The sequence below is a fragment of the Lagenorhynchus albirostris genome, chromosome 21 (assembly GCF_949774975.1).
Source record: "Lagenorhynchus albirostris chromosome 21, mLagAlb1.1, whole genome shotgun sequence".
NCBI classification, from domain to species: Eukaryota; Metazoa; Chordata; class Mammalia; order Artiodactyla; family Delphinidae; genus Lagenorhynchus; species Lagenorhynchus albirostris.
The window spans coordinates 4,226,820-4,298,908 of record NC_083115.1 but is presented as its reverse complement, the minus strand read 5'-3'; the positions used below and the strand labels follow the sequence as shown (position 1 = coordinate 4,298,908).

The window sequence follows — 72,089 nt, the reverse complement described above, 5'->3', positions numbered from 1 at the left end:
TAGTTAAGTTCATTTCTATGTATTTTATTCTCTTTGCTGTATTAAAAATGAAACTATTTTCTTAATTTCCTTTTTAGATTGTTCTCTATGAATATATAGAAGTTCAGCTGATTTTTTGTATATTGATTTCATATTGTGAAACTTTGGTCAATTCATTTATTATTTCTGACAGATTTGTGTGTGTGTGTTTGTGTGTGTGTAATCTGTAGGGTTTTCTATGTATAAGATCATGTCATCTGTGAGCAAAAATAATTTTGCTTCCTTATATCTTATTTGGATGCCTTTTATCTTTTTCTTAACTAGTTGCTCTGGCTTAGACTTCTGGTACTATGCTGAATAGCAGGGGCAAGTGTGGGCAACTTTGCCTTGCTCTTGATCTTAGAGGAAGTACTTTCAGTTTTATACCATTGACTATAATGTCATCAGTGAGCTTTTCACCAATGCCTTTATTTTGTTGAGATAATTTCCTGAAATTCCTAATTTGCTGTGTCTTTTTATAATGAAATACGTGTTGAAGTTTGTCAGATTATTTTTCTGCATCAGTTCAGTTGATCATTCGATTTTTGTTCTTCATTCTCTTAATGTGGTGTATCATGTTAGCTTATTTCATATATTAAACCATCCTTGCATCCCTGGGATAAATCCCACTTGGTCATGGTTTATAATATTTTTAATGTGCTGTTGAATTTGATTTGCTTGTATTTTGTTGAGGATTTCTGCACCTATATTCAATCAAGAATATTGTCCTGTAGTTTTCTTTTCCTGTAAACAACACAGGTTTGAACTGCACAGGTCCACTTATACACAGATTTTTTTTCAGTAAATACATACAATACTAAACTATGTTGGTTGGTTGGTTGGTTGTATCTGCAGATGTAGAACCACAGAGGTGGAAGGCTGACTATGGGACCTGAGCACATTTGTGCTTTGTTCCTATTCTCTTTCCCTGTTTTGTTCTTATTGCATTTTGCTTTTCACCTTTCCTTTTACTATGTAATATGCTGAGATTTCTAAGTACAGTTATGTTGGGTTCTTTGACTAAAAATCTATTTGCTGAATTTGAAAGTGCTCTGTAGAGTGTGGACTATCTGAACTATAAACAAATAAAGATATACTAGCATAAAATTCACAGAATTGTCACAATGTGTAACTAGTTTGTAGAAATCCTCTTCTGGAAACTCATGTTCCTTGTTAAACCCAAGAGTAAAAGAAAAAAAAAAAAGCAGTACTTTTTTAATCTCTTCTCTTAAGAAAGGCTGCCCATCATAATGATCTTAAGATCATGATTCTTGAACCAGACTGCTTAGGCTGAAATCCTGTCTTTCCACTTACTAACTGTGAGACTGGACCATTACTTAAATTCTACGTGTCTTACATTTATCATAAGGAAAATAAGGATAACATATATACCTTCTAGGATGTGTGCAAGAATGGAATGGGTTAACATTTGTAAATTGTTTAGTAAAATGCTATTGAAATATTTGAGAATTAAAATGTTGATAATTATTTGGTGTGTGTGGCATTCTTTAAAAGACAAATTAGGGAAATGTAGTTATTAAGGAAAACATATTTACCCTAAATGCCTTGCACTTCTTTTTGGTTAAAGCTTGCAACAACAAAAAAGTGGCTCAGACTCTCACTGGAATATTAATATATTTGTAATTACTGTAGCATTGCAGCGATGTGCCCTTTTTCATTCTTGACATTAGGTATTTGTTCCTTTATTTTTTCTTTATTAGTCTTATTAGGGGCTTAGAATTTTTGTTTTCAAATATAGGTATATACTTTTCTATTCCACTAATGTCTTCACTTATTTACTTCCTCTTACATTATTTTCTTCCTTTTACATTCTTTGAGCTTAATGTGGCGTTTATTTTTCCAAAATCATGAGGTGGAAGCATAGCCTTTCTTTTAAATGATCTATGCCTTGTAGACTATATAGTTTCCTCTAAGTATGCCATTAGCTGTGTCCCAGACATTTTATGTCATTTTAAACCATTATTCAAGTCAAAAATAGTTTCTAGTCTCCATTTTGTTAGGGTTTTTTTGACCTGTGAGTTATGTAAAAATATGTTTCTTCATTTTCAAACGTATGGGGATTTTTCAGTTAATTTTTGTTATTTATCTTAATTTGTCTTGGTTAAAAAATATTTTCTTGGTTAAAAAATATTTTCTGTATGATTTAATCTTATGAAATTTTTGAGACTTGTTTATGAACCTGCACATATATGGTCAATTTTTTTAAATGCTCCAGTGTACTTGAATATAATATGTATCTTGAAATTGTCGAGTTTGATATCCTCTGTTTCTTAAATAGATCAAGTTCATTCTGTTTTTTTAATTGCACATATATTCAGTGATTTTTGGCTAGCTTGTTTTATCTCCATCAATTTTGCTTTACACATTTTGAGGTTATGTTTTTGAATGTATAGAAATTTAAAATCGGCATATCTTCCTGGTAACTTGAATGCTTTATGTTATAAAGTATTCCCCTTTTATCACTGTGATGATTAGTTTTATGTCAACTTGCATAGGCTATAGTACCCACTTCTTCAATTAAACACTAATCTAGGTTGCAGTGAAGGTATTTTGTAGGTATGGCTAACATCTATAGTTAGCTTTGAGTAAAGGAGATTAAGCCTAATAACTTGAGTGGGCCTTATCCAATCAGTTGAAAGGTCTTAAGAGCAAAAACATAGGAGAAATTCTGCCTGTGAACTGCAACATGAGATTCTGTCAGAGACTTTCCAGTTTTCTGCCTCTCCCTCTGGATTTCAGACTTCCTAGTGCCCACAATCATATCAAATAAACCCATACCCTGATATGTGTCTATCTATCTATAATCTAGTCATATCTATCTGAAATATCTCCTACTTACTGGTTCTGTTTCTCTGGAGAATCCTGAGTGATACAGTATCTAATGATACTTTTTGCCTTAAAGTCTACACTAAATATTTACACAGCTATGCTACTTATTTTTATTTGTTTTCTGTGACGTATATTTTTATCATTTTACTTTTCAACCTTTCTGCATCCTTATATTTTGGATTTTTATATTTTAAATAACATATAAAAATGATGTTTTTAAAAGCCCAGTCTGACAATCTTTGTAGTTTTAAATTGGAATGCTTAGTCAAGTTACATATGATGTATTTATTGATATACATGATTTTAAATCTACCATTGAACTATTTTCTTTGTGATAGCTCTGTTTAGCATCCATTTTTCTCTTTTTATGTCTTCTCTTGTATTGATTAAGATTTACTTCTTAATCAGTTTTTCCATCTATTGGCTTATTGCTTATAATTGTAACAGCATTTACCTACTGATTACCGTAAAGATTAGAACAAACATCTGTAACTTTTCAAAACCCTTATAAATTAGTTCTCATTTATCATTCTAGAAAATGCAAGAATTTTAATAACATTTATATCTATTCTCATATTCATGCTACTGTGATATATTTAATTCTATCTATCATGTATCTATCCAAATAAATAAATAAAATTTTGCTGGTATTTTTGGCTTCCATATGGATAGGCCAACATCATATTTTTTGTTTTCTCCCTTGGGCCTGATTTCAGCAGTTTTAGCCTCATGAGCCATTGATTTTTAAAAATATTTTTATCTTTTATTGAATTATAGTCGGTTTACAATGTTGTACTAATTTCTTCTGTACAGCAAAGTGATTCAGTTTTATATATATATATATATATATATATATATATATATATATATATATATATACACACACCCATTTTTTATATTCTTTTCCATTACGGTTTATCATAGGATATTGAATATAGTTCTCTGTGCTACACAGTAGAACCTTGTTGTTTATCCATTCTACATATAATAGCTTACATCTGCTAATCCCAACCTCCCACTCCATCCCTCCCCCAATCCACTCTCCCTTGGCAACCACAAGTCTGTTCTCTATGTCCGTGAGTCTGTTTCTGTTTTGTAGATAGGTTCATTTGTGTCATATTTTAGATTCCACATGTAAGTGATATCATATAGTATTTTTCTTTTTCTTTCTGACTTCACTTAGTATGATAATCTCTAGTTGCATCCATGTTGCTGCAAGTGGCATTATTTTGTTCTTTTTTATTGACGAGTAGTATTCCATTATATATGTACCATATCTTCTTTATCCATTCCTCTGTCAATGGACATTTAGGTTGTTTCCATGTCTTGGCTATTGTGAATAGTGCTTCTATGAACATAGGGGTGCATGTATCTTTTTGAATTAGAGTTTTGGTCTGGATATATGCCCTGAAGTGGGATTACTGAATCATATGGTAATTCTATGTTTAGTCTTCTGAGGAACCTGCATACTGGTTTCCACAGTAGCTGTACCAACTTACATTCCCACCAACAGTGTAGGAGGATGAGTAATTCATTTTAAAGAAGAGTCACCATTGTGTTCTCTTGGCTGTGTAATTTTAGTTTCAGTTTTCTCTATCTTTACTGTAAAGAGGACCTATTCTTGGAAAACTACATCTTAAAAAAAAAAAAAGCCATAATGTAATAAGGAAGAATACTGTGAAAAACATTCTATAATGTAGTCATTCCAATGTAATGTACTATTGAAATGTATTTTAAGTACTGACAAGCTGGATGACAGCACTGCATTGTCTTTTAATATACTGAACACTAACTCCTTTTTTTCCTTTTGACCGTCATAAGGAACAACATGGCTTCTTCTCTTGCTTCAGCTTCTTGTATGAGATTATAAGATCACATGATGCCTGTAAGTGACCACAGACCTGCAGTAACCCTGAAAATCTTTACCAAATGCAATCTTTTTTTTTTTTTTTTTCCTGCTGTTCGCGGGCCTCTCACCGCTGCGGCCCCTCCCGGTGCGGAGCACAGGCTCCGGACGCGCAGGCTCAGTGGCCATGGCTCACGGGCCCAGCCGCTCCGCGGTATGTGGGATCTTCCCGGACCGGGGCACGAACCCGTGTCCCCTGCATCGGCAGGCAGACTCTCAACCACTGCGCCACCAGGGAAGCCCCCAAATGCAATCTTAATTGCATTTTGAAAGAACCATTTTCAAGGTGTTTTATCCTTTCTTTCAACTATGAACATATTCCAGAGTCTCCAAATGTGGACTGTTTCTTTATCAGTCCCTTAGAGATCAGATGAAGTAGAGATGCAGGAAAATCTTCCTTAAAAATGACTCATTAGGAATATGAAGAAGAAAGAACAGTATCATTGTGAATGCACAGAAAAGACTGGGTAAGAAAAATGGAGTTAGGGGGTGAAGAGATGCTATGTTTCTAAATTCTTCATGTGCTTGCTTTTTTCTTTCTTTTTTTTTTTTTTTTTCTATTTCAGAGGCACTGACTCTGGCTACCAGAGATTTTCTTTCATGGCTACTGAAACAAGACACTAATATGTTCCAAGAACCCTGGGGGTTTAAAGAAGGCCAGTAACTAATAACTAAATGATGGTTTAGGACGTTAGCCATGATTAAATTCATTATTTTAATTCAAAGATTCAAATGTTCCCATAAAATAAAAATGTTCTTTCTGGTCACCTATTTTTATGGTTTTTGTTGTTTCAGGCCCTTTCTGATTTCCTTAAGGCAGTAGATGTTCCTAGTAATAAATGTTTGCCAGAATATAAACTTTCAGTTTCTTCGTATGATGAATAGTGAGACTTTTTTAGTTTTATTTTTCATCAGATTACACGTAAAGAAAGTAGAAAATGAAACTATTCTAAAAGTGGAAGTAATTTCTTGCTGCCTGTGAGGTGAGTTGTGGTCATTGGCTATGACAGCCTCTCTAATAAACAGATGATCTGAAACTACTCAAGAGACTGAGAAGTACCAGAGGAGCAGGCTGTAAGAATGGCACCTGGCAAGTCATCTCCTGTGGAAACTTCTTGGAAGATCTTTGAAGAATACCACATAGATGAAGATGTGGGCTTTGCTCTGCCCAATCCATTGGTAAGAAAGGGCACTGAAATCTGGGCAAGAATATTTTCTTATCATGATTTACCTGGACAAGTTAACTTCTATAGAACAAATCTGGTTCAGTAATTTCTATTGAACAAGTGGATAAAGCATTACCAAAATTGGAGGCAGAGTTTGAAAAAAGGGGTCTCAACTTTCTTAAAATTTTCTACCTAGAAACTTAGCCTTAGAAGCACTTCTTACTTATCTTACACAGGCACAGAGCGTGATGAGTTAAGGAGACTACAGAAGTATGTTGGTTTAAGGCAATTGCATTTCAGAGGGTATTTTGAAAAAAAAAAAAAAAGTAATAAATGACCCATGAGTCAAAGAACCCCCTTTCTCAGCTGATATACCTTAGATTGTATAAAGTATGTGTTCCTGCTTTGATAATGTTTTTGAGGTGGGCCACCAAGCAACTTTGTGTTGTATTAATATTGCTCGGTGTTTACTGAGCCTAAGATTCAGAAGGCTTAGAGAGAATTAGAGCTATCTTTTTATTTCCACAAGTTTTGCCTACAAAGGGCAAGGCATTAGAGTGAATGTGTGCCTTAAAACTACATTTTCCTAAGTTATCTTCCCAAGAGTGTCATGAAAAGCATCTTATCATTAATATTGTAATCATCAAACACTTAACATCGCATTTTTTTAGGAAATTTACAAATGTTAACTTACTCCATCTTTACAATCATCCTGAAAGGTATGTATGTTATTAATCTTGTTTTCCTGATGAGAAATGTAGAATGCAGAATTTAAGTAATTATCCAAACTCACACAGCTAGTGATAGCAGAGATAGGATGTGAGCCTAATCAGTCTGGTTCCAGAGTCTGTGATCTTTTTTTTTCTTTTTTTAACATCTTTATTGGAGTATAATTGCTTTACAATGGTGTGTTAGTTGCTGCTGTATAACAAAGTGAATCAGCTATACATATACATATATCCCCATATCTCCTCCCTCTTGCGTCTCCCTCCCATCGTCCCTATCCCACCCCTCCAGGTGGTCACAGGTGATCTCCCTGTGCTATGCAGCTGCTTCCCACTAGCTATCTAGTTTACATTTGGTAGTGTATATATATCCATGCCACTCTCTCACTTCGTCCCAGCTTACCCTTCCCCGTGTTCTCAAGCCCAACCTCTATGTCTGCGTCTTTATTCCTGTCCTGCCCCTATGTTCTTCAGAACCTTTTTTTTTTTTTTTAGATTCCATATATATGTGTTAGCATACGGTATTTGTTTTTCTCTTTCTGACTTACTTCTCTCTTTACAGCAGAGTCTGTGATCTTAAAACTGTTATCAATTATGCTACACAGCCTCACTCAAGAGAAGGAGAGATCACAAGGCATTTTTTGTTGGGTTTTTTCCCTACTCTTGGGTTTAACAAGGTACATGAGACTCCAGGAGAGGATTTCTAGGGACCGGTTACATGTTGTGACAATGCTGTATACCAGGATGTCTCTATTGGTTTGTGGCTCAAATGGATGAGTGCACACTCTAAAGGGAACCTTTAAAGGCAGCGTATATATAATTTACTCAGAGATTCCAATCTAACTGTACTTAGAAATCACATCCTGTAACTACCTTGGGTAATTCAGGCAAATCTCAAACAATTTTTTTTCCCCAGTCTAATCTTCCTCTTCGCATAATTAAGTTAATTGAAGAAAATGAAGTATGTTTTAATTTTTTTACTAAAAGCACTGGTTTACTTTATATTTGCAAATCCATAATATTCAGACTTACTTCCCCTTCATACAAGCACACAAGTGCCATAGTGCCAGGATTGGATGTTTCAAGGATGTATTTATCAATGGTACCAAAAAAAAACTTTTTCAGAAACTGCAAAGCCTCATATCAAATTTATTCTTTTTTTTTCCTAAAAAGTTGGTTCTTTTGGAAAATAAAAAAATCACAGTAATTATGTAGACCTCTAAAACAGATTCCAAGGGTTAAAGCAAAACCTGAAAACTAAAGCAAAACAAAACTCTTCCTGAGCTACTTAAAAAATAATGTTGCTACTTGAGATGCTTAGGAAGTTAGATTCAATATCCTAAAACAGGATAAAAAAAAAAAAAAGAGGTTACTTTTATTTCCTCACTGAAGATCTTTCCTGGAAATTATGTGTTCAAAAATGTCTATTTCATCTCTTATAATCTATCAGCTTCCTATTCTAAAGGAAAATAATATGTCTTCTGATTCCGTGTAGATGCAAAATACATTCTCTAATCTAGCAGGAGTTGAATGGCCCTCTGTGTCACTCTTTATTAATTTATATTCTATCATTTAGGCATCCTCTGAACCAGAAGGATATTACTGATTGAATTTTACATGTGTTGAAAGTTCTGTCCAATAAGACACTAATCTTGACACATAATAAAGTATCTCTGTTATTTTGGGGAAATAGCAATAATCAAAAAGTCGGGCATGCTACACAGTGAAATACACAACAAAGAAAATGTATCTGTATTACTAAAAACACCAGAGCACAGTATTTGTGTGGTTAGGGAGAAAAACTCAGAGCAAACAAGAAAGGTGACTATCTAGTGAATATACTGCCTGGATCTTTCATTCCTAAAAATCTGCCCTGACAGATTAAGTCTGGCCAATTATCTGCAGCCCCTGAACATGTTTGAAGTTTATGTTTCATTTGTTTTTGTGTTTTATAGCTTCTTTATAATATTAACTTGGTTTTGAAGCTTAAAGCCTCACTCACCTTGGTTTCACCTTGATGTGTCCTCCATCCCCATAGTATTGGTGCTGCTAAGAGCATGTCTGGAAGCAGCTTAATGAAGAAGGCCTAGGGGAGTTGTTCAGGGATGTGAATCTCATTCCAGGGTGTGGCCTAGGGCTTTGGTTTTTATGTTTTCCCTTGAGATGTGATTATAAATATAAGATCCAGGGAGACACGTGTTAAAAAACAAAACCCAACTGAGTAAATTTTAAAGATGTCATTGGCCTCCTTCAGGGAATCATGAATCAGGCAGCATCCCAACTAGCAGAAAGAAAGGAGGTCTCAGGAGCTGCACAAAAATGAAAGACTTCTCTAGGCAGAAGAGAGCAGGAACACGGAAGTTACACCAGCAAAAAGTGGATTGGGGTGTCAAGGTCATGTTCCTTTAGGGAATGGCAGCAGTCTGTGAGCAGATGACCGCACTACTTGTTGGCCAGGTAATCCTGAATTGACTGGTTTAAGATTCCATTTTGGGAGAGGCAGAAACTGTCATAAGTATTATCTTGATTTGGTGACATGGGACTTAAGTTACTCCATTTGGGGCCTGTTGTCTTGTTTTTAACACTCTTTTATTTGGATTTCACTTTTACTTGCTGGGCAAAAAATTAGCCTGTAGTACCAAAGGAAGCAATCAACATGTATATATACAGCACCTCGTACATGTCCAGTACTGTGCTAAGAAAAACAGGATAAAAAGCATGATAAAATCCTTGCCATTAGGTAGTGAGATGTAAAAAGGGCAAGATTTTTTAAAAGCTGGAAACCCTCATGTTTGAATCACCATAAACTGTATGTACAAAACAAGTTACAAAAACTGCCCAACACTTGCTTTTCTTATTTATGACATGGAGATAACAATCAACTTTTGGGGCCATTATTATAACTAAATGAGAAATTACTGAGTAAAACTGCCTAGTCTCCTACTGACATTTAATAAATCTCATTTCTCTTCCATTAAAAAACCTTATAATCTAGCTGAGAAGAGAAAAAATAATAGCAGATAGCAATAAATTACTTAATGTGAAAAGGTATAATCCACAGGATTCCTCACTGGAGGTATAAGAATAGAATGGAACAGTCAGGAAGATTGCAGTGAAACTTTTGAAGTGACCTCTGAAAAAGAAGTAGATGAGAGGAAGAAGAAGGGCACAGAGAAGGTCCTGAGCCCTGAGTGTGCAGATGACAATGCATGGGCTGGTGTCACTCGACAGGTAAGAGAGTGTCAGCATTGCACAGCACTGCGAAAGAGGCAAGACGGACCATCCGCGGAGGCAAAACTATTTTATGATACCTTCCACGAGTAACTCAAAGTCCTATTTCTTCTTTTCAAGGAGGAGCTACCTCACCCTTGTGATGCCTGGATTTCCATTGCTAAAAATCTGCCTGAACTGATTAAGAATGGCCAACTACGTGCAGAAGTTGAGAAGGTTTGAAAAAATATGACGTTTTCTGTTTTAGCGTCTTCAAAGTGTTAACTTGGTTTTGCAGCTATCACAGCATGCATTTGGAGTTGCGTCAACCTCTCTGTTTATTCTCAGTTAACAACCTTCAGCATTGACGGCCTCCAAGGACACAAGTTGCAGCGCCTTGCACATCTGGTTCTGGGGTATATCACCATGGCGTATGTGTGGGGTGAAGGTGATGGAGACGTCCGGAAGGTTTGGAGATTTTCTCATATTTCTTATGCTAACATGACAGATTTATATCCAGTTTACAGTTAATGTAAAACATTCTAAAAGTATTGTAACTGCATTTTGTGAAGCTTGGGAAACCGAATGAGTACCTTGCACAGAGGAGTTGCCTAACGAATATTTGTGAGATGGATGGATGCATGAGCGAATGGCTGCAAATGGTTCACTGGCCATTAGAAAATCAAGATACATCCTTTGTTTCCTTTCGCCCTCTACTGTTTTGTTCTCTCCATGCCCAGATTATGTCTGCATCATCACAAATCTAAAACGTAAGGGTTTAACAAGCACTGGGATTAAGTTACGAAATGAGGAAGAGAAAATGACCTTTGTTTGGTTCCACAGTGCCCTTAGGTATAACAGTTAATGGTTTGACACCCAGAAAGCAGAAGAAAGGGTGAGACATTTCAAATGTGAACGCTAACTATCGTGTTTTCATTAGGTCTTGCCGAGCAATATTGCTGTTCCTTACTGCAAGGTATCTGAGAAGCTAGGACTGCCCCCTATTCTGGTTTATGCAGATTGTGTCTTGGCAAACTGGAAGAAAAAGGATCCCAGTGGGTACGTAAACAGCGATTATAACAGGAATGAAAGGAGTGCACACCATTTGAATCAAGGGGAGCTAGTCATTCGTTTAATCTTTGGCAGCAGGGCTTTCTTTTCTGCTGTGGGGGTGTAAAATGCATATGCATGGAAAAGAGAGGTGTCTAATTAGCATACAGTGAAGTGCACACATCTCAAGTGTTCAGTTTGATTAATTTGACTGGCTGGATAGATGGCAATGTCTGGGCTTTCAAAGCAGCCTGCTTGAAACTAGGCACTTCCTAAGCACTGAGTGATGGAACCTGCTGCAGTGAAGGGTCAGAGGCTCTCAGTGTGTATCTACAGAGGAGTATTCTAGATGTGGGAATACCACAAAATGAAATTATTTGATCTAGAAAGCTTTCTTATGAGTAACAACTAGTTGTGACTCTCCACGTGTGCTCCTTGCGTATTTAATTTTTTATTTCACTTATAAAAGTCCTAAGTTAGGCGTTTGTGATGCCTACTTGATAAATATCAGAAAACATATTTTTCTAGTTTTTATCTATTGTTTTTACCTTTGCTAGATCAGTAGTATTAAATGGAATAACAATAACTCAAAAGCATTTAATGTTTACACTGGTTTCCTTTCTCTCTTCCAATTGATCCGCTGCTTCATGGCTGTTTTCCTAAGGCCCATGACTTATGAGTGAGTATTCGATCTTTTTTAGTCTAAGAATTATTTGTTATTCAAAGTAAACATAGGTGTATCAATACCCTCCAAATGTGTTCTTTTGAAACACCAATTGATTTTAGGCAAAAAGTAATTCAAATGATTGTTGAAAGAGCCAGTAGTTCTGGTCCTTAATAATATCTATGACTGTGATGAGACTGTATCTGTTTGATATTATAGCTATTAATATATATACTTGCATATGCAGATGATACCCCACTTAAGGATGGTTTGACTTAAGATTGTTTTGACTTTAATATGGTGCAAAAGCAGTACACATTCACTAGAAACCGTACTTTTTTGATCTTTTCCTGAGGTAGATACGCAATACATAGTCTCTTGTGATGCTGGGCAATGCTCACGGCTCCCCAGCAGCCCCGCAATCACAGGATAAGCAACTGATACAGTTACAACCATTCTGCACCCAGACAACCATTCTGTTTTTCGCTTTCATTATTCAGTAAATTAAGTGAGATATTCCACACTTTATTATAAAATAGGCTTTGTGTTAGATGACTTTGCCCAACTGTAGGCTAATGTAAGTGTGCTGAGCACGTTTAAGGTGGGCTAGGCTAAGCTATGATGTTTGGTAGGTTAGGTGTACTAAATGAATTTTCAACTGAAAAGATTTTCACCTTAAGATGGGTTTATTGAGATGTAACACCATCATAAGTTGAGGAAGATCTGTCAATAAATTTAATTAATATGCATATATACAAAATGCACATACACCTACGCATCTATGACTCAATGACTTCAGAGGCCAGAAATATAAATCTATTCTTTTTGACCCAATTCTTACTATTTTTGGCCTGTGTACTAAATAGAGGCTAAGAGCTAAGGAAACAAAAGTCATTATCATTGGAATAAGCCTGCCCTGATGAACCTGGGCTAATGTGGAGGAAAGAAGATATATGAAAATTATGTAAATTACTATATGATTAAGAGAAGGATTAAGAAAGTAAAGTGCTAAGAGTTCTAACCAAACAAAAGGCATGAGGGAAGAATCCTTACAACAAGTTATTGAAGCTGAGTCCTGAAGAGTGACTAGGCATCAGTTAGAAGAAGGAAAGCCTGAGCATGTTCACAGTGGAGAAAACAGCAAGAGTGAGGGCTTTGAAGTAACAAAAATCTTGGTGCATTTCAGAACCGAAGGAAGGCTAGTGTCGCTGATAAATAATGAATGACGAAAGTAACAGTACAGGAAACGGATGAAAAAATAAACTTAAAAATATTATGTAGGACTTTTGGCTCTGATATGGGGTTTAAACAGTATCTTAAATGGGAAGTTACGGAAGGTTTTCAAATGGGAGAATGATATCACCAGTCCCATTTGACAGATGAGAACGCTGAGGCTGAAACTGATGAAATAATCTTATTCAAGGTCACACAGCAAGTGGTCTGGGTTGAGACCATAAATTTAACTGCCATGAAACTCAGATATATACAGATACTGAGACCACGTTTGCATCAATGCAAAACTTCAGTGAAAAGAAAATAGGGGGTAATCAGTTATTTGAATTTCCCAGTCAATTCCTTTGTTAGGCAGATAAATCACTGGGAAATTGAATCAGGCTCACAGATAAAAATATGGATATGAATACACTTATTTAAGCCAAAATTCTACTTTTAAAAACCATACCTCACAGATATCTCTATAAACATTGAGCTTATATATATATATATATATATATATATATGTATGTGTGTATATATATATACAGTAATACATGTGTATGTGAAAAATTGATGGGATAATAGAGAAAGAACTAGTCTTAAAGTTTTTAGTTTCAAGTTCTAGAAAGGAATTTCAAGTCTCAGCTTAATCTACTGTTAATTATATGACCTTAGACAATAGACCTAACACTACTACTCCTAACTACATAATGGATATAGTAAAACCTGCCATACTTATCTCACAAGATTATTTTGAAAATGTAGGATAAATAAAAAGACTTGAAAACTAATAAATATTCAACAAATATATCAATATTTTTGTTAAATTCTTTTGTTTTTAGTTTTTTTTTTTTTTTATATTTTTCTAAATTCTTGACTTCCTGGATTACTTTTCTTAGGAACATGGACATCCTATTCTCGTTTCCTGGTGGGGACTGTGGTAAAGGGTTCTTCCTGGTCTCTCTGGTGGTGGAAACAGCAGCTGCTTCTGCAATCAAAGTATGTCCATCTATCCTGGAAAATGTGTATCTTGATTCACATAAGCATAGCAATCACTTAGTAGCTGAACTATATTGTGCATGAAATAACTTTATCCTGACTGAATAGAGCATTTGATGACTGAATTGGAGACAAGGGATCATCCGGAAGAAATAAATATTTTATTTGGTTTTGTGTATTACCTAAAAGATACAATGTAGGAGTCATATATTTAGAATAAAATTTGAAACCCCAGTAAGAGAGAAGTATTCTCAATGAAACTTGGCATTGGAACTCTATCACACAGTGACATAAATCTAATGGTTTCGTCCCTCAGAAATAGAAATATATAGAATTATATAAACTTATCTCTAAGTGATAAGTGAATAAGGACAAATCCAAGCTTAATTAAATATATGGAAATTAGTCAAACAATCAGATGGTACTCAGCCCAAGAAAGAAATGGAAATATGAAATTTAATTGGGGGATTAAGATTTAGGAGAATTCTATTCTATGCCAATATTCAGTGTTAGGAAATCTTAAGTGTTTGTTTTCTTTTTTTTTTTTTTAAAGGTGATCCCCATTATATTTAATGCAGTACAACGTGAGGACCCAGACACTTTGCGAAAGGCATTGCTTGATATAGCTTCTTGTCTGCACAAAGCCCTTGACATGTTTCACCAAATTCATGGCAAGTATTGTATGCCTTACAACATGCCAGGCCACAGTCAAATGTTTCTAGTTATCTAAGATGTAGAGAAAACAGAAGCAAAACCAACTCTCACATAGTGGGTGTGTTTGCGCTTTATTTTATCTCATTAAATCATTATACTTTCCATATGGTAGGTTTTATTATGTCCATTTTACATATAAGGGAATCTAAATTTGGAGGGATAAGATAAATGACTCAAGATTACATAAGTAGTAAATAGTGAAGCCAGAATTCCAAGCTAGGGCTATTTACCTCTGAGGAACATCCTTGTCTCTCACTAAAAACTGTGGAGAAACTTACCAAAAGTACAGGATGTTTTAAGTTCCGAAAAACTTAGCTTTTGCTTGATAGGAACCATCTGCGAATTCTGCTTTTTCACAAGCTAACTAAAAAAGGAAAAAAAAAAGAAAAATAGAAAAGCCATTGAGCTCAAAAGTTATTGCAAATTAACAGCTAAAACCCAGCAATAAACAAAAGAGTATAGAAACAAGGATTTACGAAAGGAAATGTGTCCTACTGGGATGCTCCTAACAAACAGGTGACTGTGTATCACTGGGCTTTGGCAAGAAGATAGACCTTCAAACTAAAGACATTAGCAACCTTTGGGGAGGGACACCCGTTGTCCACAGGGCTCCTGGAGGTTTTGTTTTCAGTTTTCTTTTTGTTTAGGCTTGTTGCTTTCTTTATGTAAATAATTTATCTGTTGTATCAGGTAAATTTATCTGTTGTATTTTATCTGTTGTATCAGTAAACACATGAAGTAGCCTTAAGTAAATATTGACAGCTTAATAGGTCTCCTGAGGATGAGTGGTGGCGGGCCCAGGCTCTTTGTTACAAGCTGTGTGTTAGCCCCAAGGTAGACCCCGTTCAGTGGACACAGGTGATGAGAACGGGCAAGTGAGGGAGAGCTTGTCCTCAGGGAATGTCTCTGCACAGGCCGACCTAACGCCTTTCTCATATCCTATGCTGAAATCCATGATCACTTGTTTATAACACCTTGATTTTTCCCAATCTATCTGATGCTACTTAATTAAACATATCTCATCTTTTTTTCAGAATATGTGGACCCAAATCTATTTTTCAATGTTCTTCGCATATACTTGTCTGGGTACGTAGCCTTATGCTTGAATCTGTTTTCTCTTAGACAATGAACGTAAAGAAGACGACGTTTCCACTGATGGTCCCTACTATCAATCCAGTTTAAGAATCCATTTATATCCTAAAATACACATTGTAAGAAACAACAGACTGTTCTCTGGGTTATTACTTGGCCAGGCATACGCTGGAGTATGGACAGGAAAGCTAGTCATTTTAAAGAGAGTGGAATAATCTTTGGTAGTGCAAACGTAAGGTTTCATGCATAGAATACTTATGTCAGATTTGCTCAGAACCGTATTATTTATTATTCTCATGCATGAACACGAGTAGAAGGGAGAATGTGGAAGAAGTATAATGAAATCTATCTCATTTCACCTTCCATTCATCCTCTATTGCAAGATTTGACATATGAAAATTTGGCAATTCATAAAATAACAATTATTCTTTCCTTCCTGGTTTAGGTGGAAAGGCAACCCTTTGCTGTCAGAGGGTCTGCTGTATGAAGGTGTCTGGGACACCCCAAAGAAGTTTGCCGGAGGCAGTGCAGCCCAAAGCAGCATCTTCCAGTGCTTCGATATTCTGCTGGGCATTCAGCATACTGTTGATGGAGGTGAGTGGCAAATGACAAATAATCATCATCTCTTATGCTAATAGAATAGTATCTAAAAAGTACTTTCCCATCAGCACCTTATCTGAGCTTATCTGATGCTTTTAGGAGAATAGTAGGGACTTTATTGCAATCATCCCATTTCACAGATGAAGAAGCAGAAACTTAAAGAGGATAATAGCCAGGCTCCCTGTTAACGAGCTAGAAAGCGGTGAAGCCGGAACTTAGACCAAGTTCAACACTGTCTTGATCTTGACCTTTGAACATGTCTATGAGGTCTGATTGACTGTGGTGAAACCAATATCACATGTTCTGAAAATGTAAGACCAGATTCAGAAAAAGAAAGTCTCCTGCAGATGAGATAAGACCATGAGTTGAAACTGGGGAGTGGAGGGGCTTGGCACTGTCTAGTTCCACCGTCCTACTGCCTTGGGGGTCCCGGGGCAATGCCTGCACCAAAGTTTAAAGATGAGCCACACTCATTATATTCCTTCTAGAGGATTAAGGGGGCAGAGGAAGAAGCTCCAGGAAGAACTTCTTTCTACTTTTCTTTGTCTTCCTAAACTTCTATTGAATAGTCAAAGGGGAAAGCTTTGGGCTGCACGATAATACGCTTTTTCCTGAGCTCATTCACTTATTTAAAAATGATCCCTTGGGCTTCCCTGGTGGCTCAGTGGTTAAGAGTCCGCCTGCCGATGCAGGGGACACGGGTTCGTGCCCCGGTCCGGGAAGATCCCACATGCCGCGGAGCGGCTGGGTCCGTGAGCCATGGCCGCTGAGCCTGTGCGTCCGGAGCCTGTGCTCCGCAACGGGAGAGGCCACAACAGTGAGAGGCCCGCGTACTGAAAAAAAAAAAAAAAGATCCCTTATATTCTCTTGGATTCAGCAACATGATCTGTCAGGTATAGTACATATACTCTGTCCTTCTTAGAAGGATCAAATCCAGTAGGAAGGTGAGAAAGGAAGCAAAACAAAAATATTAAGAGTTTAGTTCATGTGGTTTTCAGAATTAAGTATATTTTACAATAATTACCTTTACTAGTAGCGAGACTAGTAGGATGCTAACAAGATGGTTGTAAATTCATGGCCGCCCGCTCCGACCTCACTCTGCCCTTCTTCCCTGGATCGGAGAATGCTTTGGCCTCCTTACTAATCCATTTTTGTCTTTAGTTCCTTCAGACTCTGCTGCTAAATTCCTCCAGGAAATGAGAACATATATGCCATCAGCTCACCAGAACTTTCTTCGCTCGTTAGAGTCAGGCCCCTCGGTCCGTAAGTTTGTCCTTTCAAAAGGTGATGCTACCCTGCAGGAAATTTATAATGAATGTGTGCAAGCCATGGTCTCTCTGAGAAACTACCACTTGCAAGTAGTAGCTAAGTACATTGTGATTCCTGCAAGCCAGCCATCCAAGAGAAAACCAACCTCGGAAGAGCCTTCAGAACCAAAAAATAAAGGAACTGGAGGCACCGATTTCATGGGGTTTCTAAAGACTGTAAGAGATACAACTGTGAATTCCCTGTTGAAGGAAGATTAATCCAAGAAAGTGCTTATATTGCTACCACACGTGGTAATGTCACTTCCCATTATATCAGAAATAGCATTAACATTCATAACTTGAGGAGAGGAAAATAAAACTAATGTCCATAAAAAAAAAAACCCTCCACGTGGGTGTTTATAGCAGCTTGATTCATAATTGCCAAAACTTGGAAGCATGAAATAATCCAAGGTACCCATCCTTCCAGTAGAATATTATTCAGGGCTAAAAAGAAATGAGTGATCAAGCCAGGAAAAGACCTGCAGAAACATGACATGCATGTTATTAAGTGAAAGGTGTCACTCTGAAAAGGCTACAGACTGTGTGATTCCAACTATGTGACATTCTGGAAAAAGATAAAACCATGGAAGCAGTAAAAGGATCAGTGATTGCCAGGGGTTAGGGCAGAGGGAGTGATGAACAGGAGAAGCACAGAGCATGTTTAGGGCAGTGAAACTATTCTGTATGATAGTATAATGGTGGACACATGCCATACATTTCCCAAAACCCACAGAATGTACACCACCAGCAGTGAACCTTAATGTAAATTGTGAACTTTGGATTCTCATAATGTGTCAATGTAGGTTTATCAGTTGTAACAAGGGTACCATTCTGGTGTGCAGAGCTGTGCGTGTGTTGGGTAGAAGATACATGGGGACTCTGTATTTTCTGTTCAATTTTGCTGTGGGCTAAAACTGATCTAAAAAAATAAAGTCTGTTAAAAAGAAAACTGCTCTGTGGCCTTCAATAATTCACTTACCTCTCTCGTCTGTTTTCACACATCTAAAAATAATCAGAGATAAATAGATTAAGATGCTTTCCAGCTATGATTCAATCCTGTATGTGACCTGCAAATTCATCCACCAAAAAAATCAATTGATAGGCTACGTTAATCTATGGAAATTTTAAACAACACGCATTCAAAAGTAGAATAGCTCTTCTATTTCTTCCAGATCATAAAGACAATGATTTTCATGTAACAATTATTTTATATATCTATAATTTTTAAAAGTTTACACGCATTTTCCCTCAATGGCATTTTTTTCCCTGTCTATAACACTGTCGGTAAGTCAGAACAGGAATTATGTTTCTTATTTTTTGCTGGTGGTTTTCTAACGTGGTGGAGGCGTGGTGAATGAGTAAAGGGCAACACCAGGAAAACTTGTCCTTTGAAGAGAGTGTCGTTTGAAGAGTACACACAACAGGCTGCCTAATTCTCCAAGGATAGTCAAAGCCTCATGGACCCTGGGAAGATCTCCAATGATCATGCCAAAACAACCACTACCCACCCATATCTATTAGAGACACACTAATTTAGGCCATTACCCAAACCATCTGAACGTAGGGAATTCTCTCTCAACTCTGTCTCTGTTCCCACAGATTTTTTATTCTCTTTTAGTACATGTCGCTTTTCTCTTATGTAGTGATCATGGCTGTGTGTGTGTGTCTTATTTCACCTGCTAATTTGTCAGTTCCCTGTAGAAAAGATCCATGGCTTTCTCATTTTTACATTACAGCACTTAGCAGTGTACTTAAAATATCATCCGTTAAGAGAAGAAATACATTTGACCCTTGAACAACTTGGGGGTTAGAGACACCAACCTTCCCCACAGTGAAAAATCCGCATATAACTTTTGTTCAGGCCTCTGTACATGTAGTTCCTCAGTATCTGAAATTCGCATCCTGGGATTCAACCCTGACCCTAACCCTAATCCTGACCCTAACTGCGGAACACTGTAGCACTGCAGTATTCAATATGGAAAAGAATCCACGTGTAAGTGGACCCATGCAGTCCAAACCCATGTTGTTCAAGGATCATTTGTAGATGAATACTGCATTGACTCAAGTATTGTTTCATTAACCGGGTTAGACCTAACCCTGTAAGCACCAGAATCTCTGCTCTAATGACTCATTTGTTCAATAACCATTTAATAAGCAAACCTAGGATGCTACCTCCTGAGCTAGATAGTAGAAAAGATTAAGGGCACCAACCCTACCTTCAAGGAGCCCACTAGTGGAGAAATGGACAAATGGATTGTTTCAGCACAATGAAATAAGGGCTATATAAACATAAGCAGACAGTTTAGCAGTATAGAGTCCCCAACCCAGACTAGAGGGCAGCAGAGGGGGTGGGGCTTTCCATGGACAAAGCAGGGAAGGGGAGGGTACTGAAAAAAATACGTGGTAAGAATAGATTTTCCTAGTTGAGGCAATACATGAGATGAGTTTTAAAGGGTGATTACTGTACAATATGCAAACCAAAGGCTAGAAAATTCCAGGAAGAGGAAGAAGGGTGTTCAAAGGCTAGCAGCTCAACAAGGTCTATTGAGGAAGACACAGAGCTCAATACGGCTGAAGCATTAAAGAATAAAAAGGGCCATGCGATAAAGGAGTTTCAATTTATCCTGAAAACAGAGGGAATGTTTTTAAGCAGAGAAATGACTTTATTATATTCGTCTATTTGAATCATATTTAAATGAAGCATTGCCCATTGTAAAGAAATATGCATTTAAATGACTGGTAGTATTGGGGGAAAAATAGTAGGGGTGGGATAAAATGGGGAGTGATAATGAAGGCAGGGGGATGAGTTTGGAGGTTGTAAAAGGAATCCAAGCCTGCAACGATGGGAAAGTATCATGGGCTTAGATTTGAGGCAAAGAGATCAGTTAAGGATTGGAATATATACTCTTCCAACAGTAAATGGTGAGGAATTGAAAACAATGGCAGTGGCATTGGAGATCATGGAAACATAAGAACTACCATGGCAGTAGGAGTGGCAGGACTGGTGTTCTGTTGGATGTGATAAGGGATGACTTTTAGGTCTCTAACGATCAGCTACGTCAACAGAGTTACTAGGACCAGCCCATGCTGTCAGGTAGGGTCTTGCATGCAGGAGGGCCCACACTTGGCTTCATACTCTACTGTCACTGTCTTGAAATTCTGAATAAGTTTGAACAAGGGTCCTTACATTTTTATTCTTCTCTGCGCCCCACAAATTATATTGCCAGTTCCGAAAGATACCATTCACCAAGACACGGCATCGATGGGGGAGATGAGCTTGGTTCTTATTATCAGAGAATAAGTAATAAGTAAGCCTTGGATTTGTTGCTTGGCAGTGGGCTCTCTGTTCAAGAGCTTGAACTAGTTGCTGGAGGTTTTGTAAGCATTTGCCCTGGTCTTAATGGAAGGTGTCTAGTCTATGACTGATGTGTTAAGGTATTTCTTATGAAGCGTCTACAGAGCAGTTGAGTAAAGATGTCTAGTAGATGGTAGGAGAGACCCAACTACAAACAAAATGTTGGGAGTCCTTAGCCTAGAGATGATGGCTAAAGTCTTTGAACAGAGGCAATCACCCAGCGAGAGGGAAGTCAGGACCTGAACTAGGGAGGGCACCAATGGTAAACTGTAACCAGAACAATGAGAGAGAAAAACCAGAGAAGGGAAGCCATGCCTCTAGTGGTTAAAAGTGATGACTTTCAAGTCAAATGGCTCCAGCCCTGACTCTACCACTTACAAAAAGTATGACCTTGGGCTCTTACTTAACTTTCCCAAGCTGCGGTTTCCTCAGTTGAATGATGGGGATAATAATAGCACCTAACTCACAGGGCTGTTGTGAACATTAAGTAAGGTGCTCCATGGGAGATGCTTACCATAGGACTTGGCACAGAGGAAAAAAAATCAGTGAGTGTTAAGTATCAGTTCTATCTTATTAGTTTTAAGTATAGTGCAACCAGAAGGAATACGTGTCATAGGAAAGGTCAAAAAGAGAAGAGAGTTTAAAAAAAAAAAGCAAAATGCCAGATGCTTGAACAATTAGAAAGGACTAGAAATTCCCATTGAATTTATGAACAAAGGTGTAATTAATGAGCTGTACCAGATTAACCTCAGTGTACCAGTGCTGTCTGGGCTGATTGCTTTTGACAATTCAGATTTGGGACTTTATCAATTTGAAACTAAAACTGAGTATATCTGAAATCACACACAGAAAATTTTCCATTGTGAATGTTTTTCTTTCTTTTTTGAACATTTCTTGGTACATTTCCAAAAGGCCTTAATGCCCTGTTTAAGAGATGGGGAACCTTCGTTGTGTACTGAAACTACAATAATTCATGGGAAAGCTGATTATAGAACCCAGGACTCTGAAATGACCAACCTTACTATTAGGAGAGGGAGTTCTTGGGCACAATTATGTTTAACCAACTTCCTCTTGGTAAATAAGAAAGATGCCAAGCAAAGCTTCATGAGGCCACTGTGTTCCCTACTTCAGAATATGTCTCTGGGACTAGGGTTACAATGGTGTAACAGAGAACAGCACAAACTTCTGCCTGGCATCAAGACACCAAATCTAAAAATGAGATGTTGAGAGACATCATTCATTTAACCAACATTTATTGAACTTCAGACACTGAACTTGCTGATAAAGGAAAATACAAAGTTGTGTTAAATATGGGTTCGTCAAGGAACTTACAATCTAATAGAAAAGATTAGAGGGGCTTCCCTGGTGGCGCAGTGGTTAAGAATCTGCCTGCCAATGCAGGGGACATGAGTTTGAGCCCTGGTCCAGGGAGATCCCACATCCTACGGAGCAACTAAGCCCATGCACCACAACTACCGAGCCCGCGTGCCACAACTACTGAAGCCTGTGCTCCTAGAGCCCGTGTTCCGCAGCAAGAGAAGCCACCGCAATGAGAAGCCCGCACACCGCAACGAAGAGCAGGCCCCGCTCCGCCACAACTAGAGAAAAGCCCGCGCGCAACAAAGACCCAACACAGTCAAAAATCAATCAATAAATTTATATAAAAAAAGAAAAGATTAGATAAATACAATGTTTGAGTGTTAGTAACAGTCAACTAGGTAGAACTTGAAACACGATGTAAAACAGGTTCAGGTGATAGAAGAATTTTGCACAGCTAGAGGGTGTTTAGAGGTCAGGAGATGGACATCCTTGAATGTCAGGGCAAGGAAATTTGAACTTTATTTAATTTACAGGGAGGAGTTCTTAATGATTTTGTGGCAGAATCTGAGATGTTCACTGACCCACAAGTTCCATGGACCTAGACCTTGGAAGTAAGAAAGTCAAGGCTGAATATGCAGGCTTGGATACCTGAGCATAGAACTGATGGTTAAGATCAGGTGGAAATACATAAGAATACTGAGGTGGGGAAATGGTTATAATAATGCTGCAAATATCTATACATTTAGGTCTGAAGTAGGGAAAGGAGTCAGCTACTGAAACAGAAAAGATATATTCAGAATGATAGGGAAGGATATCAGAAAAAATAAGATATTAAAAATGTACTTCCAGAATGAGGGGAAAAGAACATGAGAAAAACAGTATTTACTGTTACCCATTTGATAAGTGCTTTACTTAATGTTCCTCATTTATTCACTGGGATAAACATTACTATTTCCTGTAGATGTGGAAACAGAAGCTTAGAATTTTAAGCCACTTGTTTAAAAAGCCACATAGCTAATAGGAGACGGAGTAGAAATTCACACTCGGGTAGGCCAAGCTGAGTGGGCTGAGTGGAAAGTTCTGGGCTGAGAAGTCCAAATTCTAGTCCAATTCTGATGGTAATACCCAGGGTGACATTTGGTAAGTCATTTCACTCCAATAAGCCTCAGGTTTTTCATATTTGCTGAGAGCATTGGACTAGGTCGCTTATTCCGTCATGCTCTTTTTAGTTTTGGTATTCTGATGCCACACTCTTATAATGTTACAGTAAATCCTTAAGAGGCTGCATAGGGAATGGATGAAAAATAACAGGACTAGCATAAACAAAGATACCTGTGCCTTCTTTTCACCTGAGATTGAAGGAAAAAACAAGAAGATGATTCAACAAATTAAGTTTGACAAACTGCCTTTAGGAGGCATAAGAAACGAATCTTCAAAACTGGTTGGGTACTGGGCTAAGAGGAAGTGGTTAATTGAGGATGGCTCTTAGGATCTAATGAACCATAAATCAATTAGGTTACTTTTGACATCCTACCTTCAAGTTGAACGCTCCATGGGAACAATTACAGGAGTTATCAGAGCACTTCCTGCTTTAGCTTTTATACTTATCTTAGAGAAAGGGAGGGAGGAGAAGATGTGTATAGACAAATCAGCTTCCAAATAAATTTGATGACAACCTGACGACCTAAGTTCAGGGTCCAACTGGGCAAAAGGTAGAGGCTTTGGAATTTTCACGGTGCGGATTTATGGCCTGGAACTCATCGATGAGCTCCATACTGATGTGAATTCAAACCACGATGGCGCCTTTGACAGACAGCCTGGCAGCCTGATCGAGTGAACAAAGGAATGGCTTGGAGATCAAGCTACCTCAGCTCTAGTACGTAATTAGTGGAGTGACAGTGGACAGGATTATTCACATGCGTATGCCTCAGTGTACTAATCTGTACCTGGTTCATAGGTAAAGTCTTCCATCTCAGTGGTCGGTTCTCAAAAGATGTTTAATAAAAGTAGAAGGTTAAATCAAATGATCTGTTAGGCTTTTCTCAAATTCATTAGTATCTGCTATACCTCATTTGTTAAACTTCACAAAAGTATATATTCTCCTTTAATGTCATGGAAGGTTTCAAAAACAATAATATTTCTTAAGGTAAATCAAAGCAATAATAATCTTTACAATACACTGTTCAAATACGTGCAGAACACTTCTGAGGGTCTGATGTGCGTTCAGAGTCCTCATTCCCACTCTACCCATGGCCCATCCACCGAAATATCTGAATGTAACTAACTTCTAGTTTAAATAGTTTACACCTTTGAAATAAAGACGCAGTTGTCAAAGTTTATCATGGACCAGGTTCCCGTCGGGGTGTTTGGGATCATCGACAGCCAAACCGCTTATTCATTTCCCATTTCCTAAAATAGAACAGATTTGTCTCTGGGTTTAAAATCAATCTTCTTATATTCACATATATGAAAAGAAAGGAGTTTCCCCCCCTCCCGAGGTGATTTTCTTTGCCTGTTTGTTTTAATCAGCAGTCTTTAAAAATTTACTCAGCCTTATGTCAGAGGAAGTCTATGGCAGTGTGGAATTCAACCTGAGAGCAAGGTTCTCCCCTGTTCCCGAGACAACTGTACAGCTTACTGCGAGGAAGAGATGCTGTTTTGAAGCTCCCTTACCCCGGGTCTTTGATGTATTTGGAGCAGTTGTCTCTTTGGCAGCAGCCTCTGCGCAGATACTTCAAACAAAATTATGGAGCCTCAAAGTCAGAATTTGAAGACAGCACCATCTTTGACTTTAGGAAGATTTCATATTTCTGAAGATTATGGCTTTCTTCTTCCAAATCCTCTGGTAAGGATAGGGTCTTAAAGCAGGTCAGTATAGATTTCTTGAGATGCTGACTTGGGTGTTTGTTTGTTTAATTGATGTTGTCATTAAGAAAGATGCAATATAAATGCCAAACCATTGATTTGGGACAGATAATTCAAATAAGGCACAGTGTGATTACCAACAAAGGAGAAGAGACCGCTACAGCAGGGGATAGAGCAAATGGAATGTTTTAATGTCAGGGTTTTTTTTAATGGATTGTCAATTATTCCAGCAAATTCATGAGCCAATGTGCAGTTATCAAAAAAAAAAAAAAAAAGAAAAAAACGAGAGAGAGAGAAAGAGAGAGAATTTAGATAAAGATCAATTATATGAGTAAATCAGTTTATCTTGACTTGCTAGTGGGAGAGAAAAGAGATCACAAGGGACCCTGGCTGTGTTCGAGGTTCGTAGGAGGGATTAGATATTCACAGAAAGTGCTGAGAAGAGGAAAGAACATTTGAGGACAAACAGTACCTATTTCTTTCTTTTTTAAAATATTTATTTATTTATTTTTGGCTGTGTTGGGTCTTCGTTGCGGTGCGCAGGCTTCTCATTGCGGTGGCTTCTCTTGTTGCGGAGCACAGGCTCTAGGTGCGTGGGCTTCAGTAGTTGTGGCGCACAGGCTCAGTAGTTGTGGTGCATGGGCTTTGTTGCTCCATGACATGTGGGATCTTCCTGGACCAGGGCTCGAACCCGTGTCCCCCGTGTTGGCAGGCGGATTCTTAACCATTGCGCCACCAGGGAAGCCCCAGTACCTCTTTCTTAATTGCTCTTAAGGCTCAACCTGTAATGCAATTCCTTTTCAACACTTTAATGGTCAGGTCTAAAATGTCAAAACTGCAAGAGTCCTTAGAAACCATAGCTGAAGGCCAGGGGTTCTTGCCCAAAGTTATATTACTGGAAAAAGCAGAAGTAGTACTCAGGACCCTTGACATCTTTTTTCTACTACATTCTAAATAAGGGCCAAGCCTACTCAGCTAAGAATCTAGGGATCCAAAGTTACAATCACTGCCAAATTTATTAGATCCAGTTTTTCCTTCTAGGGGTCTAATAGGGGGTTTAACTGTGATCAATGATCTGGCATTTAAGGAGCTTTTATGGAATACCTTCTTCTGAGTGTGAATAGAAGAATTAAAATGAAGATAGGATCTATCTGCTGATCCCCAAAGCCCTCTGTAGAGCTGTTAGCTGTGAGACCAAGTCACAGATCTGCAAGTAACTTGAGCATTAAAAGTAATGACTCTAGGGTGTTATGCAGAGGAGGGTTGTGGCCCAGAACACTGGACTGTGTTCTCTGACCCTGCCATTAGGGTGATCAAGAACGTCCATTTGCTACAGGCCGAAGGGGATTCCAAGATGCAGGACTTTCCATGGTAAACCAGGAAAGTCCTGGGCAAAACAGAATTATTTAGTCACCCTAAGTTTCACTTACTAACTCTCGTGACCTAGAATGAACCACCAGCATTGCCTGACCCTCAGTTTTCACATGTACTTGGAGAGATGTAGTGCCCCCCCCCCGCCACTGGATTGCTATATGAAAGCACTTCCATAAATCCAGTGGAAGGATAGAAGCTAGTTTGCACAACCCTCAGTCCAGTGCTTATTCAAAATTCCATTCTGTGTGTATAACTTGATTCAGGAATATTTCTATCATCCCTAGTTCACAAGGAAGAGTCTGTCAACAGGCCAACGCTCTCTTACTGGGATTAAGTATATACACTGAGCTGAGAAAAATAATATTTAAAAGTATGTAAACATTGGGTAGGGCCACCACGATTGTGTTCCTCTCTTTGCTGTTTCCTTTCTTATAAATAAGAAAACCAGACGGGAAACAAGAGGAACATCAAGTGTTTGTGACTTTCTGAGGAAACACAGGACTCTATCTGCCCTGCAGTTTGGTTGATGGATACTCCTAAGAAGAAATTTCCATTCTGGAGCTCAGAATTTCCTGGCAAACTGGGCCTACGCTCGCAGTCATGTGTCAAGGGTTCTAAAGAATGCGATTCTTTGTTTCAGTTTTAATTTTCTCTCACTTGTGGAAGAATTTTAAACATCTCCCTTTCTGGGAAGAGGAAAGGGAAGAGAGTTTACACCAGAATCTGCCTCAGTTTATTCAACTGATCAGGAGGGAATCTATCACCCGTCATCGGAGAACAGTGGTGTCGCAATAGATCACAAATTGTGAAATAGGAGCTGCTGACTTTGCTAAGGGCATGAGTAGGATTTGTTTGCCTTTAGGTAAGTGATGGGCTGGCTATCCCTTCATGTCAATGAGCCCAAACATACTCTTTCAGCAAGCTTGGCTGTTTACCATAAATACTTAAAGCATGTGAGTGTCATCATGTACCACAGGTAGTAAATATTTTGTTATATTTCAATGATTTTATGGATATTGGACCAATCTGTATGCTATTTCTAATAGCATTTTTATGACTAAAACGAACAAATATCGGAAACGGTTCTGATTTTTAATAATAACAAAAAAGAAAAGAAAACACAGTCAAACTAATGAATAAGCAATCATTCTGGCTTTGGGGGAAGGGTCTGACTTGGTTTCAAGTACTCCATCCCACTGTTTCTATAAACTCTCAAACACCTCCAGGGTCTAATGTTTCAGTGAGGAAAATGTATACCTTTCAGACCTATGTCCATAAGGAAGCCACAGAAATCCATTGCCAGATCGTGTGTCTGTTGTGTACGTGTGTTTGGGTTGGTGCGTGGGTGAGGAGTAATTTTTCTTCAGACATAAAGAATGTGAGGAAATTTGCTTGGCAGGAAGGGAGGAACCAAGAGAGTTTATAGCACGAGATTAGATTGGAGTGAGACCAAGGGAACTCAAACGTTAGGCTCAGGAATTTGGATTTCATGTGTCTGGTAAGCAACAATGCCCTGGTGTGTGAATATATTCCTAGCAGAAGGTTAAGTGCAGGGTGGGTTCCAGCAATGGTTCCTGAACTGCATATCAAAATTGGCTGGGAAGCTTAAAAATTACTGATGCCAGAACCCCAGCCAGGAGTTAATTCAGAACCTCTAGCTTAACTAGCTTGGTACTTGAAAATGACAGAATACGTAAAGGACAGTGAAGGTCCAGGTGAGGGCTGAGGGGCTACACGTAGGAGGTTGTTTGTGGAAAGAAAGGTGTCGTAACTATGAGAAACAGTGAGAAGAGCTTGGAAGTAGTTTAACTACAAAAACAAAGGAAAGGGAAAAACAAAAACAAATTGTAAGGGTGCCATGGAGCAGAAGAAAAGGAATCGGGATGCCGGGAACCTTGTTCTGTATAGCGGCCAAGCAACGATTGAGGAAAAATAAAGTCATATATAATCTCCTGTAGTAATTCAAAGCACTTGAGAGAAGCAGTGGTTTTAATGCAGATTTTCAAAGTATTAGCAAAATTTATTGATAGCATTCTCCTATATTTCATTAAGAATGGAGTTTTTCTTATTTCCTATGGTAACCTTCTTATAATAAGAGTAGTAATTATTATTTAATAGGTGCTCACTTTGTACTAGGCCTTGTGTTAACTGCACATTTCCCATTTGAGTCTCACAGTGATCTTCATTATTCTCAAATGACTCATGTGATAATTAAGGAGTTCAGCTCTGTCTCTGAAAACTGTCTTTTAGCTGCCCACCTTTCTCTTTTCCACCCTAGTCCCATCCATCACTATTTCTCCCTGGACTATTGCCTTGTAACCCGTCTTCTTATTTCCCCTCTTGCCATAGTACAGTCTCCGCATGGCAGTCAGAGCGACCCTTTAAAACAAAAATCAAATCACATCACTCCGCTCTTTGGAACAAAATCCTATGTTTTAGTGTCGCCTCCAAGGCCCTCTCATGCTGCTTACCCACCCCTTCAAAGTCATCTAATATCTTTCTCCTCTTTAGTTGGCAGCAATGACACACCAGCCTCTTTCCATTGAAACTTGTCTTTTATTTCACTTAAAACCCTCTCCTTCACATTCTACTCTGTCCCATAGTTTACATTCTAATTTTTATGATCATAATATTGTCACCCAACTTCCTTTGTTGACGTTCGCCCGCTTTAACTTCACTTAAACTTTCATTTTTTAAACTTTCTGTGCTATTTTCTTAACCAGAAGCTGGTTTCATTAACTTAATCAGTGCTAATACAGTTTATTGTTTCTATAAAATACATTATTTTTTTAAAAGTCTGTTCTTTTCTAGATTATAAATGCGTTGAGAAGAATTATCCAAAACAGAGCAAAAGGAGGGCTGAGTTTTATTTAGTACCATCCAGAGCCCTGTCTAACTAAGCAGTCTCACCTTAAGGTTACTTAACTACCTAAGGGATGCTCCTTTCTTGACATGCTGCTTCCTATTGATTAGGACCGAATCTCCGAAGTTGCACATTAGCTTGCAGATTTTTGTTCAAAAGAGCTGCCAGTGATTTCCGCTGAGTAGAAAATAAAACCCTAAAGCTTATGATTGTTCTGCCATAGAGGACATTAACCAATTACTGTGTCTTTACCTTAGCAATTTAATTTTAACATTCTTTTTATCAAAACTCTAAACACTTCAGTTTATCAAGTGCTTTTGAATCAACTGGACCATCCTGCTGAGTTCCTCATTAATAAACTAAATATATTTTGGACACACGTTCCATATTTGCATGAGTCATTTTTTTAACTTTTTGAAAATTGTACTTTGACAGATATAAAAGTGCAGAAAAAGAATACCATAAAATAGGAAACTGAAAAAATAGAAAAGAAGGTCATAGATTTTATTATTTGTGTCCATCCCACTTCTGGGTCTTCTGATTATTGGAATGAGGGGAAGAAAAACATGTAAAGTTTCTTTCGATTTCTTGTCCCTTTGTACTAACCACCTCCGCAGTCACCGTTCTCCATGTGTTTACTCTCAGGAGGTACTGGAAAGTACACTGAACTCTGAGTCAGAAGAGGTTTGACCTGACCACTGACCAGATGTGTAAACTCGGGAAAGTTATAAAACTTCTCTGGCTTGAACTTCCTCTATTTTGAAATGGAAATAATGAGATAATCTATCCTAACTCACAACACAAGTGTAGATAGATGAAAGATGTAAGCACCAACAATTAAACTAGAAATTCTCTAAAAGAAACGATATTGGGATGGGAAGAAATTTCTAAGCATCATCGAAAACCCAATGGCATAAATGAAAATGTTGGTTCATTTGACTACCCTGGTATGAATGGCATTGCACACCCGCACACAAAATGCAATGACCAAAGCATGACAAGATATTCAAACTCATTAATAATCACAGAAATGTAAATTTAAACAATAAAATGATAGCATACAAAATTTCTGGAAAACCACTCAAACTTCCAAGGGTCATCATCGCTAGATGAGAATAAGAATAATTTTACTTTCCACTTTATAAATTTTGTGCTTTTTGACTGTCTTGCCATAAATATTGATGGCATTATTTTAATCATTTCTGTGAAAGGTGTATTTTTGGGTGGTTATTTTATTGTTATTAAATATTGAAATAATTATAGAATTTTAGTGCAGATAATACATATTATATCTTTAAAAATAACAAAAAAGTTTGGTGATGCTCTGTTGTTAGAATCATAAATAAACCGGCACTCCCATTATATATTACATACTATAAATGTGATTATAAATTCATGTAACTTTTCTGTAAGAAAACCAAGAAGTAGCTCTCAACCTTTCTATGTGCAAAATCTTTAATCCAGTAAATCCACATTTATAAATTTGTCCTAATAATGAGAAAACATCTAAAAACACATGTATAAGGATGACTCTTTCAAACTTGTTAATGATAGTGAAAAATTGTAAGCAATTACCAATATTCGTTAATAGAATATTGAAATTGTATATAGGTTTTGAAATAGATGTGATAGATAAGTATTAACTAATACCAAAAGGGGTGCTATTTAGTGAAAAACTCATCAGCTGATCCTGTCCCCCCATACTGTAACTTAAAACAAGATCTGGCAATCAAAAAGTAAGTAACATAATTCAATATTTTATTCAGTCTCTAGAGGAAAATCCCATTGAAAGGGTGAGTACATTTTATTTTTTAACATCTTTATTGGAGTATAATTGCTTTACAATATTGTGTTAGTTTCTGCTGTATAACAAAGTGAATCAGCTATACATATACATATATCCCCATATCCCCTCCTTCTTGTGTCTCCCTCCCACCCTTCCTATCCCACCCCTCTAGGTGGTCACAAAACACTGAGCTGATCTCCCTGTGCTATGCAGCTGCTTCCCACTAGCTATCTATTTTACACTTGGTAGTGTATATATGTCCATGCCACTCTCTCACTTTGTTCCAGCTTACCCTTCCCCCTCCCCGTGTCCTCAAGTCCATTCTCTACCTCTGCATCTTTATTCCTGTCCTGCCCCTAGGTTCATCAGAACCATTTTTTTTTAGATTCCATATATGTGTGTTAGCATATGGTATTTGTTTTTCTCTTTCTGACTTACTTCACTCAGTATGACAGACTCTAGGTCCATCCACCTCACTACAAATAACTCAATTTCATTTCTTTTTATGGCTGCGTAATATTCCATTGTATATATGTGCCACATCTTCTTTACCCATTCATCTGTCGATGGACACTTAGGGTGAATACATTTTTAATGGATTATGAACTAGCTTTAAAATCCTTTCTCCCTTTCCTTTGAGGTCCCCACATCAGTGGTTTTCAAACTTTGGGGTACACCAAACTTTCAAACTTTGCAGCTTCACCTACAGGGCTTGCTAAAGCACAGGCAGCTGGTTTCCGGTTCAGTACGTCTGGGGTAGAGCCCGAGAATTTGCATGTCTAAGAAGTTTCCACATCATGCTGATGGTGCTGGATGGGATCCACACTCGGAGAACCCAGAGGTTCTCAAAGCTCATGGTTTTCTTACATTTGTGGAGTGATACCAGAGTCCAAAGACTAGAACTCTTTAAAGAAGGGAGAGGATGAAGAAAAGAAGGAAGGAAAAGAAGCCTCTAGGAATCTAAGGGGAAAGAAAAAGAGATATTCAAGAATAGAGTGCTGCTTAGATTGAGGGAAAATGTAGTGTTTAAGGATTCCCATGCAAGCCAGGAAGCAGAAATCCAGGATGCTTTAATTTTTTTTTTTTTTTTTTTTTTTGGCTATTCATCATGGCTTGCAGGACCGTAGTTCCCCAAACAGGGATGGAACCTGGGCCACCACAGTGAAAGTGCCAAGTCATAACCACTAGATTGCCAGGGAATTCTCCAGGATGCTCTAATTTAATTCTCAGAATACGATCCCCTCTCTAGGCATCAAAGAAGGAAGGACAGATTTAGTTACAGCTTTTCTTCAAATCCACTTTAAAAGGGGTTCTGAATACTATGAGTCTGCTTCTGTGATTTTCTTTTATAAATATTATATTCCTTTGTCTCTGTAGATGCATTCAGTTTTTGTTCATCAAACATATGCATCATATAGACGAGAAGAAAAACAAGCTGCCAGTTCAGAGTCAGTTTACCATAAATCTCTCTGCCTTTATGTGTGCGAGCATTCTCAGCTGGGCCACCGCTCTGTAAATCCCCAAACTCGGGTCAATTAGCGGCTTTCTTCAATTCTGCACTACCGCTGAGCACTGCTAGGGAAAATTATACCATTATGCTTATAAATGTTCTCTCTGGGAGAAGAGTAGGGGAGCATAGTGGACTCTACCTCTCAGAAGCTGAGGTACTGGATTTGGAATACATGAGGAGAACAGTGTGATTTCCTCTTTGTGAATATCTGTATTGTTGGTGCCTGGGGCAAGTCACCCACGAATATGCCTCAATGCATATTGATTATTTTGGGTGAAAGTTACTTAAGAAACAGTCAATTTAAGAGGAAATTTGACCCTCTTCTCTGTCTCCCTAAAAGCAGGAAATAAATCTTTCCTATGAAAGGTACCCTCCACGCATCTGGAGATAGGACACCCTTACCACCAGAGGTAGGGAATTCAAGGTGAGAGGCCTGAATAAATAAAACCCTGTTACTTCTTTAATTGACGACCCCAAGACCAAACTCTGTTTAGATAAGCACCTGAAGCCTAAGTTTCTTTGTCTTGTCTTGTCCATTCCTTACAGATTTATTGTCTCTTTGTCTACAAAGTATAAAAGCCTCCTTTGGCCACTTCTTAGGTCCCATTTCTATGAGACCTCTGTACGCACAAACTAAAATTTCTTTCTTTTTCTCCTGTTAATCTGTTTTGTGTCAATTTTATTGACTCCTGACACAAGAACTCAAGAGGAGTAGAGGGTAAAATCGCCCCCTCCTGCACAATATCTATATTAAAAATGTTAAATTATGATGTTTGGTGTAATTTGATTTGTTGGGAAAGGTAGTAAAGGGTGCCCAATTTGTCCTAAATTGATTCAGGGGCAAAGATAGGAAGCAGAGGATTAAATAAAGTCTATAATTTTCAAAGATTGTGTATTGGATGTTAGATTCACCTAGTTTTATTTTAGAGTCTGAGAGACAGAGGATCTCCAGCAAGTGACTTATTGGTAACTTACAGATCTACAGCACTCCAAACTTATAGTTTTCAAACTTCCCTGGGTTTTGAAAGTCATTATAGTGTATTACAATACACATATTCTATATTGCAATATATTATGTTGTTTGCATTTTTATGTTTAATTTCCTCTTCCCTTCCCTCCGATAATTAATTGAACACCCACCCCTCTCCCCAAGTCATGTAACCTGAATCTTCACCATTTGCGGAGAAATTGAGTTCATAAGAAATGAGTCCCTCAAACTCCAGACTTTCTCCTTCCAGCTCTTCGCAGCCAGGCGCTGCATTTGGGCTCTTCCTCTCCTCCTCTTCTTCCTCACGACCCTTTACTTTTAATTATTCCCTCTCTCCTTTCTCTTCAATCTCTGCCTCTCACACTAGCAGGCTGTAAACCGCTCAAGTTTCCCATTCGAAAGTGGGAACAGCTCTCAAACACAAACTGTCGCCTTGTGATGGCTTATGGCTCTCCCAAAAAAGTAATTCACATTTCCAATCTCTGTTTTCTTCCCTCCTCAGCACACTAAAATTTGAACCCTGTTTCCATGACCCTGACCTGAATTTCTATGCCATATACGTGGAAAGACTGGCGTATATATTGATATATTAGTGACTCTTTAGTTTTGTCTTCCAAAGGGGTAACCTTACTTAAATGATGCATTTGGCCATCTGATGAATCCCTGCTTCCGAGAGATCCTCTAATGTCTTGACTTCTATGGGGTGATTCTCTTCTGGCTCATTTAGCCTCTATACATATCTTTTTGTGCTGGATTCAGTTCCTCTGCCTGCCTTGTAAGTATCCCCCCAGTGCGCTGATCTAAGCCTTCTCCTTCCACTTGGCAACTTCTCCCGAATGGTCTTGTACCCACTTGTGGTTTTTACCACAATGCAGAATTTGCACTACTATGACGCCTCCCGATTGTATATTTCTAATATTAATTCTCCCCTGAGCTTCCAACTGTATATCCAAATGCCGAGTACATAGCCATATCTTGACATCCCACAGATATTTTAAGTTGGACATATGTAAAAACAAATTCACTATTGCATGTCCTCTCCTTGACTTCCACCTGCATTTCTGTTTCAATCTGTCTTCTCAACAATTCATTCAGTCATCTGATTCAGAAACATGGAAATCATCCTCACTTAACTCCTTCTTAACCCAGAGACACAACATTTCAGTCTTGCAGACTGTACTCTGTAAAAGGAGGCCCAGACCCTGGGGACAGGTCACGAGTTGGCAAACTTTTCCTGTAAAGGGTGAAATAGTAAATATTTTAAGCTTTGCAGACCATATGATCTCTGTTGCCATTATGCAACTCTGCCATTGTAAAGTGACAGCCACTGTAGACGATGTGGAAACAAATGAACTTGGCTGTGTCCTAATAAAAGCTTATTTACGAGTGTAGTTTGCTGCAGTTTGCCATTTCTTGGGATAGAGTCAGGGCTGCTGAAATCCAACCTGTGTTCTTCTTGGCTAAACCAACGACCCAGAGTGGGCAAATAAACTGTGCTATTGGGCTAGGGATCACCTCGCCTTTAGCCCCATCCCTGCCTCTAAATTTAATTATTTCAATTTTATTTTCCAAATATTTTTGAATACATACCTTCTCCTTTCCAAATTCACTGCCATTGCCTAAGCTTAATTTTCAGACAATATTTCAAAGGTTTCCTAATCTGACTTTATACCTTAAAATCCCAAAGCAAAGTTATCTTCCTAAAATTCAGATTGAATCATGTCACCAACATACATAAAAAATAAAGTTCTTATGTAGTCAATAAAAAGCATATTTGATCTGATTTTCTGGTCAGATCTTCCATCATCCTTTCTCTTGAACTTTATATTCTAGTGACACTGAATCATCTGTAATCCCAAGAAGCACAGTTATCTCTATTTACCCACTATCTCCTCTGTTTCACTGGCTTCCCATCTTAAAAGTTCCAACTAGAAAAGTCACTTTCAGACCCTACTACTGGCCCCAACTATCATATTTCTATGAACATTTCCCGTTATTCCCTAGCACAGTTTATGGAATTAACTACTTCCTCTTCAGCTGGTTGTTAAACTTACACATATCCTTAATTGAACATATTATACTGCATTGGGTATGTCTGATTACATTTTATTTATCCTTACTAGACCATATGCTCCCTCACCACAAGGACTGTATATTAGTCACCTGTGTATCTGCAGTGCCTAGCATAGGGTACAGCAGATAGTGAATTCTCAATGTTTGTTGAATGGAATTGACCTGAATTCTGCCTTAAGACTGAAATCTGAAAACAGCTACTACACAAAGCTGCTTCCCAGAGAGCTCTAAAATACTGAGACATTTTTATTTTTTCAATGCAGAAAGAACTCCCTGATCACTATAGACCTTGGATGGAAATTGCCAACCGACTGCCTCACTTGATTGGGAGTCACCAGCTTCGAGCTCAAGTGAACGAGGTAAAACGTTTTGTATTGTTTTTTGGCGGTACGCGGGCCTCTCACTGTTGTGGTCTCTCCCGTCGCGGAGCACAGGCTCCGGACGCGCAGGCTCGCTCAGCGGTCATGGCTCACGGGCCCAGCTGCTCCGCGGTATATGGGATCTTCCCGGACCGGGGCACGAACCCGCATCCCTGGCATCAGCAGGCGGACTCTCAACCACTGCGCCACCAGGGAAGCCCCAAACGTTTTTTGTATTCTTCTCCTTAACCCCTTCTCACTACCCTATTTTCATCCTCACACCATTTTCCTTTTTCAGCATTGTGGAAGTGGGTCAGCTGACCAATCACTGCTGTTGAGTTTATCCACAAAACTAAAACTATCTCACCCTTCATGATGAGCAGAATGACACTTGCTTCTGGTATGACAAGTGTGTTTCCCTAAAATTTCCAGAGCCTGCACAGAACAGTTCCTGGGCACTCAACAAGCATGTGTTTAAAGAAGAAAGACAGTCTGGTTGAGAAGTGTCAGGAAACTGATGAATAAGACCTAGCTGGGGAAGGACAGGTGTGAAAATTCTCAGTGCCCTCACGCCAAGCCACATGGTCAGGGCTCCCCTCCCCATGAGTGAAGCCACATTGATTTACTGTCGGCGTTTCACAGAATAGTTGAGTCAAGAGACTTTCCCAGTTATAAAGTCAGGGTTGGCAGATTCTTCAGAAATCATTGATAAGTCTGTAAATGCCACATATGAGACAAGATGAGCAGTGTTTCCCCAAATTATGTAAGGAACGGTGAAACTCCTTGGTCCTGGGAGAACTGACATGACCCCACAGGAATAAGAAGAAGGTGTTATAGGAAGAACACAGATTTGACTCAGGAGGACCTGAGTTGGACTCTTGGTTTTATCACTCAGTCGCTATAAACTTTGACTTAACGAGTTACTTATTCTGTTTCCATATTTATAAAATGGGAGAAATTCGGGGCCCCTAGAATTGTTGTGAAAACTAAATGACTTTTGCAATAGTGCTTTTGTATTTCCTGCCACACAACAGTATTCGATATTTATATTTACACTTCCCTCTCGTCTCTTCTCCATCTGTTTTAATCTCACCAATTGGCGTGCCACGTGATTTTAGACATATAAGAGGTTTTCCCTCCCAAATTCTCCTTCACTGACATATGCATATTTCATGTCTATAATTACAAATTCATTTAAAAATACTTATGGAATGCCTGCTAAGTGCAAGCACAAGGTTTAAAACCCTGTAAGAGATGTAAGACACTGTCTTCAGTGTCTATGAAGATGGGAAACTAAGCCTAAGAAGTTATTTTCCTGCTGCCTAAAGTCTCATTAAAATGACCAAAGAAATACAAAAAGAAGAAAAAAGGAGATATCTGAGTGAGGGAAAACAAGAGAAATGGTGGAATAAAAGCCTTAAGGACTTTCGTACCATATTAATCAAATTATATCAGATCCAGAAATGAGTCTATTGTACCCATGCCAAGCATTCAACCAAAGCACAAAGAACACCCCCGAGGCTCCCTCTCCCATCTCAGAGTAAGAGTGCACAGAGGCAAGGGGCAGTTTGCAGGAAGGTAGATTCAAGTTCAATATGTGAACTTCACAGTCCTCTGTACAAGGCTTTCCTCGGGCTTTATGTAACTCAACCTCCATAAACGAAGTGAAGAACTTGTTGAATCGGTGCTTCTCATAGGTTAAGTGTCAATGAGGAAAGGCCAGGAGTGTCCAGCTAATTTCTGGTCACTGTAAACATGGGCATGGGGGATACAGCAGTGGAATTAATCCCCCTGATACTTCTCCTGTGTTGAATAGTTTCTCTCCAGAAATTGTGTCTTGGAACCTGTGAAGATGACCTCATTTGGAAATAGGGTCTCTGCAGATGTCATCAAGTTAAATTAGGTCATGTGTGTTGTATTAGGGTGCACTCTAAGTTCGCTAGGACTGGCATGCTTAGAGCAAGAAGGGAATTTGGACACAGAGACACAGATACACAGGTTAGAACATCATGTGGAGATAGAGGCAGAGACTGGAGTGAGGCATCTACAGGCCCTTAAAGTATCCCAAGAGTTGCTGGCAACCACCTGAAACTTGGACTGAAACAGGGAACAGATTCTCCCCCGAGAACCTCCAGAAGGAACAAACCTCACAAACACCTTAATTTCAGACTTGCATCTCCCAGAATTGTGAGAGCATAAATTTCTGTTGTGTTCCTTCTTTGGGGCAGCCCCAGGAAACTAATATAACATCCGTGGCCATTCCCTATGCTTTTAATTAGTTCTAAAACAACTAACTGGATAAAACCACTCTTTAGACTTCACCACCACAGATGGAGACTGAATCCATTGGAAAACCGTCATGAGAAGCAAATACTGTGGCTTCCAGGACCACACATAGAGCTACAGACTAAGACATTTGTCCTCTTGAGGTCTTTACTTGGCACAGACAAGACAGAAAGTGAATTTGCACTTCTAATCTCACAGTACCTCCAGGCCAACCACCTTACTCTTAGAAAGCCCCCAAGGCCCCTATCCGTATGTTGGTAAAAAACAAAACAAGACAGACAAAAACTTGTTAACTGGCTTAGACTCAACCATCTTCTTCCAGGAAGGGTCCCCCTTCTCCAGCCCTCTGGGACAAAACACTACAGACAGCTGGTGGACTCACAGGAAGGTCACAAGAGGAAGCTCAGAAGTATTCTGGAAACATGATAAGGGAAGCTCTATTAGTTACTAATTCTGATAACCCTGGCCTCCGTTCCTGAACACGAATGGATAACCCCAAATGACCAAACGATATGAAGAGAATAAGCAAGTCAAGAAGGATGAGGGAGACACAGGACATTTGGTCTCCGACAGCCAAAAGATGAGATCAGTGCTTTTAAAAATTGCATTAATGTCTTCAGTATATGTACTTCATAAAAATCAATAAAGTTGCTCGGTAAAAGGAACTATTGGAAAGCAAAGAAATAAACAAAAAGCTCAATAGTGACCCGAGTAAATGAGGGAAACATTGATTATAGAAAAATAATGGTGATTTAGGGACTTCCTTGAAACGGTTTTATAAAGCAGAAAGCAAAAATTAAATGCCAGCATCAGAAAAATAAAAGTATATGAAAAAGAGAAATGGATGATCTAAATTCCACAAAACAGAAGTCCCACAAGTAGACTAGTGTGGGTGAAGAAAAAGCAAAGCTTTAAACGCATAAAAACAGAATTTTTCAGCTCTTATGAAAGATTGGAGTATTTCTATCAGAAAGACAAAGGGGGCGGGGGACCACCCATGGATATCCTGGTGAAACTTCAGAGTTTGTAGAATAAGAGGAAAGTTTTGCAAGTCTTAATCAGGAAGGAAGAAAAATGAAACTAGGTGACTTACAGAGAAACATAGGACGATGTATCTATGTTCATTAAGTACTAAAAGGCGATTTAAAACCTATTTGAACAGCGAACGTTTTTTTAAAACTCTGGCAACATCAAACACTGGTGAGGCTATAAACCAAAAGAGACTCTACTTCACCTTGCTGATGGGAACGCAGAAGAGTCTGGCAGAATCTTTTAAAGGCAAACATCGACTTACCATATGACCCAGCAATCACATTCCTAAGTATTTACCCAAATAAACTGAAGATTTATGCGCCTGGGAAAGCTTGTGGGTAAATGATCCCGTAAGCCGGGAACCACCAAGGTGTCCCTCGACAGGGGAATGGTTAAGCTGAGTACAATGGCCTGAGTGTGTGTGTGGCCCCCAAGTTCATATGATGAAATCCTAATCCCCAACATGATGTTGTTATGGGTGGGGCCTTTGGGAGGTGTATTAGTCAGGGTTCTCCCAAGAAACAGAACCAATACAGAGATGTGTAGAAAGAGATTTATTGGGAGTGGCTGACTCACATGATTATGATTATGGAGTCTGAGAAGTCCCACAATCTTCCTTCTACCTGCAAGTTGGAGGCCCAGGAAAGCCAAGAACCAGAGGAGCCAGTGGTGCAATTGCCAGTCCGAGTCTGAAAATCCAAGGACTAAGAGTGCTAATGTTGGGGGAAGATGGCTGTCCCAGCTCAACCAGAGAGCAAATGCACCCTTTTTCCACTTTTCTGCTCTATTCAGGTCCTAAACAGGGTGGATGATGCCACCCGAATTGGTGAGGGTGATGGGCTTTACTCAGTCTCCCAATCTCTTCCAGAATCTCTTCTGGAAACATCCTCAAAGACACACCCAAAAATAACGTATCTGGGCATCCCTTAGCCCAGTCAAGTTGACACATCAAATTGACCAACACAGAAGGTAATTAGGTCATGAAAGTAGAATGGGATATTCATAACTGGGATGACTGCCCTTATAAAAGTGACCCCAGGACTCTCTGGCCCTCTTCTGCTGTCACGTGAGGATGAAGCAAGAAGACAGCAGAACGGTTCTCACCAGCACCCAATCCTGCTGGTACCCTGATCTGGGACTTTCAGCTTCCAAAACTGTAAGAATCAAATTTCCATTGTTATAAGCCACCTAGTCTATGGTACTTTGTTACAGCAGTCTGAACGAAGACTCCTGTGTTCATACATTGGAACGCTATACAGTGACAAAAATGAATAAGCCATTGATTTATCCAACCATATGGATGAACCTCAAATACATTTTGCTAAATGAAACATGTCAGAACCAAAAGGCTACCTATCGTATGATTCCATTCATGTGACATTATATATATATATATATATATATATAGATATATATATAGTTGGCCAAAAAGTTCGTTCGGTTAGTGAATATGTTGTTCGATAAAGTTCTTCGTGAAAATGAAAAATGTCTTTTATTTGTACTTAAAACCAAACGAACTTTTTGGCCAACCCAATGTTAGGATGAATAAATAAGTAAATGAATGGTGGATAATATTTCACCATCAGAGATGAAAGTTATAAATTAGCAAGGGGGGAAAGATAAGATCAACCTGTGACACCAGATAAGAGTTGGAGACGTCTGACATGTTTAGCATTTTAGCATCATATATACATATGATACTAAAATGTCTATACACACACACACACATTTTGTGGATATATAGATGGGTAAACAAACATTATATGTATGTGTACATAATACGTGTATACACACACACAGAACACACGTGAACAACTAGCTTTGTCCACTGTGAGGGATCTAGAAACAGTGGCATTCCACTAGCAAAGAGCAAACGCAGTGTCCATTTATTGGAACTCTTTTCCAATAAATGGAACTGGGGCTTCTCGGAGAAAGAGCTGATTATAAACCCGGAACAGGGAAAAACAGAAGGTGACCCCAGAACATCTTGGGGCCTTATTCCTTTACCTCGAGGCTGCACTGTAGGTAGCCAGTAGCCACTCATGGCTACTGAGCAGTGGAAATGTGGCCAGGACAAGTTGGCATGTGAGACCCGCGCTGGATTTTGAAGACTTACTAGAAAAAGAGTGTAAAAATCTCGATATTTTTAATATTGATTATGTGTAAACATTTTGCATACATTGACCTAGATAAAATGTTATTAAAACTAATTCCACCTGGGGCTTTTTTGTTTTTCGCTATTTTTAAAATGTGGCTGATAGAAAATGTCAAATTACACGTATGGCTCTCATATTTCTTTCGGGCAGTGCTGACTTCAGAGGGCAAGGCTGTGGTCAGCAGAACTGAACTAGCACCCTGGCTCAGTCCCTCCCGGCTCTGTGGCTCTGGGCAAATATCTTACCCTCTCTGACCCTCAGTTTTGGCCTGTGGGTTTGGGGGAAAATGGAGTATCAACCTGCTTGGGACGCTTTTCGCACCATGCCTTGGACACTTTAGTAATTGCCTTAGAATAAGTACTGAAGAAATAACTGAATACATTATAACTGTGGTTATAATTCTCAGGCTGGTTCCTGTTAAAATGCAACATCTCAGCAATCCCTCCAATAGACACACACACACCCTAAGGCACAGAACTTTCGCGATTCTGCACAGAACTTTCGCGATTCTATCTCAGAGCCAATTTTAAGGGTGAAATAAACAGTCTGGCACAGTGAGGACAGACTCAGAAAGGCTGCCCCCTAGGGGCCAGCGGAGGAAGGATTACCATCGGGGAGGCTGCGGCTCCGGCTGCCGAGCGCTGGGCGTGGGGAACCGCGGTCCCAGCCCACTTGTCACTCATCGTTTAAGAGCCCGGGGCTTAAAGAGATACACACATCCACCGCCGCCCCTTCTGGCGCTTCGGATCCTGGAGAGGGGCACCTGGGAAGAACTAGATCAGACTGTGTCTAGAGCTGGGAAAGGGATAGGGGTCGGAGGAAAGCCGAGGGGGAAGTACAGGGAAGCTGGAGCTCAGAGGCTGTTGACGTCAACCGAGACAGGCAGGGTTGGCCGGGGGAAAACTGAGAAACTGGTAATATTTGCTTAGGCAGGGCTGTCAGTAATAACTAACTTGTGTACAGGGTGTTGCTTTCAACGACATCACCTTTACACCTCTCTATGACGCATCTTGACAGGGAGGGAGCGGGCGTGGAGAGGTCACAGGGTCACGGGGAGTGTTCGGACAAGGACTGAACAACCTCTTATTCCCGCTCAGCAACCTCCCTTAAGGGATTTGATCGGATTCCTCACTCCACTGGCCTTCGTGTACTCTTTACCTACGAATTAAACAGAGTAAACAGAGACAGTAACGCCCACAGCAGCAGGGCTGTTATTAGGGTTAAATGGTACCCGTTACGCAGAGGTGCTTCGATAAGGCAGGATTGTAAAAGTTGCCCCGGGAGACTCCCGTTTAATAAATGATGTCAGTCTTGGGACTGAGTTATTCTAGAACACTCTAACCAAGCTGTCAGTGATGGTGACCAGTGTCCGGCACAACCATGGGGACAATTTGGTGTAGGTACTTCGTGAACAATATCATCTGGGATACCTCCTCTACCGCAGTGTCCTAAGATCAGGGTAGAGAGGGGGTGTGTGGATCCCCGTCACTGAAATATAACCCCTTCAAGCCACAGAACCCCTGCACCCTTCACACCCCTGCAGCTGGTAATCTCTGGAAATTCTCTTGAACAGATGCCCCTCTTGAACTGCCAGTTCCTCACGGGTTACCGGGATCAGCGGCTAGCACACCTGGTCCTAACCTTTATTACCATGGGATATGTCTGGCAGGATGGAGAGGCACAGCCCAAAGAGGTGGGGACAAAGGGACACCTGTCCTGTCATCTGGCAGGTCTGCTGCACCTGGAGGACGCGCTCTACAAAGGTCTGCTGCACCTGGCAAACGCTCCCTGTTTGCCTGGAAAATGGGTCCTTTCTTGTTCTTTCCTTTGGGTATGAGGTGAAGGAAGGGCAAAGGGCCCATTTAAATGAAAACACCTTTTTCCCCCGGCCAGGAGGTTAATTTCCCTTAGAACTGGTAGCCCTCTCATTAGTTTTTGAATATTGTTTTTTCTGGCACTCACCCTCTTCCAGGAATTGTGAAGAGCTGCATTTGAAGGCGAGTTCTGAGGTGTCACGGAAAACTTAATGATTTCCATTTTACAGCAGTTTGTGCTCTTATACACATCCGTAATCACAGTCAATGTTCACAATCCCATAAGGTAAGTACAGCAATGCTGTGCCCATTTTACAGATGGCTGAGGACTACAGGAGCTAAATTCCTTGCCCAAGGTCAGATAGCAAGTTCGTGGAAAATCCAGGGCCACAACTCAGACCTTCTGATTTCACTAATGTAACCTTCTTTCCCCAGCGGGGAAGAGCACACATTGCCATTTATAACACTAATCTTCCTTTCTTGAATGTTGCTTGCTATCTACCAAATATTGGTCTGTGTCTCTCAATAGTTCATGTAAATCTCTTCTGAATCTTTTCATAACTGTTTACAGTTTCAATCTGAAACTTGGAACGTGAAATCTTTGTTTCCCTAACCGCAGGATAAATTCCTATTAGCTGCATTTTTTTATAAATGGACATTCTCCAGAAATGCGGGTGTTACCCTTGTTCTAGTACGTCCTGCTTCTTGAGTCAGCAGCCTGTGCTTATCTTGTTTGCTTGGTTGATTCTACCTTTTCTCTCTCAAGTAAATACAGGAGACTCCCAGTGAGAAAAAGAAAGGAAAGTAAGAAAGGAGAGAAGAGGAAAGCATAGAGCTCCTTCAGACTCTTTAAAAAGAGTCACGTGTCTGATGTTGGAAAGTCTGAGATCTAGGCACATACGACAGGACATCCCAATGGGCTTCCCTCCTTCCATTCTCCAAACCACAATCCTCAATGAGGGGAAGGGGTGGGAGCCCCCTGTCACACCCCACCCCCGCCTCGGGCCATCTCTTACCTTCTTTGTATCTCCTCCTTTCTCTTCCTCACTGTGGAGACACCTCGCTTCTGCGGCTGCCCTACTCATCCACTGCCCCCCAAGGGAAGCTGGCCTTAGGTTTGAATCTGACAACTCTTTAAAGCTCTTTATTGTTTTCTACCTGAGAAACAGTTCTGTCCCAACTCTCTCTAAAAATCTAAGGGAAAACTAAGGCAGAAGCTGGACTTCTTTGAGTAGATTAAGGGGAAGGAAAATGGAAGTGGGAGACAGGAAGCATAAGAATGTTCTTTTGGATCTGGACTAGTTTAGCCTTGTTCGTGGTTGGAGTCCCCCACTGGTACCCGCATGGGTCCGGGTAGTTTTTCTGGATTTGGGGGCATATAGGGTTCTTTAGAGTGTCCTAGGATAACTCAGGGGTTGAATGGGGACTGTCTTGAGGTGACTTACTCGAAGTTGTTATTGGGTTTGATGAAGCGTTCTATCCTTCCCATCCTTCTCCCTGAGGAGAGGATACACACACACACACACACACACACACACACACACACGTGTGTGCGCGCGCGTGTGCATACAAACACATACGCATATGTTCCTAAAACTAAGACTATACACAAAAACACACATATATCTAGATAGCTACATATCTGTCTGATCTATTTCTCTGGAGATATATATATATATAGATAGAGAGAGATTTTTTCCCACTGCTCATCAACTCAGCCCCCATTTATGCTTAAACATTTGCTCAGGCCCTTCTCTGCACAATATTCAGAGATTATTTTATACTCTATGTGTGAGTGTGTGTGTTCCAGTTTCGTAATTTTCACATATATTTCAGACCGCACTCATAAACAATATACCCACTAGGTCGTTAACAGAATAAATATGAGAATGAGGTGTGTGTCTATGGATCACTCATATAATTCCAGTTTTATCCCCGGCTCGTTGCTCTACCCCAAGATTGCCAGAATAAAAGACAGATTGCTTCCTCTGCTGCATTCTTTCTAGAATGTGCTAATTGTCTGGATTTGTATCTTCAAGGTTCTGCCGAGAACCCTTGCCCTTCCCTTGGTCGAGGTCTCCAGGACCTTGGGGCTGCCTCCTATCCTGCTTCACTCGGACGTGGTTCTGGCCAACTGGGCTACTAGGAACCCAGGAAGGTAAGAGCGGGAGAAGGCGCTTGGGATTTGCACAGATTAAAACCGGGTAAGGGAGAGTCTTGACTTTTCCTTCTCTCTGCAGGAAACATCCAGGCTTTGTCAGCTATGTTGTGATTAGGGATGTTCATGTTTATTACCCGATTTATGGTGCCAGAGAAGGGGTGAACTTGAACGCAAGTTCAATAATCACAGTTCCCAGGAGCTTCCTCTCAACCCACTCTGAAAACATTGGGGCAGGCAAGTATATAAAAGGAGCAATTTCAATTGTCAGGATGGCCACAGGCTAAATGCTCTGGGGCTGATAGGTAAATTGAGATCTATCTGCCTCTTTGTTGCTCCGAGGACCAGAGGACCGTAGGGGAGGAAAACCTTGCCCTTCTTCCCATTTAGGCTGCTTAGCTGGTCTAATAATCAAATTGACATCAGATAGGGCAACAGGAGAAAAACAAATTTAATTTTGTACGTATTAGATCCCCATAAAAAGATGAGACTCGAATATGCGACTAAAGCCGGAAGCTTGTATATCTTCTAGATGAGGCAGCAATGCATTTATGAAGAATTGACAAGACACAGGCTTTGGGGCTTGGGTTAGCTAACTAGGGAAGAAGTAACAAGGTTCGTTTATACAGGCTTCTCAGCCCTGAATTCCTGTCTCTGGTGATAAGCCCGTCTCTCTCTACTTCCTGGTACAGGGAGGGGGGCCTTCACATGGGAGATTTATTTCCTACTTTCAGCGGCACAAAGAGGTCCGAGTGTCCTTTTGGCACCGGCTGTTTCTCAAGTACCTTTAATTCAAAATGATCAATCCACTAAGTGGCATATTTGGGGTGGTCTATTCTGCTCCCCTCAGGCCCACGGTCTAGTCACAACCCGTGACATCCAAACTGTGCACGATGTGTGTGTGTCTGCGTGTGCATTTGCACACAAGTGTGCATGCCTGTGTCCACGTGACCCTAGAAGGCATATCAGGTTTGCAAACTGATTTGTTCTCTTCTTTCTCTTTCCTTTTGTCAATAACTGATATTGGACTAGACCCCTGGAAATCAGGTAAGTTCTCAGAAATCCTTCACTCACTTCAGGATCCTTGCTAACTGTAAAAGCTTACAATAAAAACAACAAGCAAAAAAAAGAGAAAGCATACCGCATTGTACGTATAGTACATAAAACATATAAAAATGCATGAAAAAATAGTAGAAGGAAATGTACCCCAAATCAACAGCCCCAAAGTTAGCAGTAGTTGTCTCTGCTTTGTAGAGATTAAGAGATTAATTTTATTGACTACATTTTCCAATTTGTACATAATAAAACAAGTAAAATGCAATGTAAGAAGAGCAAAAAAAACAAACCAAAACCCCCCAAAACACCAAAACTTCACCATTCTCCAATTCTCTGTGATTTTTTGAAGTCTAATGATCTGAGGAAGATCTCTGGTCTCACTGTAACTTCTCTGAAAGGCCAGATTGCAGGCTGTGGCTGCTACAGCTACAGCATCCCTTTGAAATAGTACATAGACTGGAGCTCGTGGGGCAAGTCTGGTCCAGATGTTCTTAGGCTCCTGTTTCCCCAGGGAGCACAGTTAACCTCTAAGTTGACACTGCCTCTCCGGTCACCAAACCTCAGCTCAATAAAGGGGCTCAGTATAAAAGCTGTAGCTCAGAAGATGGAGAGATGAAGCCTGAAGACCCCATTTCCACACTAACGTGACTCTGCTGAAACTACGGGGGTCCCTGACTGAGTTATCTTTTGTGTTTGTTTTTCATGTCTTCTCATGTTTTAGAGGCAGAAGTGACTTATGGAATGAAGTTTTATGTTTTGTAGACTGGATCCGCCTCTGGGCTATTTGAATCCGTGTGATAACAGATCATTTAAGAATGATCCCTCTATAACAGTCTTCAGCTTTCACTATTATAATACAGAATTTGGGGGGGAAAATGACTAATGAGAGAGAGCACTAGCCTGAGCTATGAAACTGCTCTGGACCAGGTCCAGTGACTAAGCAGCTGGATGCAACTGGGGAAGCGATTTTGCTTCTTTGGGCCATAGTTTTCTGTCTGTAAGAAAGGAGCATGGAATTAGCTGTTGCCTGTGGTCACTGCAGCATTAAGACACTGTGCTCCTAACGGGAAGGGTGTAATGGGCCCCGGACTGGCCCTGTGAAGAATCAACCCTACTTGTCCCCTCGTGCTTTAGCAGTTCCACAGCAGGGGTGGGGGTGGGGGGTGGGGGAGATGGTCTGGGACCATCCGGGTGATGCTAGCTTAGGAGTCCTCAGGTGAACTTGGGCTGGAGCAGATCTGTCTCTTTCCTACCTGAACGTTGCTGGAGGGAAGAGGCCCATCTTCGGGCTGCCCTGTGGAGAGGAGAGCATCAACCTCTGGTTCCACCTTGGACTATAGCAGTTACCTGACTCGAGGCCACCGCTGGGCCGTGCGTACTCACTGTGTCCAGACCTTTCTAACCACGTGGTCATGTCCCTCCCAAGGAACTTGGACCCCATTGTCTTATTCCCAGGGGGGGAAAGCCTGCGTGGTTTTATACTGGTGACTGTTTTGGTGGAGAAAGCAGCTGTACCCGGGATTAAGGTATCTTCCCACACACAGAACTTTTTTTTTTCTAAATGAAAAGTCAGTCTGAGCTTTGCTTCCCACCCAGGCCCTTTCCCTGCAGTGCATTCATCAATACAGGCCTCATCTTACTTGGTTAGTTGAGCAAAGAGATTTAAGTTCTGGCCCACAGAGGTATCTACCTTTCCTCAACGACTGTAAAACACGCAGTTGACCGTTTGCCCATCAACAAACAAGCATTGTTCTAGGCAGTGGGAGATCTGGGGGAATAAGACAGACATTGCTCTGGCTTCCACAGAGGCTCAGGATCCAGTGGAGGAGGGTGCATCGATGTAGGGAGTAACATGAAAAAAAGTGCCGTGTTTCATGAAAAGACGTCTAAAACCTAATTCAGACTTGAAGGGTCGGGCAAAGCTTTCCAAGGGAAATGACAGCTCTGAAAGTTAATACCTGAGTAATGTAAAGGAATTAAGCAGAGAGAGAGACAGAGGCAGAGAGAGAGATGCTGATGCCTGGAACTACCATGCAAGGGCTCTGAGTTCAAATGAACCATCCTTGAGATTACCTAGCCCTGGGGTTGTAAACTTGAATTCCTTTAGGGGTCAGGCAGGTCCCAGAAAGGTCAGGTGTCTGTCAGAGAATCCATGCCCTGCCTGAAGATATTGAAGTTAGATCTCTGTCCTTCCTCACCACCTTCCCTGGGTGCCTACTGTACCTACTGTAGGGTGACCAGATCGGGCTACAATTATTATAGCTCCCTCTTGCACTCCCAGAAGTGAAACTATGGGGTCACTTTACTTCTCATCCGTGTGTTTATTCCATAGAAAGATACAGAATAAAATACTGGTCTTCCAAATACAGCTCAGATAAGGTCGAGACTGCTAATGAAGGGGGGTCTGAGCTGAGGGCTCCGCAATTCTGATGTTCTGTAAGACAGAGCTCAGGGGTGAGGCCGTCCTGAGTCAAGACGCAGGAGTCAAGACGCAGGAGTATTATGTGTAATAACTCAAGAAGCAGAAAGGAGGAAAATGACAGAGTGAGGCCCCTGAGAGGCACACGAAGTATCAGCCAGTGGAAAGATCCAGAAAGACCTAACCAGGTCCACCTGGGAGGTGACCAGGAAGATTCTCCTTTGAGAAGGACCTCATGGCCAAATGTAGTTTGGAAGCACTCCCTGGGGAGCCCTGTCACACAGTCCAGCAGGCAGAGGGCTGCCCTTCCTGGATTCCCCCATCTCTGAGGCTCACTGCATCTCAGCGGGCCTTCAGTGAACGTTAATGCATTACGAGACTGAATCTCATCCCCAGGCCCTTGTTCAGGCGGTGAATGCCGTCTTGCTGCCCAGCCCAGACTCCCTGCTCCAAGCCCTGCAGCAACTGAGGCTCTCCATTCAGGACATCACCAGAGCCTTGGGACAAATGCATGGTAAGGGGCTCCTGAAGGCTGAGGGATCGCTTGCGGGGCAGAAAGGGCCTGGAGGTTGGCAACGTCCATGAGATGGCACTGCTGTGCTAGCTTTGTTTTAGGTAACTGCCGCTCATACTATTGGAAAATGATCTCTCAGTTGGCAGGGATATTCTCCTGGTATAGTCTTTCTATTTTCATGTGATTAGGCTAATTTCCTCTCTTCGGCTGTCATGTATTTCTTTGTGCGTTGAGGTCTTGCACGAAGCTTGGGAGGAGGGGAAGGGCACACAGCATGGCTTGTACCTGCTTTATCCAGCAGTGACCTTGGTACCGGAGGACATGACTGACCTTGGCTTCTTCAGCCCTCGTCTGTGACCAGTGCAGGGATGGGTTACCACAAGTGTGGCCACTTAAGGGGCCCACCCTTGCTGCAACTGGTTACATATTATTCTGGCAACTGCCTTCCTCTCCAATGTCTGGGCAGCTCTTCAACTTCCCCTAGCAGAAGAATCTCAAAAATTTAAGGGGGAAAATGGGCGTGATCTGTTTAGCAAGGGAAAAGCAGCTAAGTATCAGTTCCCCTAAGTCCTTCACTGGAAAACAAAACAGATTCTGGAAAAAGAGAGTGTTTGTAGGAAACGGGGCAGGAGGGAGGGAGGCGGAGACCGGATGGTACTCAGCTTTGTGACTTTTCATTCAAAGGATAGATTTCTTTGTCATCCCAGACTCTCTGGGACGTCCATCGGAAGTCACCGGGTTATGTATTCTTTCCATTCAAGGCCCCTGTTTTACACGTTTGACTCACATCTCCCCATTGCCCTGATTTTTAATTGTAAATTCCTCCCGATCACATCAGTAGGTCTCCTGCCAAACAAGCTCTCCCAGCTCAGGGAGATGGATTTTAGTTTTGCAAGATGGCCTGCGTTTATTACTCAGGATGTGAAGACCGCTAGAGGCGCGTTGCAGGGTCTTCAGATCTTAGGCATAAGCAGCAGTGAGTGGTTTGGAAGGTCACAGGAGGCCCTCCACCCTGTCCCAGGGCGTGTCCCAGTAAGGTGGCACAGCCCTGTCTGGCTCGCACACGCTTCCCTAGCACTCATTTTCAAAGTCATGTATTTAACCCAGGCCAACCCTGATGCTTTCTTGATCATCCTCTGCAGGAGGTCTGATGGCCTGGGCAGGTGATGGGGTGATTTCCCTTGTGTCCCCCAAAGGCAAATTTTCCCACACAGACATCATGTATTTTATTTTATTTTATTTTATTTATTTATTTGCGGTACGCGGGCCTCTCACTGCTGTGGCCTCTCCCACTGCGGAGCACAGGCTCCGGACGCGCAGGCTCAGCGGCCACGGCTCAGGGGCCCAGCCGCTCCGCGGCATGTGGGATCCTCCCGGACCGGGGCACGAACCCGTGTCCCCTGCGTTGGCAGGCGGACTCTTAACCACTGCGCCACCAGGGAAGCCCGACATCCTGTATTTTAAAGGTTTCACTACTAGTCACTGCGGTGAAATAGATGAATGTATCAGCCTGCAGTTTTCAAAAATGGCCACACCACCGCCCTCCATCCTCAGGGCTCCTTTACAATGTGGTCCGGGTATTCCTCTCGTCAAAGCCCGTGTCCTGGCTTGTGACGTAGGCGGGCTTGTGGCATGCTCGCGATCAGTAGAACTCAGCGGAAGTGACACAGCGTGACTTCCCAGACAAGGCTAGAAAAAGTGTTGCAGCCGCCGCCCTGTACACTGAGCCGCCATGTAAAAACTCCATCCACTCTGTGGCCACCAGGGCTGTGAATGAAGATGTCAAACCACACAGGGAGGCCAACTGCAGCTGCTCCAATTAGCACCTAGCGCAGGGGCGAATAAGCCCTCAGATGAGTCTGAGTTCCCACTTTCCAGGCATCCTCACTCTTCCATTTCCTCAGCGGAGGACCCAACCACTGAGAAGCAGAGACAGGCCATCTCCACTGTGTCTCGCCCTGATTCCTGCCCTGAGTCCGTGAGCATAATACAATGGTTATTTTGTGCCACTGAGTTTGGAGTGGTTTGTTATGCAGCCACGGTAACCAGAAAAGTAAAATTATAAAAATGATAACAGTCTTCCCTGGTGGCGCAGTGGTTGAGAGTCCGCCTGCCGATGCAGGGGACACGGGTTCGTGCCCCGGTCCGGGAGGATCCCACATGCCGCGGAGCGGCTGGGCCTGTGAGCCATGGCCGCTGAGCCTGCGCGTCTGGAGCCCGTGCTCCGCAGCGGGAGAGGCCACAACAGTGAGAGGCCTGCGTACAGCAATTAAAAAAAAAAAAATGATAACGAACAATAAAAACTGCAAGGGGTAAGGAATCACATGGACTTGTTAGTGATTGATTGTGGTTTATGGTTGTTGAATTTCTTCTGCCTGATAAATAGAGCCCAGCTGCACTGCTGTCCTCCCCAAATGGAGCTTACCCAACCATTCTTCTTTCGGAGCCAAACTTTAGCACGAATTGTGTACTCCCTTACTGTATAAACCCTCCTTTCCAGGAATTTTCAAAGTCACGCCTAAAGATGTGGTCATTCTAATATTTGAAACTGGTTTCTGTTTCCTTCTTGTTTTTTTAACCTTCTCTTCCTTTTTCAGTCCTCACAGTGGTTGCCATGTTTTTTTCTATGCTTGATTTTGTTTTCACCTTGTAATGTTCATTGTCTTTGAAACATCATCTGTAGGCAGGCTTTTGGGACTAGGAGAGAGAAATATTTGGTTCTTCCTGGTTCTTTGGAACTCTAAAATTCTGGATCATCTTAAATCATGTTGAACACGTAAGGACCCGACAACTGAACTTGGGCTAAAAATGTGCAAAAGAAAAGGTCACGACTTTTCAGGGACAGATTTTTTTTTTTTTAATCCTCTTTGGCTTGGTGCCAAAGTTAGTTCTAATTCTGTCTCCTGTGGCAAACGGGGGTACAGGGGGGCCCTGATTCACTCGGAGGTTGTGAGTATAGGCATTTGGGGCTCTGCGGATAATATGAGGAGAGTCTGGTGTAAAATTCCTCACCAAAGCTGGGACCAGGGCTCCCATCGTACAGAGAAGCCACTAAACCAGAGCCCTGGCGAACCCGGATGGGCAAGTGATTTCAGGGAACGCTATCTCTGCTGGTCTTGTTTTCTACCTCCTTGGGTTTCTGCTTTCCCTTGCAATGTTTGCTCGGTGGTTCCTTGCTGTCTTTTGAGCTCTTTGATGGCCTTTAGGATGTTTTCACATTTACCCAGCTTTCTGTTGTTTTTGTCAGGGGAAGGATAGGTCCAAGTAAAACAACATTCCATTACCACAAAGGGAAGTCTCTTTCTGGAGTACTGTTGTCATCTCTTCCTTTCCCTGTGTTTCCACCATCACTTCCTCTGCACCTGGCTATCATATCTCCCGCCAGCACTCCTGCAGTGGCCTTCTCAATCCTTTCTCTCATCTGTCCTTTACCTAGTCGAATCCATGCTCTTCACAGAAGCCTGAACCAACTCTTAGGAGTGCAGATCGGTTGCATCACTTTGACTCTTAAAACCCTCCCGTTGCCCTCCTGGCACAGTCCAGTATGGTAACCTCCAGCCACACGCAGCCACTGAACACTTGCTATATGGACGGTGTGATTGAGGAACTAAATTTTTTTTTTTTTTTTGGTACGCGGGCCTCTCACCGTTGTGGCCTCTCCCGTTGCGGAGCACAGGCTCCGGACGCGCAGGCTCAGCGGCCATGGCTCACGGGCCCAGCCACTCCGCGACATGTGGGATCTTCCCGGACCGGGGCACGAACCCGTGTCCCCTGCATCGGCAGGCGGACTCTCAACCACTGCGCCACCAGGGAAGCCCTAAATTTTTAATTGTATTTAAATTTAGCTAATTGAAACTGAAGTCGAAAAACTGAATCAGTGTCACATACTTTTCTGTTAGATGCAGCTTTATTGTTAGAAAGATTACCTTTCACTTAACTGTGGAAAATTCAGCATCGAATTAAAATGCACTCTAAGTATAAAATAAATTTTAAATCTATAAGAATATACCCAGGATTTCAAATAATTATTTTTAAAAACCACATTAATAATTTTTATATTGATTACATACCGAAATGATAGTATTTTTGATATTTGGAGTTAACTAAAATATACTATTGATATTAATTTTTCCTTTTCTTTTTACCTTTTGAAATATGGCTACTGGAAAATTTAAAACTACACGTGTCTATCACATTAGATTTCAACCGAAAGCACTAGTTTATCCATTATTCTAAGGATAAGGCCAAAATCCTTAACCTATTCTGCAAGACCCAAGATGAACTGACCCCAGGCTATTTTCATTTTAATTTATTTCACATCATCTTTCCCTTCACTTATTCTTTCTGACACTAGCTTTTAGCTCCTGAAAAGAACTTCTTCCACTTCGAGGCTCGTGTACGGACTATTCCTTCTGCCTCAGACATTCTTCCTAACTCACCCTCTGCCTACTTAACTCCTGTTTACCCTCAGATTTAAGCCCTGGTCTCATCCAGGCATCTATAGCTGCTTAAACCCTATCAGCAATGCTGCCAAACCCAGGAATGGGGCAAGGGATGGAGCCACAGGAGAAATAAACAAGACTCCCTGAGGAGAAGGGCTGAGGACTGGCAGAGCTTAGGCGTGAGCCGAGGCAGGAGGAGGGGTCAAGGGTATACACATACGTATGATTTCAAAGCTGGTTGAAAAAAGGCACGAGGCCTCTGGCAAAGATCTGTTATTTGGAAGATTGAATCAAGTTCTGCTTGATTGGCAGGTTGATTTTCAAAGTAAATAGGGAACACAGGGAAAGGAAACAATACTTGCTTTGAAACATGTCACATTTAAGGTGATGGTGAGACACTCAGTGGAAATATGTGGCTTTAAAAGTGGGAATTACGGGCTTCCCTGGTGGCGCAGTGGTTGAGAGTCCGCCTGCCGATGCAGGAGACGCGGGTTCGTGCCCCGGTCCGGGAAGATCCCACATGCCGCGGAGCGGCTGGGCCCGTGAGCCATGGCCGCTGAGCCTCCGCGTCCGGAGCCTGTGCTCCGCAACGAGAGAGGCCACAGCAGTGAGAGGCCTGCGTACCGCCAAAAAAAAAAAAAAAAAAAAAAAAAAGTGGGAATTACCCAAAAAAGACAGTTTGGTGGTCAGGTCCATCAGATGTATATTTCAGTTATGCACCTACAGTGCTTTGTTTTGGGTGTCAGTAATGGAGCATTGACTGCCTTACCCTTCTGGGTAGGATGACCATAATGAACATTAATGATGTCATATGAAAAGACTGCAGTGGTTCTGGGTCTGTGGCTTTAGTACTGACCCAAAGCAAGGATTTGCTGAGTTTTGTTTTGTTTAAAGGCCACTTCTCAGTATAAAACCTAAATCCCTACCCCTGAAAAGTTGAAAAAACAAGTTTCCTTAGGTTTTCCAAGCGAAACAAAAATAATGCTTATGATAGAATGAGATGAGAGTGAACTAATCAAAAGCAGACATTGTATTTTTCTTGAGAGTCACTTAGATTTAAAAGAACAAGATACTTGACCAAAGTGTTTTGTGTTTTTCTGAACAATAACAACAGCAACTTTGGAAGACATCTAGCCCCATCCACTAAGCGCACCTGGGCTTGGCCATCGGGGCAGAAACTGCAGTCCATGGGGCCATTTTTCCCCTCCTCTAGGAAGACACAGGGAAGGAAAGGGGGAGACGTAACTCAGGTGTCTTCTTGGGTCTTCTATGCTCCCTGGAGGATAATGGTACTGGCTTTCAGGAACTGCCCTTCTCAGCCCAAGTGTACACACATCAGATCCAGAAGCAAGAGTTTTTATGTGGCTCTTGTCCCTCACCAGCCCCACGTTAATAGATGTTCTCTATCTGGTTTAGGGCGAGAAATACCTTCCGTCAGCCCCGGTAGGGCTTCTGAGGCTTTTTCACACGTCTATGGCTACACCTGCTCCAGTCTTTTTGCTCCCTCTTGTGGCAGAATTTCTAGTACTCATCGTCGTGCATGACTTCTTTGGATCCTGTAAAGCCAGGCCAGGAGCTGACATTCTTCCTTTGCTTCCCCTAGGGCAGTGCTAAACTCTCAAGTGTGTTTGCTTTCTCCCAATCCCACAGAGTCCCGCTGTACTTGCTCGCTACCTATCTGCAAAGGCTCACTCTTGCCACCCTCAGGAGTCTGCCAAGAAGGTCTCTCTTGGCCCTGTGCTGTGCTGCCCTGGGGAAGGGGTGATGTGGGTAAAGTGAAGTATTCTTCTTACCCTCTTCAGTGCATCCACTCTTAGATTTTTTTTTTTTTTTTGCTCCAGTGGTGTTCTGGAACCTTTCGCTGGACTCCTGGAGGTCCACAAATGCTGTCTTATCCACGGGTGACTGTCTAAAACAATGTTCTTTGGGGGGAAGACCGTCGAAAACTCTTATTCTGCCATGCTGATGATGTCACTCTTGCATCTCCCTGTTTTCTAATGAGTTAACCGTCTGTGTGTCTGGGATGGGGGTGGAAGGGCCTGTGCTCCTGCGTGCTCATCGCGTGTGTCCCTGATTTGCGAAATGCATGGCTTTCCTTATTTTTGGAAATGTCTTTTATCTTTTACTCATTGCCTTTAATAAGTTTTTGGGTACACTCTGGAGGGTGATCTTTGTTAGTTATGGATTGCAAGTGTTGTGGTTTTTCTCATTCTGCCTTGTGAAAGCAGAAGTTCTTAATTTAAGTATAGTCAAAGTATTTGTAGTTTCTTTTGTAACAGTTTATTTTTAGGAAGTGTGGCATAAGATATAATTTCATAATCAGAGGTCATAGATATATTTTTCTACATTTTTTTCTGTAGTTGATGTTGTTTGTCTTTCACCTTTCACCCCTTAATACACATATAATTATTATCTCTATACAGTATGACATAGGAAATAAATTCAATTTCCCTTCTGTGAATAATCACTAACCTACAATATTAACACTGTCTTACATCAGATTTTCTTAAATGATTGGATCTCTTTCCAGGCTCCCTATTCTGTTTCATTGTCTGTTTGTCTTTCCCCACACAAAAACCATCTGTCTTAAATGAACCATAGCTTCATAGTATTTCTCATTTTCAGGTAGAGAAAATCCCCCTCACTTTTCTCTTCTCCAGGGGCGCGCATCCTGTCTTTGACCCTTTGCTCTTCATATAAACTTAGAATCAGCTTGTCAAATCCCAATAAAAAAATTCTGTTAAGAATTTTGCTCAAATGGCATTAAATCTGTATATTAATTTGGAGAAAAATTACCTGATTTTGATATTCTATCTGGTCCTTCTGTCCTCTGATCAGGGCGGATGGACAGGTGGAGACTAATGTAAAGACATTAACGTGCTCTCGGAATCATGTCTTCATATTGCTGGGCGTTCTTCTCTTCCCACATGGCCTGAAATTTATCCAGATAGAAAACTCTTCTTTAAAGAAATAAGAAGACTTGTCAACAGAAAAAAAGAAACCAAGAAAATGGAATGGTACCACTGAAGTGCAGAAAGAAAATAACTTCCAGTTTGGCATTACACACCTAGCCAAAATATCTTTCAAATTTGAAATTAAAACAAAGATATTTTCAGGCAAATAAAAACTCTGAAAACTTATTGCCAAAGGACCCACACTAAAATAAATATTCGATTGAGTTCTTCGGGCAAAAGTACAAAGATTCCAGATGTAAGCACAGAAATACAGGACAGAATGAAGAGCAAGAGATGGTAACTATGTGGTTAAATTCAAATGATTATTGAATTTATACGACAATAATAATGTAGGTTTAAAATGTACGTAGAAATAAAATAAATGATAACAAAAGGCGAAGGGGTTAAAGAGGATAAAGTATTCTACAGACCTTGTATTGATTGGGAAGTGGTCAAAGTACTAAATTTCGTAGATCTATTGAATCAAAGCTACCTGTTGTAATCTCAAGAATGACTACTAAAAGAATAGCATTAAGAGGGGGAAACTAATGATAATAAGGGGGGAAATAAAATAATTTAAAACATCTTTTTCATGAAAGTCAAAAAAGAAGAAAAAAGGGAACAGAGAATAGGAGACAAAGACAAAATAAATAAAAGTGTATATATAACCCAAATATATCAGTAATTACATTAAATATTTGAATATACAATAAAAACAAAATAAACAAAACAAAACAAAAAACTCTTCTTTAGATACATTTATTTTCCTGGATATTGATACTGAGTTTTCTTGTCCACGAACAAAGACACATTTTCTTAAATTACTTTGACTTATTTCAACATAAGAGATTTAGATACATTCTGCTTTATTCATAGTTACTTTATATTTTTGTTTCTAGCCAATATGGCGTCTTTTGACTGAACTAATTCCTGTGTGTTCTTGGTTTATAGAATGAAATTGATATTTAGTGTGAACCTTGAATCTAGCCCTTTGATAAACACTCTTATTCATTCTAATGATGATCTGTTGATTATCTAGGTTTTCTATGTAGAAATCATATTATTTGAGAATAACATTGTTTTGTTTTTTCATTTAAATACTCATAACTTTTTTCTTTCAATTTTTATTCTTATTCTTCAGGCGAGGGGATGCCTAACACGGTGTTGAATGGACGTGCTGATACTTGGTTTTGTCTGACATTTTAAAAGACATTTATAATATTTCAACGTTAAGTGTAACATGCACTGGAGGCTTTCTGTGGCTTCCTTTTATCAGTTTAAGGATGTTCCCTCCTATTCCTAATTAGCTAAAAGTTTTTGTTTGTCTTAATCATGAATGGATTTTTTTATATCTATTGAAAATTTGACATCAAACTTATCTCACATGTGGGAATTCCCTGGCAGTCCAGTGGTTAGGACTCTGCGCTTTCACTGCCGAGGGCCTGGATTCAGTTCCTGATCAGGGAACTGAGATTCTGCAAGCCATGTGGTACAGCCAAAAAAAAAAAAGAAAAAATTATCTCACATTTACTGAAGTAATCATTTGGCTTTTCCTCCTTAAATATGATAAGTTGGGTAAAACATTAAATTATCTCCAGTCATTACTGCTTCAGCAAAAATTTGTACATAGTACTTAGCATATTTGTGGGAACAGAGCACCAAATGGGAAAGACCCAGAAATAGGGCCCAGAGAAAAGTCCAGCACATGGGATGGTGTCGCAAATGAGCAGGGAGGATGTGACAGCCCTCAGAGGCCCTGGGAAGCCCTGAGGCTGATGGGAGATGTGAGTTACCTGAGCCCAGGGGGCTTCAGAGAAGACAGAGATGGAAGACCAGAGATCAGGTGTGATGGTGGAAAAGGTCAATTGATGGTATAGAGATGCCATTATTTAGGTCTCATCAAAAAGATGTTTCTTTTTTTTCTCCGAAACAAAGAGACATAGACAGGAATCTGGATGAGAGAAACATGTCAGCTCCCAGAGGGGCCCCATTGTGAGAAGAAGAGAGAATAACGTTCAAAAGTGGATGAAAAGAAATTCGGTGCAAGTGTGAGGACGTGCTTCCTTACACACACAAGTTAACAAGCTAGTGGGATCAGTTATCCCCACGCATTGGCTTAGATTCAAAATGAGCAGCATAGGGACTTCCCTGTGGTCCAGTGGTTAAGACTAGGTGCTTCCAATGCAGAGGCCATGGGTTGGATCCCTGGTTGGGGAACTAAGGTCCCACATGTGGCACCGTCAAAAGAAAAACCCCCCAAAACAGAAACAACAACAACACACACACACAACGAGCTGCACGGACTAATGAGTGAGACTGTGTCCGACCAAGTGTAGCAGAGCCTGAGCAGAGGATCCTCCACTCTCTGCCCTTTGTTGACGACACAGAAATGCACCCAGGGGTTCAGTGGTCCTCTCTTCTGAAAGCCTTGAAGAGAGCAGATTCTTTCTCTCTGCTTTTCTCCTTTCTGCTTCCCACATTCTTTCATTCTCTCTGGCTGTTTAAAACACTAATTTTTTAAAGATGGCCTTGACCTCTCTTTTTGGTGATTGTTGTTAAGTGCAGAAGAGGGAAGTAACCACAAATAGAAAAAGGCAGCATTTGGAACCGTTTAACCCTCCCGTCAGCGCCAGTGAGGGGGGCGACAGAAGGGAACATTCCTCCCCCTCCTGCTGCTGTGTTCCCTCCAGGTTTCTGTGCAGATCAGATAGAGGGGGTGTCCTGGGAGGGCAGCAGAGCCCGTGCATGTGGAACCAATTGCTTTTTTTGCCTGTAGTAAAGTTCACATTTTGATTGCTCCTCTAGATTATGTAGATCCAGACATCTTTTACGCAGTCATCCGGATCTTCTTCTCTGGGTAAGTAGAGTTCAACTCTTCTCCTGCATGAGACATCTGTAGCCTTTCCCAGATTTATGAGGGGAGAAACAGACAGAAGCTTCCCAGAGGAAGAAACACACCAAGTAACCCTTGCTAACAAAGGAATCACCAGGATCCGTTCCTGGATAAAAGAAGTGGGGAACCATTTGCATGATAAATGACACTGAAGGATTGAATATTTAAGTTTAGGGTAATTGTCCTGAGGCCATCACTTTCGATTCAATGTACTCACCTTAGAAAACCACTGGATGACAGAGGGGAACACAGCCCAGTGTGCCACCCACAAAGCCCGATTATGTGTATCTTTTCTCCCGCCTGTTATGCAGGCAGGTGGAGGCATAGGCAGTAGCTTAAAAGCTTCCTTCTACCATTCTTGGAATAGCTACAACAAAGACAGTTTTTCATACTTCTGGTGTTCTTCTTTGGTCACCTGGCCTGCAATTTCTCCAGATAGAGAACTCTACTCTTAGATACATGTCTTATTTTAAATACATTTGTCATAACGTGACATGTTTTAATGAGATTGCTTTCCTATTCACATTAACTGAGAGAAACTAAGTTTTTGTTTTTGTTTTAATGGTGAAGAGTGAAAGGTGGAGGTGATGGATGGAAGAGGTGAAAATGTGAAATAGACATCATCTAAAGCACCATCTTGATAACTAGGAGGTGCCTGAAACGCTGCTGGTAGGAAGAATATGAAGCTGTGTCTGGATGTAGCAAGAGTCATGCCGAATTCCAACATCAATAGATGTACGGATTCATCCGTAGATTTAGTGGTATATTCCATGGGTGCACGAAGGGAGTGACCATGTGTATTAAGTATTTTCTCTAGATTGGGTAGGTCTGTAGTATGAGACATTCTCAGGGGAGGCCAGCCTGGGTGGGGACCCCTCATTGTAGGGGTAGTGAGTGGAAGCAAAGTTTCTGGAGAATAACTTGAGAGTAACAGGTACCTGGTTTATGGGGAAAAGAGAAGGAAAGGGGAAGAGCAAAGGAATAGAATTGAGAGCGTATCTCACAATTTACACCTTCCTATGTACCCTTCACTCCTGAAACCCCGACAAAGGGATTATCCATCCTGTGGAACTCTTTTTGCTCTCTGCATCTTTTGCATGTAGCCAGGGTCAATACAAAGATCTGATCGTAAAATAGAGATTCTAGCAACAAATATTAAGCAAAGCATGCAGCCAGGCTTTGGTAGGATCAGAGGGGAGAACAAAAGGGCCATTTTTCCAAAACGTTTTAAATAGACTGCGTTTCAGGAAGACCTAATTCTGGAAAATCTCCTTGTGCTTCAGTTTGCTCTCTGAGTTGGGGTTAGTTGCCGCTGTTCCATAACAAATGACCACAACTTAGCAAGGCTCACTTACTACCCCACATTCCTGTAGGTCACAAGTCTGGGTGAGCTTGGCTTGGTTCTCTGTTTAGGGTCTCAAAAGGCTGAAGTCGGGATCTGCTGGGCTTGAGCTCTTATCTGGAGAATCTGGGGGAGAATTCACTTCCAAACTCATTCAGGTCTTTGGTAGAATCAGCTCTTTGTGGGTTGGGAACTGAGGTCTCTCATTCTTTCCTGGCAGAATCTGCTGTCAGCTTCTAGAAGCCTCCAGTATCCTTTCCAAGTCAGCAGTGATACTTCCAATCCTTCTGGTAATTCAGATCTCTCAGAGATCTCCTGTCATCAGCCAGAGAAAACTCCCTGCTTTTAAGGTCTTGTGTGATTAGATTAAGCTCCCCTAGATAATCCAGGATAACTGCCTATGTTAAGGTTTCTCATTAGTGACCTTAACTACACCTTCAAGGTCCCTTTTGCCTTGCCTTATGATATATCATATCGACAGGCATGCTTTCTTATCATATTAATATTTCTAGGCGTTAGAATGGGAATCTTGGGACAACATTTTTAGAATTCCATCTATCATAGTTAAATGGATACCAAAGGGTGACTTCACTTTCATTAAGATAAGTTCTGAGTCAGTGATGCATTTTATCTGTGATCTACATAAAGGCCTCTTCTCTATTTCTGATCCTCAAAATTATTTCCCACGTAGCTCAACTAAGTGGCCAGTAGCCAATCCTAAATGTGTTGGTGGCCAAAAGCATCTGGATGGTTGAGAGTTCCCAGTAGGGCTGTCTTGAAAAGTCTAAATCTGCTCTTGTGTTCTTGATTTGTCTTATGCTTGACTCATTATTTTTGTTGACTTTTTAAAAAAACATTTTTATTTAGGAGCATTAAGAAATTCCATCTGTAAATGAAAACATAGTCCCTTTATTTCTCACTCATGTCAAATTTCTCAGGGAAGTTAGCCCCTATGGATAAAAGTCATCTCTGTTCCTTTCTTTTTTTTTTTTCTGTTTAAACTTCCCATTTTCTGGGGTTTGCTAGAAATATGCTACAAGAAATGTTAAAAATAAACTTGTCTACAGAGATTTGTAAGGAAACTAATTCCTTTTCTTCACTAACAGCAGTTTGGGCCTGAGAATGCATGGGAGCAATCCTTGGGCTATTCAGAGAAACCCAATTTTTCTTCCTCATATTAATCTCATCATAGTTGGAGAATATGGGTTTTGAAAGTAGATGCCTTCCTTTTATTTTTTTTTTTTGACTTTCATGCTCTTTTTTTCTCTATCATCTTCTTTTAAGCTGACCAGGTCCTTTCAACAAATACACTTGGATTTACATATTCTACGTAGATAATACCTAATTATAGAGTGCTAGTTTTTCATTCACTCATTGACCAAATATTTAGCGAGGGCTGACAAAATGCCAGGCACAGTTCTAGGTGCTGGGGATGGAGCAGTAAAAACAGCATTTCTGTGGAGCTTACAGTTTAATCACGGGAGACAGATAATGAATAAATAAATATAACAAAGGCAATACCATACTCGATGTGTTACAACAAGAAGAGATACAGGAAACTTGAAAGTAGGGTAATAGAGCATTATGGAGTGTTAGGGGTGGTAGCCGAAGTCCTTATTTATTTATTGTGATCTGCGAATGCCACATTTCTAAAGGATGCTTAAGCAGATATGTGAAGGAGGTGAGGAAGAGTAGCAAACCACTCAGGTACCTGCTCTGCCTGAAAGGAACAAGCATCATAATGACCCTGGGGTGGAAGCACCTTTGGAGGAAGAGCTGCACCGAGCCCAGCAGTGCTCGCATGGAGTAAACGTGGGGAGAATGAGAAATACAAGTGGTGGGGGGACCAGATCACGTAGAGACTCGTTGGCTCCTTTTCTGAGTGGGGTGAGCACCACAGGCAAGTTTTGAGAAGAATGACACGAGCCGTGTGAAGTCGCAAATCGCCACGCTGTCTTCTGAGTGGGGAATAGAATGGACCGAGGAACGCACCTAAGAAACTCTGACTACGGTCCAGGGTGGTGGCCTGGACTAGGCAGGAGCAGAAGGGGCCTTGAGAAACAGGCAGTTCTGGATGTGGACTGAAGTTATCTGCTCTTGGATTGCACGTAGAATGGAAGAGAATGAGGTCCTTCAGAGAGGACTCGAGGTGTGTGGCCGGATCCATGGAAAGAATGGAGCTGCCATTTTCCTTTCTCTGAAGGTGGAGACATGGGAGGGGCAGGTCTGGCCAAAGGAAGGGGGAATCAAGAGGTCAGTTTGGGATGTGTCCCCTCCCATGGAGATGTCTAGTAGGCAGTTGAATACACGTCTCTGGCATATAGGGCAGAGATCCAGGTCCAGGTGCACATTTGTCAGTAATCCTAATATAGTTGGCTTTGAAATCCAGGAGACTTAGATGAGATCACTTGGGAAGTGAGAGTAGTGAGAAGCCCAAGGAATGAGTCCTGAGAGTGTCCAGCACTTAGAAGTGGTCGTGAAGGGAAGGAACTAGAGAAGGAGACCAAAGTGACTATATGAGACCATCAACAGGATTACAGAGAAAAAAACCTGAACCAGTACAGCCATCGTGTTTGGTCCACTTACCACACAGTAGTGGTCTGGTCTTCAATATTTCTGCCCCATAAAATGTTGCTTAGAAATTTTATTGGACCAGTGTCCTGAACTCTGCGGAGTCAGTAGACCTTTGTGGAATCCACTTGATTCTTCCAGCAGCTTCAGGAAGTAGGTACAAGTCAGGAGAACTGAGACTCAGAAGGGTTTGTACAAAGTTACAAAAGGAGGGAGCAGAGGTTAAAATTCACTGTGAATAATATGATAAAACGGCTAATATTTATCAAATGCTTAATAGTTTTCAGGCACGGACCAGGTATTATTTTGATTAGTTCTCACAACCCAGTAAGGTAGATACTAATATTACTGGGATGAGGAAACTGACGCTCCAGGAAGTTAATTAACTCACCCAAGGCTCAGAGTTACTAAGTATCAAAGCTGAGATTCCATTCCATATCTGCTTAAGATAGAGCGCTCTCTCCTAAGAGCTACAGCAGGTTGTGATCTTAGACTCAGAATCCTCCCTGGTTTCCTCTAACTTGTCCCCTGCCCTGCTGTGCATGTGTCATCTCTTTCCATAGTGATATTGCTACAACTGCAAAGGCCACTACGATATTCATCCAGTGAAACCACAGAACAGGCAACGCAAAACAGCGCCCAAAGAAAACAATAGCATTTCCTACCTCAGGGAAGTATTTGGAAAAGGTCACGGATGCGAGTTGAGCAGTCTGTCTGCGGCTTTTGTGTGTGCGAGATGTGTGTGTTTCCCTTCTCTCCAGCAGAATGACTTGTAGAATTACAGGAAGAAGGAGAGACATCAACATAAGCCTGTTATTTAAAACCGTTAACAACAGGGTTCCCGGCAATAAAAGGAAACGATTCTGTTCTTTAGTAAAAGTAGAAATTTACCCGTGGGTGGTCTTGGGAAGTGAAACTAGAAAATGACAAGTTTGGGGGTCAAGTTCTGGTTCCCTCTCCCTCTAACAACGTGGTCCTAGAGACTTAGTGCCTTGAGTCTTTATTTCTTTATCTGTAAAATGGATTTTAAAATGCCTGCCTTGATCTACTCCAAAGAGGACAAACGAGAAAATGGATGTGAATGTAATACGTAAACTGTAAAGCGTCGTAAGGGCAGATGTGGTGTGTTCTTGGCGCTGCTGACTGTCTCATTGTGGAGTCACCCACATACACTCTGTGACGGTTCAAGACCCTATAAAAAGTCGGACAGCGAACTGAGTAAAGTGGCTTGGGTCCTCAGGAAGAGGGGGACTCAAGGACAAAAAGATGAAGACGTGGAATCAGGGCGACAGAAGAGGAGAGAAAAGAAGAGAAGAGAGGAGAGAGAAGGAAGGAAAAACCATTTAATCTGAGCCTTAATTCCGGTCCTTCCTCCTGTCCTTGACCGTAGATTCTGGTGATCTGCATGGCTGTATTGTGTTCTCTTTGCTGCTACCCTTATTATTAACACCTACCATCAACAAACTATCTGATAAAGGCATTCCCATGAAGTTAGGTAGCATTTAGAACTGAAGTTTAATGTGAAAACTGTCATAGCTATAACTTTTAGGGAAGGGAAAAGATGTGTGTGTATTTGTATGTATATTTGTGTGTTTGTGTCGGTGTTTGGGGGTGTGTGTGTGTGTGTGTGTGTGCACGCGCATGTATTTTCAAAACTCTACTTGTGGAGTTACGGGCATCAAGGTCATCAAGGTTGAGATTAGCAGAGGGAGTGAAGATTGTTCCAGATCCCCTATGTTAATGGTTCCTGTTGATCAGCACTGACGTCATCTTTATAATTGAATTTTTCCAAAAACATGTCATAGGACCGATGCCAATGATTTCTCTCTAAATATCTTTTACTTCTCTGGAACAGTCCTTTATATGAGCAAAGAGAAGGGCTGGCCTGTTAGGAAGTTGGGTCAAGATAATGCTTAAGTACACATCCTACAAAGATATCCAGCCTCTTGCCCTAAAGTTGTCATTGAAATTGTGTTCACTTTCTCGCTCAATCTCTGTTTCCACATCAGAAAATATACTCTTAACTCCTAGCACCCACTTCTTCTCTCTGACTTTTACTCTTGCCCAGCTGGAAGGATAACCCAGCAATGCCTGCGGGGTTGTTATATGAAGGCGTCTCCAAAGAGCCCCTGCATTACTCCGGCGCGAGCGCTGCTCAGAGCACAGTGCTGCATGCCTTTGATGAATTCTTGGGTGTTCGTCACAGCAAGGAAAGCGGTAAGTCGGACGTTTTTCTTTTTCTTGTTTTTTCCTTAACAGGGAGGAAGAACAGTGGTGTTTTTATCGACTGATATGTCCAAGTAAGTAAATGAAACTCTCAGGAAGTCTATACTTCTCCAGCTCAACCAGGAGACTGTGCACCTGCCGTCTGGGACCGTCAAGCCAATCAGTATCAGAGCTCAGCTGAATATTGGGTTTTATTTCCAAACCTTAAAACATTCCTATATTTCCAGCTGTTCCCCGTAACTTTGTTTGGGTCCTTAGGCAGTAGCTTGCTTCTGTAGAGTGGGGGAGAGATCTGCAGATCCAGGGCTGTGATACTATGTTGCCAGGTCTGGATGCAGCTGGGGATGGGGATGGGCTCCTCCCGTGAAGCCCATTCCGTAAAAATGGTGTGGCCGCAAGCCAAGGCCACGTAGACCAGAAGAGGGGTTCTGCCATTTTACAAGCTTGAATGGCTCTTTTCCTTACCTGCCGGCATCGAGCCTAATGTTCAACAGCTGCAAAAAGGCACTTCCTGGTACAGAGTTTTCAAGGTGGATTAAGAAAAAATCAATGACTAGAATTCGGTGTCATAGGGTCCAGTCTCATCCACAAAAGTCTGTTCTATAGAACCATGATCACTTTTCACAGACTTTTGGTTTGATGAGGTTAGTAGTTGATGTACCATGCCTAATATTAATCCCATAATGAGTTTCCTGTAAATGATCTCTCGTCTACCTGTATTTCCCATAAATCTCTATTGATTTGATTTTTAAACAATTTGACTTCAAGAGGCTGCTGCTAAAACAGTTGATCGTTCTTTATCTTCCTGTCCTTAGAAACCCTATTACTTTCCTCTTCCTTAGCACTCCCTCCACAACGAAGCACTCAGGAAACAAAATTCAGCAGAGTATTTAGCTCCTCAGTTTAAGGGTTCATGCCTTACATTTGTAGATATACCTCATGTGTAACTAGCAAGATATGTTGCCCACATGTGGTAGATGATAAATATTTATACCTTGGCTGGTAGAGCTGGTTCCATCTTAGTTATTTGTGACGGGCTTGCTTCTTTTCCTGCCTCATCTCCAATCTACGTTTGGAGGATCTGATGTCTGCATGCGGAAGAGCCAGCCAAGTTGATTAGACACCATTGGGATGAGCGGTTAGGAGGGCAGCAGCAGCATCTGCTGTGTTGATGTCTGGGAAGGCAGACAGGCTCTCTTACCTTTCCACGTGGAGCTCCAGCATCGTTCTGCCTTGTTTCATGACATTGCTCTGCCTTGTTTCTTTCAGCTGATTTTCTGCACAGAATGAGGGATTACATGCCTCCTTCCCATAGGGCCTTCATAGAAGAAATTCACTCCGCGCCTTCCCTGAGGGACCACATCCTGTCCTCTGGAAACAGCCAGCTTCTGACAGCCTATAACCAGTGCGTGGAGGCCCTGGCAGCCCTGCACAGCTCCCACCTCGCCATGGTGACCAAGTACCTCATCACGGCCGCACCCAAAGCAAAGGGCAGGAAGACGAGCCATCGCCCGGGGCCACCTCAGGCCTTAGAAGAGAGGGGCACAGGCGGAACGGCAGTCGTGAGATTCCTGAAGAGTGTCAGGGATAAGACCATAGAGGCGATTCTCCACCAAAGTGGCTAAGAGACTGCCCTTCTCCCCAGCAATGCAAACCACACAGGTCTTTTCTTATCCTCCTTTCATTGGACAGCAGGTGGGCCTGGAGAATGAGGACGAGGGTTCTGTCTGGAATAATCCGAAAGGGACCTCAGACCTGTTCATGTTCTCGCTGCACAGAGCACCATCTTCTTCTATGAGAGAATTTTCATGGCCAGGAACTTGTCTTTCCCTCCCTGATCACTGGGTAATAGCAAACAGCTCTGGAGAGCCCCTCATTCAGAACCCCACGGAGGAGTGAGTGTACCCCTATTCTAGAAAACTAACATAATTTCACAAATCAAATAAAATTGCTTGTGGACAGATCACCTTGCTGATTTCTCAAAAAAAAAAGTTTTAATTCCTGCATTCGTTGGTTCACTTACTGACTTATTCAGCCCATACTGAGTCCTGGCTTAGGGGTTACAGCAGGGATTTTACAGTCCTTTCTCCCCACGTGTGCAGAATTTGGGGGCAGAAGTTTGGAGATGCTCCAGTGGACATGTGAAGGGAAGAGGCAGCTGCTGATAAGACTCTGAAATCACCAGTGTGGAAACGAAAAGTTAATGATATGGGAACGGGTGAGGCTTAGCCACAAAGTTCAGAAATTTGTACTTTCTATTTTGGTTTCTTTCTTTCTTTTTAGAAGAATGATTCTTCCTCCTTACGCTGAAAGTTTGTATTTGTAAAATGAATGAACCCTTTGGAAGTAAATGAGTGAAATGGGAATACATTGGAAATCCACATGTGTGGTGGGCAAATAAATGTCACTTTTTATTGACTTGGTTTATATCACAAGATCTCACTCCGCCTGGCAGTAGAAAACTAGAAAACGTTAATCTTAGGATGAATTCCATTAATTTAGGGTTGCCCTCACTGTGCACACACACGTCCCTGGGCTAGTTCTAAATTCCGGAGGGCTGATCTATATCACAGCATCAGGGAGAGGCACCTGATCATCGGGCTGGTGGGCAAGTGAGCATCTGCGAAGCAGGCCCCCTCCCTGTGTGGGTAGTGGTCTAATGGAGCCCGCAGCGTGCCTCATCCTGTCTAAGCCAGAAAAGCTGCTCAGCCCTCAAGGTCCTATCGCGCCACCTGGAGAAGCACCGACTTATTCCCACAGCCCCCAGGAATGTTGGGCGACTACCAGACCGGCTCAGAGCATCTGCCCAGAGCTGTAGGCACAATCTCCACTCTTCAGTGCAGTGGGGGGTGGGGCAGGGGTTTCTGGACTCTCCTCAATGCCCAGGGCCCTTGGTGAGAAGTCACGAACCAGTATATTTCTTGGGGTGCCAGGAAGGCTCCTACTGCCCCACGTCCTCCCAGGGCGTGGCCTTTCCAAAAAAATGGGGAGGTGGGCATGAAGGGGCCAAGAGCATGTGGTCAGAGCGGACCAAGGGAAACTCTGGGTCTGATGAGGTCCTCTCTGCCTACCGTCTAAGTCAGAGTTGCAGCTCAGAAGACCGAGACTCTCATCACCCAAAAAGCCTTTTCGGGCTTCCCTGGTGGCGCAGTGGTTGAGAATCTGCCTGCTAATGCAGGGGACACGGGTTTGAGCCCTGGTCTGGGAAGGTCCCACATGCTGCGGAGCGGCTGGGCCCGTGAGCCATGGCCGCTGAGCCTGTGCGTCCGGAGCCTGTGCTCTGCAACGGGAGAGGCCACAACAGTGAGAGGCCCGCAAACCGAAAACAAAAAACAAAAAACAAAAAAGCATGCCAGTTCAGTCTAGGTTTTAAATCTAGGTTTGTATGAATAATAAAAAAAAAATTTCCCTGAGAGTGACAGAATTAACAGAGATTCCTCTTCCCTGGTATCCTTTCAACAGATCCAAGTCCACACAAAGAGACCACAGGGCCTGGCTCTGAGCAGGTTTTCAGTAAATGTTGAATAATTAGAAAACCAGATAGATTAAAGGGGGCTGAAATGGGAGTGAACAAAGTGTAGTCTTTCAAAGCTTTCAGAATGTTTTGTTTGTTTGTTTGTTTGTTTGTTGTCTTTACACAAGAATGAAATCAATGCAAACCAAAGAGCTCCTTTGCCAAAGAACCAACTCCTAATTCACATTCAAGCTTTGATTTCTAGGGCCAGTGAGTTCCATGTGCAGCTCTATGGCATAGTGTGAAAATAAAGCGTCCAGAACAAAAGAGAATGCATTTTCCTCAAGATTTCTAGAGATAAAGGGAATCCGTATCAGTGGGAAAAATAACTAATGGTAGAAACGATTTGATCATGACCATGATGAGGTGAGGATGTTAATGCAAGCTCGAAGAAAAGGCCAAAGTGAAGGCTTAGAAACTCTTTCTACATCTGTATCTGTATCTATACCTATACCTACATCTACATATATATCTGTATCTGTACCTATATCCACATCTATATATATCCCAGGCTGAAGACCCAGGGAAGAACCAATGCTGTGGTTCAAGTCTGAAGGTCACTGTTGGAGAATTTCTCCTCTCTCATGGGGAAGATCAGCCTTTTTGTTCTATTCAGGCCTTCATCTGATTGGGTGAGGCCTACCCTCCTAGGCTTAGGGCAATCTGCTTGACTCAAAGTCCTCAGAATTAAATGTTAATTTCATCCCCAAACCCCTTCCAAAACATCCAGAATAGTGTTTGACCAAATATCTGGGCATCATGGCCCAGCCCAGCGGATGTCTAAACTTAGCCATCCCCAGCTTCCTTGAGAAGTTATGGTGTCTAACGCCACACTCTCCCCACACTCTGTATTAGCAGAAGAATCTTCCTTTGTAACGATGGCAAGGAGGCAAAAAATGGTACCAAGTAGAGCTATTCTCTAAGACATGCCAGGGAGGGGTGCAGCAGTGGACTGGGTAGAAGCCACTAGGGAGAAGCAAGGAACACCACCTAGAGGAAGCTGACTTAGGGCACAACTAAAGGCTCCACCACGCTGGGTGATCTGCGTGGAATGGCACCATTGCCTCACTTATTTATTTATTTGTTAGTTTGTCTATCTGGCTGCACCAGGTCTTAGTTGCTGCGTGTGGGATCTCGTTCCCTGACCAGGGATCGAACCCGGGGCCCCCTGCCTTGGGAGCCGAGTGTCTTAGCCATTGGACCACCAGGGAAGTCCCCATTGCTTCTCTTAATAACAATAAAACCCCACTGCTCCGAGGTTGAGAATGTAGGACAAATCTTCACCTGAGAAGGAGGGGCGAGGCCTTCAGGTGCTAAGCCTCGTACACGAGACTCAGCTTCCCTTTGGCAGCTGCCACCGCCCACCACTGCTGGTGACGAGGAAGCCCTGAGTCCTTTCCATCCTGTGCCCTTGTCTGGCTAGGATGGGTGTGGTCATGTTTTAAGAGACTTTAAAGGTTCAGGCTTTCAGACTACAGGAAGTTTTGTAACCCCCCAAAAATGTTGGTTATTTATTTATTTTTGTCATGACAATTTTATTTTTATTTTTGATAAAATTGTCATGACAAAAATAAATAAATAACCAAAAATGTTGGTTATTTATTTATTTTTGTCATGACAATTTTATTTTTATTTTTGAAAAATGAGTGTCTTTACTTAGACGGGGCCTCAGGGACATGAAGGATTAGCCACTGTTTCATTCAAAATGATGCGTTTATTCGGGGCAAGACTTAATTTTATTTGTCTTTTTCAGAAGAAAGAGCGACAACAATGCCTGAAAGAAAGGGAGGACTTGAAGACTCCGGAATGATTTTACAAGAAAACAAACACAGCTAACGTGTCATGCTCTCTCTGTGGGCTCACAAGCCCCACGCCAGCCTGATCCCCAGCCTGCCTTTGGGTCAAACTTGGATGCAAAGATCTGCAAAGGTCTCTCAACTTATAGGATATCAAGACAGAGAGGTTCAGAGACTGAGTTCCCCTTTCCTCACTGTTAATCTGTACTTTGCTTTCCGTTGTTTCCGAACCAGGGTTAAAATCAAAATGAAACTAAACTATGACAACAAAGAAATGTTTAAAGCCTGTGAGATCTTATCCAATTTAAGATCTGGGATAGAAAACTCTCTGTACCCACAAGCCAATTATTCCTTCCACGACAATGAATTTCACCCACCAAATTGTGTGTTGCATTTCCTTGTGCACAGATGTCCTATTTGCTTTGCTAATGGAAGAAATGTTTTTCTCTTTGTTCGCTTAACAGCAAACTTAATAAAGAAGTCGGATATCATCGCTTTCTGAAATGCCATCTCTAATTTTTGCAGCTTAGCATCTGCTTGCCTGCAACATTAAAAAACTGAGTTCTTGAACATAAGCATCGTCAAAAATATACTTAACTGTGGGAATAGTCGTGGTTAAGAGGAGGACTGATTAAACCAATAATATGTAATTATTCTCACTTTAATTATCTAAACTTTACAATAGGGTTCAGTAAACATGATTGCAGACACTGTGAAAAATCAAACTCTCTTACTGTCTCAATACAAAGAAGACACCATAGTCAGTCCACAGGCAAAGTTGGACAGATTGTGAGCACTTGGAATTATAAGGCACATCCCTCGGAGTGAGCATCCGTGGGGGACCTATGGCTGTGAACCACGGACCACAGCTGCCAACATCAGTGACCACGACTGTAGAAGAGGGATA

The 72,089-nt window shown here is 41.2% G+C and overlaps 2 protein-coding genes across 2 annotated transcripts; both read left to right on the top strand.

Moving 5' to 3' along the window:
* Positions 1-5,744: 5,744 nt before the first annotated feature.
* Positions 5,745-18,465, top strand: IDO1 (indoleamine 2,3-dioxygenase 1). Its single transcript, XM_060136554.1, has 10 exons — positions 5,745-5,953; positions 10,017-10,112; positions 10,224-10,343; positions 10,816-10,934; positions 11,590-11,604; positions 13,704-13,803; positions 14,357-14,474; positions 15,552-15,603; positions 16,055-16,203; positions 17,371-18,465. The coding sequence occupies exons 1-10, from the start codon at positions 5,855-5,857 to the stop codon at positions 17,733-17,735; spliced, it is 1,233 nt and encodes a 410-aa protein (XP_059992537.1). The 5' UTR covers positions 5,745-5,854; the 3' UTR covers positions 17,736-18,465.
* Positions 18,466-24,925: 6,460 nt separating this feature from the next.
* Positions 24,926-68,157, top strand: IDO2 (indoleamine 2,3-dioxygenase 2). The gene is made up of 10 exons (XM_060136320.1): positions 24,926-25,036; positions 35,914-36,009; positions 43,057-43,176; positions 45,337-45,455; positions 46,488-46,502; positions 47,938-48,037; positions 49,327-49,444; positions 59,646-59,697; positions 65,715-65,863; positions 67,142-68,157. The coding sequence occupies exons 1-10, from the start codon at positions 24,938-24,940 to the stop codon at positions 67,495-67,497; spliced, it is 1,224 nt and encodes a 407-aa protein (XP_059992303.1). The 5' UTR covers positions 24,926-24,937; the 3' UTR covers positions 67,498-68,157.
* Positions 68,158-72,089: the final 3,932 nt, after the last annotated feature.

Excerpts from the sequence above, each read along its gene's own strand:
- IDO2 (XM_060136320.1), top strand. The coding sequence starts at position 24,938 with ATGGAGCCTCAAAGTCAGAATTTGAAGACAGCACCATCTTTGACTTTA. Across the intron at positions 59,698-65,714 it reads ATCCGGATCTTCTTCTCTGG|CTGGAAGGATAACCCAGCAA; the intron begins GTAAGTAGAGTT and ends ACTCTTGCCCAG. Across the intron at positions 65,864-67,141 it reads TCGTCACAGCAAGGAAAGCG|CTGATTTTCTGCACAGAATG; the intron begins GTAAGTCGGACG and ends TGTTTCTTTCAG.
- IDO1 (XM_060136554.1), top strand. The coding sequence starts at position 5,855 with ATGGCACCTGGCAAGTCATCTCCTGTGGAAACTTCTTGGAAGATCTTT. Across the intron at positions 15,604-16,054 it reads CTTCGCATATACTTGTCTGG|GTGGAAAGGCAACCCTTTGC; the intron begins GTACGTAGCCTT and ends TTCCTGGTTTAG. Across the intron at positions 16,204-17,370 it reads TCAGCATACTGTTGATGGAG|TTCCTTCAGACTCTGCTGCT; the intron begins GTGAGTGGCAAA and ends TTTTGTCTTTAG.